Source organism: Mchenga conophoros, linkage group LG7, assembly GCF_057382185.1.
Source record: "Mchenga conophoros isolate Kocher_MC1m ecotype Shallow Benthic linkage group LG7, M_conophoros_male_GT1.1, whole genome shotgun sequence".
Taxonomy (NCBI): domain Eukaryota; kingdom Metazoa; phylum Chordata; class Actinopteri; order Cichliformes; family Cichlidae; genus Mchenga; species Mchenga conophoros.
The window spans coordinates 46,018,236-46,081,206 of NC_140532.1; the positions used below are offsets into that span (position 1 = coordinate 46,018,236).

The following is a 62,971-nucleotide window of genomic DNA, read 5'->3' on the forward strand; positions in this document are numbered from 1 at the left end:
AATTAGATTGATTGTCATTTTAACTGATTTTTTATTTTTATTTGAGTTTCATTGAATTTTACTGAATTTTATTTATTTATCATTTATTTTTGCATGTGTGTTGTTGCTGCCTGTGTTTAATTGAGTAATTTCTGTAACTGTGAGACACTTAATGCTGCCTATTTTGGCCAGGTCTCCCTTGAAAAGAGGTTTTTAATCTCAATGGGATCTTCCTGGTTAAATAAAGGTTAAATAAAATAAAGTTTTAAAAAAGTCAAGTGCTACAGTTGCTGAACTTGGCATAGAGAATCTTGACGAAAATGAGGATGACCCACTCTTTCTGTGAGCCAGCACAGCCTATGTGTGTGTGGAGGGATGTCCGAAAAAACAATTGTGTTTTAATTGTGGCTTCAATAGCCAGGTTTTGCAAGTGACAAACCTTGAGGGTTTTTTTTAAATTTCTAACTTCTTTTTCTTTTTTTTGTTTAATGAAGCATGGACACTTGGTTTTATGGGGGGGGGGGGGGGGTTTGGGGGGGGGTTGTTGTTGTTTTTTTTTTTACTTCAACCCAGCTACAGACTAGACAGCCGCCACTCATGGCATGAGCTTCTTCCAGTTGCTGTCATTCAGGGCATTCCAAGTTTTCTCCTAGAGCTGTATTTTTGTAGTTGCCATCTTTGGTACAATAGTAGTCCAAATGTAACAAGGTAGGGGGAAAAAGGTAAACCAATTCCCAAAAAAGGAGCTGCCTCATTACCATTGAACAGCGCATAACGAACTGGCGAGAAGTGGCAGGTTGGCCTAGTTTAAGAAGCCCTCCTGCTGATTGCTTGTAGATGAGGCCCAGGTGAGACGCAGGAAGCTCCACCCCTAAGGGGTGGACAAGAGGCTGGCAGATGCAGGTGGAAAAACCCCAGACACTCCCGCGGACCATCACATTTATTTGTTCCCGCATTACCTGTCTTTTACATTGCACCTGTATTTCTAACTGCTCTTTTTCGTCGAGTTCCAAGTTTTCCACTGGTATTCTGCTACATTGCTTTTTCTTAGCAGTCTTTGGTGAGAGTACTGGACATTTTGTGGTTTGCCATGAGCCATGCTTCAATGGCTCATGTTTTGCGCACGAGAAACCTGGATTTTTTTTTTCTTTAATGTCTATCATTTTTTTTTTCTCTTTTTTTTGTGTGAATGTTCACCCGTGGTTAATGAAGCCTGGATGCTTAAAATACTTTAAGTACCTCTCATATATGTGTTGTATATTTTGCAGTTTGTTTGGTTTTCTTACTACTAATTTTTTTTTTCAACCCAGCTACAGATTACATGGCTGATGTGAGCTATAGTGGCAGACCTCACTTTTTGAATTTCTATTTTTTGTCTCTTAGTGCTACAATGAGTAGTAGTGCTAATATCTTATACAGCGGTCCCTCATTTACCGCGGTTGCCTTTCACGGTGCAAAATGTTTCGTCGGCATTGTTGTGTTTGTTAGGGAGAAAACATACAAACATACAGTACAGCACTTCAGAGTCACACTGCTAGTAATCGAAGATTTATGTATTTATTTATTTATGTAAATTTGACAAGACATTCTGTACTGTACAGGAGACATGGCACGAGATTGATTGACAATTGGTCTACAGCCAATCAGGACGCAGAACACAATGCGCTGTAAGGGGGGGGGAAGTATGCAAAAGTGCACCCAAAAAAAATCCATGAAACGGCGAGGCTGCGAAGGGTGAACCGCGTTATAGCCACGGACCACTGTACTTCTAAAAGTTGTTTTGTTTTTCTGAAAAGGCAGTTACTTTTGCGTTACTTGTCAAGTGCCTTCATCATTTCAAATGTTAATAACCAAAGACAATATTTTGGCTTTTGTGTGGACTCACAACTTAGAAATGAACAAAACGCAATAAGCATACATAAATTTAATTAAAAAAACAAAGTTATTCAAAACTGACGACCACGTCACAGATTTGGGTTGTGAGAGCGTCTGTGTTGAATGGAGAAGTTCACACTAACGCCTCTGTCTTTCTAAACGGAGGGACAGTAACTGCGTGTGTACATGCAAGCATCTAAAAACTGCAGATAGTAAGATTAACAGCCACAGTATTTTATCTATATCTGCAATTGTAGAAATTTATCTCATGTAAACGATAACGTTGCAGACAGCGTGACGTCAAAAAAAGGTGCACACCTTTGACATTGCATGACTAAATCTCCGTTTTCGAAAATCAACACCCTGGCAGGAGCTTTTAAAAACCTCAGTTTTCAGTGATGGAAAATACTGTTTACGTGTGGACGAAAGGCTCAAACGCATAGAAAAAGCTGCGTTTTCAAAAATACCCGTGTACGTGTGGACGCAGCCCAAGTCTTCTGTCAGATCTGTATATTTTGTAGACACTTTCTGTGGTTCTACAATACTCCAAATGTGACTTGCTGCACAGAAGTTTAAGTTACAAATTCAAAATGATGAGGACCATCCATTTCTATGATTTTCCAATTTTAAATCTTTAATAATACATTTAATTGTTGCACATGACCTTCTCAAACATGACCTTCGGTGTTGTGTTGCCAAAATTAGAAATAGAATCTTTTCGCTTGGCGATCAGGATTTTTGAGCGGTGGTTCTTGTGGCGTTGCATGGAATTATCCTGAACCCTCATATCCTCATCCAAAACAACAATACTGTGTTTGCCAATGTGGCCTTTTAAAATGGGTACATTTTTACGTTCTGCTTTTAGATACCGTGGGTTGTGTTGGTTCTCAGTAGGGCTGGGTATTGTCACTGATTTCCAGAATCGGTTCAATTCCAATTCACAAGGTCCTGAATCGATTCAATCCACGATTCGATTCGGGGAAATTTTGCCTCAGACAGTCAGCAATATTATAATTCTGATCACTTATCAATACATATCTATATTTTTATATCTATAAAAAGAAACCTGACACTTGTGAGACTTTATCAAAGGTGTAAGCATTACAGCAGATTCCTTTGTGGCAAAGTAACTTGAGGATAAAACACAGAAAAACATGAAGGCAGTTTTCCTGGTCTGGGTTTTTATAGCAGATGACCTTAAAAATATTGTGCAGTCAACAACGAAGTGAAGCAGAGCAAAGTTACAGAGGTTTGATTAGAGACACCGCGAAGCATTTTGCAGTTTTGCATATTTTAAAAAGTTTTAATTTGTTCAGTATTGAACAGCGGAAATGAGGCTTTCTTGTCGGAAGTAAGAAAAAACGACAACAACAAAAAACAGCTGCCAACACTGTAGACTGGTGGGTAATAAGTAGTGGTGGGTTTTTTATTATCGACTTGCCTCGCCTTGCTTGGTATCATTCTTTTTAACTCAACTTCACATTTTTTCATTGACATACTGTATTAACACAACTGATTTTAAATCCCACAAAAAACATAAAATCCTAGTACTAGTTATATTTTTTTACTGTAAAAACCACAAACATGTTAATTATTTTCATAAATTGAAATGCAAATATAAATTGTAAATTTTGAAAACTTGCGCACAAATTTTGTAACAGCTAAAGTTATATACAACTATTTATTTAAAAATGCAGCCAATGCATCTGGTGTTTGTTTTTTTTGGGTTTTTTTTTTTTTTTGTACAACCATTTCAAATTACTACTGAAACTAAAATGACAGAACAAATCGGGTGTCACAAAAAGATGTCCCACAAATTATTTGTTACAGTAAAAAAAAAAATGTCTGTCCACCACAAGACAGAGGAGACCACCTATGGGCAGAAATCTGTGCCATCAGAAACTGAATTTGAATTGCTCCGATTGAATCTGAATTGTAACTTGAATAAATGCTTTTGAAAACTGAATTTGAATTAGTCTAATTTGAAATTGAATTTATGGTTTGAAAATGATCATCACTAAATTGAAATTGAATTTATTTTTTGAAAATGAATTGATTTGCTTTGAAACTGCATTTTATCCTTTAAAAATTCAGCTCTCGAATAATTTCAGTTTCACTTCTCACCATTCAGTTTCAGTTCTACAATTCAATTTCAGTTCCAAAATTCAGTTTTCTGGAACTTGCATCCGGTTCCGGTTCAAGCGCAGATTAATAGAACTACGTTTTACTAGCGGACCGAAAGTGTTACCGACGGGAATCTACAGCGTCTTGAGCTGAATTAAGACTTCAGAAGTCATTCGTCATGTCGAATGACCAGCGGATAAACTCTCAGGTTGGTAATAAATGTATTACATGTATAAGAACAAGCGTCATGTTAACAAAAGATAGCCGTAAGGTAACTGTTATGCTTATTGTAGCTGTTAGCTAAAAACGCTAATTTAGCGTAGTTTGCCCTGAATTCAGCTTTGACAAACAAATATGATCGGCTGTTTCTAGTAGAATTCCAAAGTTGTCATCTTGGACCCTCTCAGAGTACCCCCTCTGTATGCTTGCAGAGACCCCTACAGTAGGGAAACATGCAAAACGGTGTCCAAACTAGGGCTGAACGATTATGGAAAATAATCTAATTGCGATTTTTTGCCCCAATATTGCGATTGCGATGCGATTATTTTTTAAGGTCTTTGTCTTCTGTATTATTAAACAAAGACAAGCAATACATCATATAGTATGGCCAATACTATATTACATTAATTTTAAACTGTTCTTTCCTGGAAGACAGACCTCTGTTATGATGACATGAGGTGATGCATGAATTGATGACTGACATTTTTATTTAACTTCTTCAATCACAACAGTATATTTGAACATACACAATAGTTTATTTTTAGCTTACAAACATCTGAGCATAAAGTGCTGGCAAGGAACCCTGGTGTAAACATTAAAATGAAAGTCAGTACAATGTGCAGATTGCAGAAATATACATAAAAAAAATCAGTGGCTTTACCACACTCAGTTTTTCGACATCTGTGAACTACTAGACTGTCATTCAATTAAAAAATAATATTAAATAAATAAAACTAATAAATAAAAAATACACACATCTTACTGATCTCTGCAGTCAGTAACATTACACATAAAGTGCAAACATAATAGCAATTGTATAAACACACACACAAACACGCCTTTAAAGTTTAAAGGCGTGAAATTGGACGGTCTAGCCTTCTGATTAGCGTCACCGCTGTCTCGGTGGAGTTTAATAAACTCGGCCGTCTGCTTCTTGCTATCTAAAATATAACCAGACACTGGTGTAAATTCTCGACTGTCTCATACTTCTGTTTAATAAGTTTTCTGTTTGACGTTTAGTCAGCTGTGTGAAAACCAAGGAGGAACCCACCCGGGGGATTAATAAAGTTTTATTTTATCTAATCTAATAACTTTAATCTCAGCCAAACCGATTTACTCACGAACAAACAAAACACTGAAAAAAGCCCAACAATAACATTTTTAGGTTGTCTAAGTGACTTATATATTACGTTTAACCCGAGCAGCGAAACTCCGCGGTGATCTGAAAATGATGTGCCGGGAGTTGTGCCGTTCTCGGCCGCATCAGTAACCCTCGAGCTCCCGGCTAGCTGTCGAGCTGGTGGGTAGCAGACGCCTCTGAAAACGTCGAAGCACTTTTGCAAATATGGGATATCTTGATAAACCGAGCAGATATTTGATGTTTACACAACTACTTTCTCGCCTGAAAATATGTTAAAAGTTTATTTTGTGACCCAGAAAGATTAGTATGAGTAATTTTAAAACTTAGTAGCGGCCGCCATTGCTGGAAACTGGAGTTTGGCTGGGCCGCGCTATGAATTCTGGGATATGGTAGTAATTTGGACAGCCTTCGGCGCGTCGCTGTGACGTAATCGGTCTACAAATGCGGCCTCAGGAGGATGCAGCCCATGAATTTGGACATGTCCAGAGTATAATCGCAGCCTTTGCGGTTAGAAAATTGCACTTGATCATGTCGCGATATTATCGCAAATGCGATATATCGTTCAGCCCTAGTCCAAACCTTTGTGTTTTAGCTTTATTTATGTCTTACACAGCATCCCAACTCTTTAGCTAACTTAATAACTTTAGCTAAAGTGAATAGTTAGTCTAATTCATTAGTGCAGCATTACTGGATCACCTCTGTTTGAAGTGATATAATATGATATACAACTATCACTGAAACAGCAAACTTTGTAAATAAACAAACAACACTTCTCATTCTGTAAACGTTTGGCCACAGCTGTAGATTACACTATCAGTACTTGTTCACTCTTGACAATAATTACATTTCTAAATTTACTTTGTGCATTTACAGGTAAACAATATCTAATATTTTATCTAAATGACTGCTTTGTCTTTGAAAAGGGTGAAGAGCCTGAGGCCGGTGACAGTCCAGTTCTACTCTAAGTACATCCTTACTGTGGCTCACAGGACAAGGCCACATTCCTGTCCTGCCAGAAGAGAAGAGAAACTTCAGAGTCTTCATGCAGTTCAACCACACCTGTCATATTCCATATGACAGGGGTCATGCAACTTTTCCATGCCCTCGAGGACTGGAGTTTGAGACCCCTGCCGTATGGTGTTCATGCTGTTTTCTACCCCACAGTTACAGCATGTCTGACTGCCTGTTCAGCATATGCAAAAATATATGATGAGTTTAAGCATGTGATGACTAAGGCCTTCCATTATGGTGTTTGTCATCACATGTCACAGACATCTGGATGATCATTTGGAATAAACAAAACTAAAAACTTGTTACTTCATCTTTTATCTTTATTATTATTATTATTGTTGTTCTTATTTTACACTTTTCATTGTTAGGCATTAGGTTTATTTGTAGTAGTCCTTTCCAACGTCTTTCCCTCTTCCATGTTACTGTGTCATCTTGTCAGCATCTATTTGGGTTTGGAAGTGGAACAGAAAGTCAGGAAATCCAAAGTGCCATTAAAACCAGAAGAGGTTCTTATATTTCAGAAGAAGGGATTAATTCAAAAGAAATGACCTCAATGCCATATTTTATTTAGGAACACTAGAGAGCACTTTGCAAAATAATTTCACCCTCAGATGAGCCAAGCTACGACTGTCAGGGAATGTGATGTAGGTACAGAGCATATGAGAGTGGTTAAGTTAATGTCTCTTGTCTAGATGAAGGCACAATAGGGATCAATGGCAAGGCGTAGAGATTCAGTATCTTCAGTCTTCAGTGGACACTCCATTTCTGGCACAAAACACCTGTAAAAGATGGTCGATTTAGGAGGTGACCCGACAACTTCAGCCTGTCAAACATAGTAATTGAGCAGTATGTTTAAAAAATATATCTAATTAAGCATGCACTCAGTACCCTAAGAATTATTATGGTAGTTAAACACAGTGATAGTTGTATATCATATTATATCACTTCAAACAGAGATGATCCAGTAATGCTGCACTAATGAATTAGACTAACTATTCACTTTTAGCTAAAGTTATTAAGTTAGCTAAAGAGTTGGGATGCTGTGTAAGACATAAATAAAGCTAAAACACAAAGGTTTGGGCACAGTTTTGCATGTTTCCCTACTGTAGGGGTCTCTGCAAGCATACAGAGGGGGTACTCTGAGAGGGTCCAAGATGACAACTTTGGAATTCTACTAGAAACAGTCGATCATATTTGTTTGTCAAAGCTGAATTCAGGGCAAACTACGCTAAATTAGCGTTTTTAGCTAACAGCTACAATAAGCATAACAGTTACCTTACGGCTATCATTTGTTAACATGACGCTTGTTCTTATACATGTAGTACATTTATTACCAACCTGAGAGTTTATCCGCTGGTCATTCGACATGACGAATGACTTCTGAAGTCTTAATTCAGCTCAAGACGCTGTAGATTCCCGTAGGTAACACTTTCGGTCCGCTAGTAAAACGTAGTTCTATTAATCTGCGCTTGAACCGGAACCGGATGCAAGTTCCAGAAAACTGAATTTTGGAACTGAAATTGAATTGTAGAACTGAAACTGAATGGTGAGAAGTGAAACTGAAATTATTCGAGAGCTGAATTTTTAAAGGATAAAATGCAGTTTCAAAGCAAATCAATTCATTTTCAAAAAATAAATTCAATTTCAATTTAGTGATGATCATTTTCAAACCATAAATTCAATTTCAAATTAGACTAATTCAAATTCAGTTTTCAAAAGCATTTATTCAAGTTACAATTCAGATTCAATCGGAGCAATTCAAATTCAAATTGAACTTATTCAAATTCAGTTTCTGATGGCACAGATTTCTGCCCATAACCACCACAGCGATAAAACCTGCAGGTCTGACAGCAGCAAGCGCATCACTTGTCTGGTTTTCCACCTCAAGACCGTGTTTACATTGTGTTCTGCCTTTGTGACATTCATTAGTACCCTCACTGGCATACAAAACAAAACAACGTCTACACAACACACTAACTATACACGCCACACTAAACATCACAAATCTCTCACATCTCAAGTGAGATCATCGCCTAATTTGCATAATTGGTCATGCTAATGTAATTGTAACCTACGTTGCTGGAAAGAGAAATAACCTGCCTGCACCAGTTACCAGTCACTTTGTGGAGCATTGGACTGCCATTACCTCATAAGACTTTGTTGTTACACTTTCTCTTACCGTACATTACTAAATCTCCATTTGCACTATTTGCCTATTTGCACTACTCTGCCTGGTTTACACTCAATGTCACTTACCCATTATATTGTATATTGTATAGCTTTCTTGTTATATGTAAAATTGTATTTATTTAAATTTTTACTTTTTAATTATTTTACTTGCATTTTTAATCACTTTTATATTTAAATATATTTAAATGTTCATTTGCTATTTATCTAGGGATTGAGAGTAACGCAATTTCTATTCTCTGTATGTCTGTAGGAGCAGTGGCTTCGCTCATGCTTGATTCAAACCGTGAAAAAAGCCACAGAAAAATTAAATGAACGATTGCTAGTAAGGGCGTCTTTATATTAGTATTTACGAAGGGTATGTTGTGACTTATCTTCAAAATTACAGTGGTCCCTTTTGCGTAGGGGTGGGTTTTTATAATCGATTCATCGATTAAAATCGATTCTGGCTTGGATAACGTAAAATCGATTCATTAAAATCCTGAATCGATTTTTTTAATATAAATTTATTTTGCCTGAAATGCCAGAATCTCTGGTGACATCTCACAAAATTTCAAGAACCACCAAACAGTTAAGACAGTAAATGAGAGCAGGTACACGGATTCTGCACATAGACTTAAACACACAGCGCGACCCGCGGATCAGAATCAGTTAGATGTCGCCTTTCTCACGGTCGGGGCTGAAAGCAGACAGCTCGCTGATTCTGATCTGTCGGCGGGTCCGCGCCCTTTATGAGCCGATTCTAAAGCTGTTAGTTTGATCTCTCTCCAAACAATATTGACCGAACCAGCAGAAGAAGATCCAAACGCTTCACATAAACATCGTCATGAATTCACTCTGACTTTTACTGTTTTGCTTCCACCGCGATGCACAGCTCTCTCTCTCTCTCTCTCTGTACTTCAAAAACAGTTTCCCTTTCTTCATTATTTGCTTGCTTGTTACGCACCAGTCTACTGTTGTTTACAGCGCTGTCAGCCGCTGTTTTTTTCTCTTTTACATTCTTCCAAAAAGAAAACCTCATTTCTGCTGTTCAATACTGAACAAATTTAAACTTTTTAAAATTATTCAAAATGCAAAACGCTTAACCGTGTCTCTAATAAAACCGCTGTAACTTCAGAGGTAATGTTCATATGTTGATTAATGGTTTTCTTTCGTTTTTGATGTACTGCAGAATATTTTTATAAAATCCCAGGCCAGGAAAATCACCTTCATGTTTTTCTGTGTTTTATCTTCAGCTACTTTGACACAAAGGCATCTGCTGTGACGCTCACACCTTTGATAAAGTCTTGCGTGTGTCAGCTTCCTTTTTATTGATACAAAAATATGTAAATGTACTGATCTGAATTATAATATTTCTGACTGTCAAAATTTCCCAGATTTAAATCGAATCGAATTAAATCGAATCGTGGATCGAATCGATTCAGGACCTTGTGAATCGGAATTGAATAGATTCTAGAAATCAGTGACGATACCCAGCTCTACTTTTGCAGGTTTTTTTAGTGCAATTTTGCATGCTGTTTTTTTTTTTTTTACACCGCACTGTGTTCTGCATCCTGATCGGCTGTAGACCATTGTTGATCTCCTCCGTACCATCTCTCCTGTGCCGTACAGAAACGCCAAATCAATTGCTAGCAGTGTGACTCTGAAGTGCTGTACTTTTCTTCCCAACAAAAACAATGTCGACAAAATGTTTTGCACCGTCAAAGGCAGAGGAAGATAACCATCGCACAAAAAGTTGGACTTCTGATTCATTAATGATTCATTGATGTTGAATTCTCTCGCAGCTGCTCTATTCCCGTGTTCTGGACCTGAAAACAGGGTTTGATCTTTGGTTTCATTCTGTAATACTGGACTTATTTTACCTTATTAAGGTTTGAACTTTGAGGGTGTTTAAACAAGAGAGAAAAGTGTGAAAATGTTCATGTCTGTATGAAAAAAGTATGTAGTGAGGGGTTTTACAGTTTTACAGCCTTTATGCGATTTCACCTATCGCAGGTTATTTTTAGAACTTAACACCCGTGACAAACAAGGGACCACTGTATACAAATACTGAGAAATCCTTTCTTTGAATCCTTTCTCTGTTTTGCTCTGAGGCGCGGGGGAAAAATATCGACAAGTTGATGAACATCATCTACAGATATATTTGGTAAATGGCCAAGACATCTTGAGAAATGTAAATCGCCTCTTGATTCATCCATTTGGTTGACTTGTTTTGGAAAACCTGACCATAAACAAAGAGCGAATATCACACTGGAAACGAAGTGCTATACAGGAGTTTCCCCACCGGAAGTAGCATATGCACATAGTTTATTGGTTGATATGGTACATTTTCACCAATCACCAAGAGGGAGCTGAGTGTAAAAGCGAAGCTCTCAATTTACCGGTCGATCTACGTCCCTACCCTCACCTATGGCCACGAGCTGTGGGTAGTGACCGAAAGAACGAGATCACGGATACAAGCGGCAGAAATGAGCTTCCTCCGAAGGGTGGCTGGCCTCTCCCTTAGAGATAGGGTGAGAAGTTCGGCCATCCGGGAGGGGCTCAGAGTAGAGCAGCTGCTGCTCCACATCGAAAGGAGCCAGCTGAGGTGGTTCGGGCATCTGACAAGGATGCCCCCTGGGAGCCTCCTGGGTGAGGTGTTCCAGGCATGTCCCACCAGGAGGAGGCCCCGGGGCAGACCCAGGACACGCTGGAGAGATTATATCTCTCGGCTGGCCTGGGAACGCCTTGGTATTCCCCCGGATAAGCTGGAGGAGGTGGCTGGGGAGAGGGAGGTCTGGGCCTCTTTGCTTAGGCTGCTGCCCCCGCGACCCGGCCCCGGACAAAGCGGATGAAAATGGATGGATGGATGGTACATTTTTCCACCAATAGGAAAGAGGTGGCGTCTTTCTTTTCTTTACTGTTTTTGCGCTGTCCTTAGAAGATGCTTTTTTTTTTTAGCTTTCTTCCTGCACAAACGTGACAATAGTATTCAGAAAAAAGCATTGCTTATTTTTTTAAATCATAACTCTGGATTTAGTGGCCTGTTATTACAATTTAGAAACGTGTGTATATTTTCAAGTTCAAACTTTCAACACAAGCGGAAATGGAGACTCAGCATGGCTGCAGCTTTTTGCTGTCAGCTTAAATCGGTCATGTGATTTTGAGGTGCAGCATGTCCCAGAGGGTTAATAACACTCACCTTCATTCCATTTCCAGAGTGTAGCAACCAACTGTCAGCCAACTATCTGTTTTAGTGTAACCTGTTTTATTGTGAAAGGTTTAACAAGGCGTGAACATTGGATAAACCGGCAGCTTGCTAAGGAGAAAAATGGTTTGGGGAGCCTTTTGACAATAAAGTACCAGTTTGAGTTACTCTACAAACTGTTGCTTTAATCCTTAAGCCTCAAAACATGGTGTCAGACGGGGAGCAACGAGCACTAACTGAGCTTCCACCCAGAATCCAGTGGTTCCAACTTAGGCTTATGAGGTACAGTTATACTATCTCACACACTTCAGGCAAAGCACTCCTCACAGCGGACACACTGCGGTTAATGAAGACCCTGATTCTAAGGCTATAGCTGAACTGCTGGATTACACAAATATATATGTGGATGAAATAAGCAAAAGCATGCCTGCTAGCTCGACTTACATCACAAAGTTAGCCCTTTATACCCTATAATATTAAACAGGCTGCCTGGAATTATTTTGTTGTTTTAGCTGTAAAAGTCTCATAACATCTGCTGTAACTGTGTGCCTTTGTCACTTTTTTTCAGGACTACTACTTCTTTCAACATTTGGTAGTTTTTTTGTTTTGTTTTGTTTTGTTTTACTGTATGCTATCCGGTTGTTCAGTCTGACGTCACTAGCCGTGTCTGGACCTAAACTCCGCTGCAGGTCCATATATCAAACGATCACTGTGGCATTACTGAGAGTTGAAAAACTGTCTAAAGTCTTTCATCTTTAATAAAATGATCAGCGTTCTGCTCTACCAGGTGTAACAATTGAGTTTAACATCCAGGCATCCATAAAAACGGAATTTATGACATTTAACAGAGTTAGAAGTTAGCTCGCTAGCTTCTATCTAAATACAATATAGCATGTCCTGACTGCAGGGTTTTGGAAACAAATTAAAACGTACAGCTCTGTTATCACTTCCAGCATAAATGAAGACAGGAAACTAAACAGCAGTGACGTTTGTAGGTAGAGCTGGGCGATATGAGATTTTTTCATATCACGATATGTTTTTTTCATTTCAGGCGATAACGATATCTATCACGATATAAGCCAAATAACTATATTTGTAAGATTTAAATGTGCCGTTGCTCACAAGTAAAATGTGAAATAATCAGCAGCTTGTTTTTAAATATTTATTTCCCATAATAAGTTCAACAGGGTAGATGTACTTAAGGAACATGAGACTTTTTCAGATAAATAAAGGCAAATATTGCAAACTACACAAAAGGCAGCCGCTAAAGCGTTTAAGTTTCAAAATAGAACAAATGAAACAGACTAAATTGTCAATTCCACTTAGAAACAAAATATTAATTCTAAAAATAAATCCTAGTTTGTTTTACAGAAGAACAGACAAAACTGACTAACTTTTCTCAATATCAAATAAACTGAGAACTAAAAGGAAATTCTCAATCTCTCCTTGTTGTATAGCTTAGCTTTTCAAACAGTTTTAACAGTTACTTTAGTCTGACAAAAGCCGAATGACGAATTAGCGCTTCCAGTCAGAGACTGAGGCTACGTCCACACGTACACGGGTATTTTTGAAAACGGAGATTTTCCGTTTTCGTTTTAAAAAATAATCCCGTCCACACATAAAGGCAGAAATGAAGGAAAACGCTGCTATGAACATGCCAAAGCAGCAGGTGGCGCTAGATTCCTAACCGTGCAGAAATGTTGGCCAATCAGAAGTCTAGAAGCCTCGGTGGGAAAAAGTAAACAAAGCTGCGGCATAGAAGCAGAACCGAGTCGTATGTGTGGAGGGACAGTAACTGTGTGTATATGTAAGCATTTAAACACTGCAGAGAGTAGAATTAACAGTAACAGTATTGTAGAAATTCATTTCACCGAAACAATAACGCAGCGCACAGTGTGACGCATGCACCAGTTTATTGTATTTCCAGACTTGCTTTCGGCACAATTTACAGTGCACGCTCTGTTTTTTGTCAGACTTGAAATAGCCGAAATACCTTCAAACTACGGAACTTCTATGGCTCTTCCGTTCGACAATCTCTCCGGCATTGGAACCATCATCGGTTTTCTCTTCGGTCACGCTCGGTTGATTTTTCTAGTCGGCACACTCATTTCCTCCATTATGCGCTGGCTGCTTCCCAAACAAACACACGTGCGGCTTGGCACTTGTGCTGTACGTAGCAAGTCACGCGTCGTGACGCTGCGGCTGTGATTGGTTCAGCTCTGCGCTACTGAATTTGGATCGGCTGACCTTTTTTTTTTTTTTTTTTTTTTTTTTTTCTTAAGAGGACAAGAGCGGCGAGGTCTATCACGATAGCTTAATTTCTCTATCGAGTAAAAGTTATATCGCGATACATATCGTTATCGTTCTATCGCCCAGCTCTATTTGTAGGGTTACTGAAGTTGGGCTAGCTGGTATATAATGATGTGCTACGTGACCGCTAGCGACACAGCTATGTTAGCATAATATAAACAAGCTAACTTTTTTTCCACTCGATAAAAGTTAACATGAGTGTTCTCGATGGTCAGGAACAAATGTAATCACATGGCAGGATGCTGTAAAAGGACCAAACTTCAGCCAGGAGAACAACTGAGATAATCCATCCACAATACGAGGTAGTCATTCATATACTGCTGCATGGGCTGGGCTGTAGTTACATCCTAAGGTTTTAAAAACTGAGCTTAAATAAATGATTAGCGGTAATAAAAGCCGAGGGAGGTCAACAGTGATCACTGACTGTTTTAGGAGCTTTTTGAGATTAAATAGAAGAAAATACATAAAATTAAACATGTTAACAACACAAAAGCCATATTAAATGCAGACTACTTTAGGCCCGGAAGTAGGATTCGTCACGTCATCACTTAACAATCGGATTGATGTGTAACAAGGGAATAATAACGGGAAAACACAAAAAACGAATTTAAATTCAATCTTACAGATTTTTACTGAATAAGAACTCAAAGTGTACATGAATAAAATATTTAGAATTTGCAATTTAAACTTTAAAACACTAAACAACAACAAATATGTGAACTTTGGGACTATAGTTTGTTTCTGGGGGTCTCTGTTTTCTATGCAAGTCCAGGTATTTTTGGTCCCTGGTGGAACTCGAAAAAGCAGTTCCTCTCAAGCTGCAGGCAAAGGCCTATATTGCACTGTTGGCATTTCCAAGGAGTGCTTCTCTTACAGACAGTGCACTGCTTCCTTCCTATGCTTGCCCTCTGCCTCTTTCCTATATCCACAGTGCTTGTAGGGACAGGAAAGTGTCCTTGACTTGGAGACTCGGGCCTGGTATCCAAGAAAACACCTAGGCGATGTGCAGGGAGCTCCTCCTGGAAGGCCTGGTGAGTCTTGTGCTTCTGTTGCTTGCTGATGCACAACTCTTTGTGAATGATGAAGCTGTTTGTAACTGCAACGTCCAGAAGATGCTGGAAAACTGTCATGTCCCATCTTCTAGTTTTGCGATGGACTAAATTTGTTCCCAGCATCTGGTCTGATGTGTCCACTCCTCCCATGTATTTATTGTACTCAGTCACAGCTGTCGATCTGGGGACAGAAACCCTCTCAAAATGTCCATCTTCCTTTCTCTGCCAGCGTAACACTATGTCCCCACTGGACACAGGGTGAACGGTAGTACAGACAGAGACTTCTCGACCGTCCATCCACTTTACAAATAAAAGCTCACCGTCCCTGATCCACCAAGAGGCCCCCTCTTGGTGATCTTTTATGTAGAGCATTTTCCTGAGTGGATGGAACACCCAGCCTGCCCAGCCTGTATGTACCACAAGCCCCAAAACCCTGCTTATTCAAGTGTTGAAAGAGAGCTGGGCTGGTGTAGAAGTTGTCACAGTAAAAAATGTAACCCGATCCCAGATCGTCAAAAGAGAGTTCTTTCCCTGATGAAAACTTTGATTTCCCTGTATACAGCTTGAAGTCTATTGTGTAGCCATTGACATCAGCAACAACAAAATTTTTTAGCCCCCACTTGGTGGGTTTGGCCTTCATGCATTGCTTGATGGCTAATATTGGCTTTGAAGAAACCATCCTGTCATCAACTGAAATATGCTGCTCTGAGTGGTAATTACTTATGCAACGATTTCTCATCATCTCAAGGAGAGGTCTGACTCGGTGAAGTATGTCATAGTCCTCTGTGCCCTTTTTCTGTCATTGGCCGCATCTTCTTCTGGATCACTGATCCCAAGATTAGAAGTGATGGCCATAAAACAGTCTCTGGACATTACAGTGGCAGGAAAAGGAACATGAAAAATTGTGTTTCTCCTCCAAAAGTCTGACATTTTTGGAAAATTGCAGACTGTAAAGTGTAAAGTAAACAAGCCCAGGTACCTTTGTAGCTCTTCTGGTGTTATTTCATTCCAGTAAAATTTTTCACCCTTTTCGTTATTTTTTGCAGCATTTTTGTTTGTGTTTGCACACAAGCATTTTAGCACTTCATCAACAAAAAAATCTGACAGGTCAACTCCTCCCATGAGGTTGTAATCCTTTACAGCTGATGGTTATGGCACCTCAACTGCTCTGTGTCGTCCTTCAACCTTGCAGATCCTTTTCATAGTGTCCCCGGAGATTTTTCTGTCAGAGCGTTAACTTTGGTTTTTGGTACTCCAACTCTTGTGTCCCAAAATGTGCCATATGCTCCAACCCCCAGGCCATGAAGGTGGTGAAAAAGTGCTGGACTGGTATAAAAGTTATTACAATAAATGTGATATCCCGTTCCCAGGTAGTTTTTGTTTATAAGTGCCATCCCAGCAAATGACGGCCCCTTCTCAGTTACCACAGTTGACCCCCCTGTATAAATGTTAGTCCATTGTGTAGCCTGTGTTGTCAGACAGCACAAAAAGTGTTATCCCCCGCTTTGTTGGCTTGATTTTTATGTATTGCTTCAGGAAAACTCTGGCTTGTTATAGACCATGAGCTCACCCACAGAGAGGTTTTGCTGTGGGTAGTATACAGCTTTGCAGGCGACACGCTAACGTCATACAGGGAACGTACTCTGTGCAGGCAGTCATAATCACCAGTGCCTGTTTTTCTGTCATTGAGAGCATCTTCCGCAGGATCACTCATATGAACATTCCAAGTGATGGTGAGGAACCGGTGTCTGGACATGACCTCGGAAAGATATTCCACATGAAAAATCAAATTCACATGCCAAAAATCTCTCATTGTGGGCAGCTTTAGAACCCCCATGTAGAGTGTTAGGCCAAAGTAATGGTACATTTCAGCCTCTGTGAGGAGCTCAGTCCACGTGAAGTTTTTGCCTGCAGCAATATTTTTAGCTGCATTTTTGTTTGTGTTGGCACACAGTGTTTTTTTTATAGCAGCATGGTCAAAGTAAATCTTGAACAGTTCAGATGGAGATGGACTGTCCACACATACTGAAAATGGTGGCTCCACATCTGGCATTCTTTTTGGAAAGAAATTCGGTAGACAGGTTGAGGCAAGTTGTTTGGGTCCTTATCACTCTTCCAGGTAGCTGTGCATCACTGGAGAGTGACTCTGACCTGAAGCTCTTTCCTCTTTTTGCCAGAGGACAACTCATCCGACTCCTTCCTCTACTTCTCTCCGGAGTAGAGGCTGCTTCAGTCGAGCAGGACACTTCAGTTCCGTTCCCTCCTCTTCAATATTATCAACACTATACACAAAAGAATTTAACACCGTGTTCGATTTGTCCAGCACGAAAGTAATATAATGATGTGTAATTCGCACAAAAATGTTTTGCGGTGCGAAATTCCTCTCCGCACGAAATTCTTCTTACTTTTCTCTAACATAAAACTATTTTTTCAAACAATATACATACTTGTTTTGGCAAGGGTCAATCCCTTCGATGAAGTCTGTTTCATCCCCACTGTCGGCAGAATCAGGATCTGACAAATGGCCACCGTCTTCAGGTGGGGCGGTAATGAGATCCGAAGCTTCACGCAAGGTGAAGTGTTTGGCGTGTCCGGATTTTGACTTCATAATAATGTCATGTGTGGAGGTGTAGAAAGTGTGTATTGAGTGTCTGTTGTGTATAGAGTGTAAGTTTCCAAGAAAGCGATTGCAACATTACGAATGAGAGCAAATACTAGTGTAGAGAGAAAAAAAAACAAACATCACTTCCTGTTGTTGGACAGGTCCATGTGATAGGTCACGCTGACAACATGATGAGATATAATCCACCGTAGGAAGTGACAAGAACAGCTGATCAGATCGATAAAGAGTCTGGCTTCGGATCATAGGTGGTTTTTTTTTTAGGGTTTTTTTTTGTATTTGTCCACTGTTCCTGCCGGCTGTAGTGAGCCTTGACCTCCCAGTCAGATATCGAGCTGGTGGGTAAACAGACATCTGAAAATAACTTAAAAAGTTTATTTTGTGATCCAGAAAGAGTAATATTTAAAAGTTTTTGGTGGCGCTCCTCCACCATTGCCGGATTTGAGTTTTGGACAAAATGCATTCTGGGATATTTGGCTGTACCAAGTCCACACAAGTCACCACTGATGCATGTTTGACAAAATGGGAGGAGCAAGAACACATCCAGGAATTTTTAGCATACTCGGCTTGATGCATACTTTGAATTGGAACAGTACTTGGTCTCCGACTAATGATGTATCACAAGTCCACGAGAACGCAAGTACACACAAGCACGCATACTGAGACATGGCCAGGCTTAAAGTTTGTATTTTTTTTTAATTTATTTAACCTTTATTTAACCAGGAATGTCCCGTTGAGATCAAAAACCTCTTTTTCAAGGGAGTCCTGATTTGTATTGAACAGCTTGCCCTGACACTGACTGGCAAATTAAACATTCATCTGAGCCGATCGCTTTTACAGTGCCTACAGAATAGTGATGGGATTTCCGGCTCTTTTTAGAGAACTGGCTCTTTCGGCTCGGCTCACTAAAAAGATCCAGCTCTTTCGGTTGTTTTGTTGCTTTAATTAATTTATCATTAATAACAATATAAAATTATGTACAAAGGAATTACTAATGTTAAAAAAGAGTGGATTTATTTATATATGTTTATATATAAATATATGCGGTGGCCCCTAGAGACAAAGCACGTACAAACTCCAAAACACATTTCTAGCGTTAACTGAAATCGCTGGCTTGTGTAGCCACTACGTAACAAAAACTCAACACTGCGCCTAGCATTTACATTCTTCTGAGTTTTTACGTGCGTCTGAGTTTTTACGTGTTTTGGAGTTTGTACGTGCTTCGGGGTTTGTACGTGTTGTGGAGTTTTTGCGTGTTGTGGAGTTTTTATGTGTTGTGGAGTTTTTACGTGTTTTGGAGTTTTTACGTGCTTCGGGGTTTGTACATATTGTGGAGTTTTTGCGTGCTTCGGGGTTTGTACATATTGTGGAGTTTTTGCGTGTGGAGTTTGTACGTGTTTTGGAGTTTTTATGTGTTGTGGAGTTTTTACGTGCTTCAGGGTTTGTACGTGCTTCAGAGTTCGGATGTGTTTTGATGTTTGCACGTGCTTTGTCTCTAGGAGCCACCGTAAATATACTTTTATTTATTCACTCCACATAAAATCTAATAAATAAATAAATAATATAATACAAAAACCAACTATTCACATTTCAACTTTTAACCATTTAGCTTTCAGCTTTTTCCTTTTAAACAAATTTAAAGTGAAACAACACAAAACACTTCAAATCACAACACAATTAAATATAAATTAAAATATGAAAACAAAAAGAACATGCACATTCTCTGTCATGGGCCTGCATGAATAAACGTTCTGAATCCTTTATCATCTGCAACTGAAAATAGTTGTGGATGATCACTATACCTTTCTAATGTGACGTTTTTGTCCCTGGCTCTCTTTCTCTGTCTCTCCCTCCTGCTCTATTCCTGTGCTACTGCGACTGTAACTACCGCCCCTCCCCCCTCCTCCCAGCGCAAGCACAAGGCTCGCATGCAGAGTAGTGATGTGCGGATCGATCCTGAAATATCGATTCCTCCGATACCAATCATTTATGTTCTAGAATCGATTCTCACATTAAAATATCGATATTTTAGTAATTTAAGGTTAATTTGTAGTTTATCATTAACAGCAACACAGTGGAAAGAAACTATAACATTCGGATTGTCTACATTCAAAGGAACTACTTTCTCTTCCGCCTTTCATAGTCATGTGCGAAATACGGCTGTATAAATGTCTCGCAGCCCCTTGGCGTGCGCACTCGCAACAATGGCTGAGCGTAGTTGAAGTCATGTGCGGACGTATTTTACCTCCACACACAGCTGAGACGTGGTTTGCAATACATGTGGCAAAAAAAGTGCTCCAAGAGTGAGGTGTTGTGGCCATACTAGGGAGACATTCAAAAGGGCTGTTGGGGGGGGGAATACATTTTACAGGGTTTATTTATCGGATAAAATACGTTAAATGTCACCGTTATTATTGGCCGGCCCGGAAACAGCGGGAGTGTCCAAATTCAGAGGAGGACCCGGCCTTCGCGGTCTAAAGAAAGCCGGGTAGTACGTCACGAGCTCCCTCGGTGGAGTGAAACTCAGCCGTCTGCTGAGTTTCACTCCACCGGGAACTAACGTAAACTCTCGACCGTCTCACACTTATGTTTAACCATTTTCTGTTTGACGTTTATTCAGCTGTGTGAAAACCACGGAGGAACCCTTCCGAAGGATTAATAAAGTCAAATTTAATTTAATCAAATCTAATAACTTTAATCTCAGCCAAACCGATTTACTCACGAACAAATAAAACACTGAAAAAGCCAAACAATAACATTTTTAAGTTATCAAAGTGACTTATATATCATGTTTAACCCGAATAGGGAAAGGGGGGGGGGTTGAAGACGATCAGTCGGCTCAGATATTTGAAGTTCACACAGCTACATTCTCACCTGAAAATATGTTAAAAGTTTTTTTGCGACCCAAAAAGAGAAATAAGAGTAATATTAAAACTAAGTTGCTGCTGCCAGTGTTGGAAACTGGAATTGGCTGGGCCCGCTATGAATTCTGCAATATGATTTTTCAATTTTGTTGTCCTAGAAAATCGGTCGAAATTTGGGAGAATGGTGGCTCCGGGAGATTTTCGGGAGGGCACTGAAATTCGGTATTCTCTCGGAAAAATCGGGAGGGCTGGCATGTATGGTTGTGGCAACATCACTAACCTTGTCAAACACCTCAGAGTAAATCATATCACAGAATATGACAAGCGTATGTTGAGGTGAACTGAAGAGGAGGAGAGAGTCAGGTGCTGCTAGGGCGAGACAGACGTCTCTCACAGAGTCCTTTAGTGCTGCAGGCAGGCAAGGTGTTCAAATAGCACAACTTCATTTTTTTAATTTCTATATGAAGAACCCTGCATTATTAAGTGATAAGAACAAATAATCTGATGTCCTGTAATCATTATGACGCTATAATTTGAGATACAATAAATAAAATAAGTTTTTGTACAAAGTATCGGTATCGGATCAGTATCGCCGATACCACCCTGAATATTACTTGGTATCGGATCGGAAAGAAAATCAGTGGTATCGCACATCACTAATGCAGAGTGAAGCGGAAAAAAAGTGCGAGAGAGAGAGAGAGAGAGGGTAAGAGCAGAGGCGGAGCCAGACATTGTATACACCCGGGGCTTAGCCCTAAAGGGTAATACGTGCGCGGGGGGTTGGAAATGACAAAAAAACCTGCTATGAAGTTGAAGATTTATTAGGCTGTGTTGTAAGCTTTAAAGAAAAAAAAAAACTTAATATGAGAAAAAAATATCACATATGTAGCTTAAAAACAGTTTTTTACTTAAACAGCAAGGCAGAACAAAATTAGGGCTGTTTCAAGATACGGGGACTAAACCCCATTTCAACCACACCCAGAACTGATCCGGAATGAAAACAGGACTACTTTAGTAAAGTAAAGTAAAGTGTGCGTGTTAGTCCCCATAGGGAAATAGTTCCTCTGCATTTAACCCATTCACCCAGTGAAGCAGTGGGCAGCCACCAGTGCAGCGCCCGGGGAGCAGTGTGTAGGGACGGTACCTTGCTCAGGGGTACCTCAGGGTAGCCGTTCAGTGGAGTCGAACCCCCGACCTTCCGATCATGGGGCCACCACTCTACCTACTGAGCTATCCCTGCCCGTTAGGACTTAACCAACAAAGAACCAAAATCAAAACTAGATGACAGTAGCACTGAAAATCATCACAGATCTGCACTACACTGACAACACCTCTTTATTGTGGTAACATGAGATTGTATCTTCGAGGCTTGAGTTTTGCAAACCTATCAATGACATTTTCAGGGTCAACATTATCCAAGTACTCCTTTTCAATAGATAATATGGCCAAATCATTCAGCCTCTCTTGTCCCATGGTTCTCCTTAGCCACATGTGGAGATGACGCAAGGCACTAAAAGAGCGCTCACAGCTGCAGCTACTGACAGGAATGGTTAGTGCAATTCTAAAGATGACCTTCAGAGTTGGGAACATGTCCTCGTCAAGCAAGTGGAAGGCAGTTGTGATGTCGCAAATGTCCTCTTTTTCCATTTTTCTTTTCATGAAGTTTTTTGCCACAACAAGTTCTTCAGGCTTTATCATCACATGGTAGTGTGCCACAATGGGTTTTAAGGCACCTTCGGAAAGGAATGTTGAGGAGGATGGATTGCATGCCTGAATGCCCTCCATTATTTTCTGTCCTGCCCCAGAAAATCTGTCTGCTAGCTCCTGCAACATTCGGTCCAAACAAGGAAAGAATATCTCGTACCTAAACTCTGCTGAGCTTGTGAGATTTGGTGTTGCACCACAGCTGGACTCAAGTACAAATCCTTCAAGTCTTTTCTGTTTGTGTCGTGCCCCCTGAGGAATCTGGATGTTGTAGCTTCCACAAATGTCCATGGCCTTCTCAAATATTTCCTCAGTAGCAGCCTCTGTGCGCAATTTACTTAGTGTATCAACTACCGACATCTTGTACTCCACAGCTTTGCCCATGTCTAGCCTTTCTAGAGACCTGGTTACGCGCTGGTGAGACTGTGGCTTTCTCTGAGCTTCTTCCTCCAGGCTGTTGTTTTTTAAACACTCCCAGGTCCTCTGGCAAAGGCGGAGGCCTCGCCTGTGTTTTTAAATCTGTTTATGACTGCCATCAGATTTCTTTTTCCTCTTTTTCCAGCTTTGAACTACAGCTTTTTAAACTAAACTCATCCACTCCGTTACTGATTGCAGTGGTATATCGTCCTCCCAAATTTAACAAGGACTTTATCAGTGAGTTTGGGGAATTCCTTTCAGGGCTTTCAGTAGATTTCGATCATTTTCTTATTGTTGGTGACCTGAATATTCATGTGTGCTGTCCATCTAAACCCCTGGTTAGAGACTTTGTTTCACTGTTGGATTCCTTCAACCTTACTCAGTGTGTGTCTGGCTCCACACATGAGAAGGGTCACACTTTGGACCTTGTCATGTCTCACGGCTTGGGTATCCACATCTCTGAAATTTGTGAGAGTGCGTGTATCTCCGATCATTTTCCTGTTCTATTTTCTGCCACTGCACATTGTTCTGATGCTGCAGTTAAACCTCCTTCACGCCGTCACCGGATCATCAATACCCATGTACCATCTCAGTTTTCTGCTGCTTTTAGCAACTCTGAGCTCTCCACGGTGGACTGGATTGATTCCTTGTGTGCAGAAGATTTAACTGCTCTTTTCAACTCAACATGTACTTCTATTTTGGACCTCATCGCTCCCCTAAAAACACTCCGTCCCAAAGCTCACGCTGAACCCTGGATTACAGACTCTGTTCGTGCTCTCAGGCGCACCTGTAGGTGTGCTGAGAGAAAATGGAAAAAGGACAAGCTGCACATTTCTTTTAATATCCTCAGAGACTCTCTTTCAACCTATCAGAAAGCCGTTAAAGAGGCCAAGTCCTCCTACATATCAAACCTGGTTAGCAGTAGTGTCCATAAACCTCAGACTCTGTTTCGTGTTTTAAATTCCATTGTAAATCCTTACACATCCACCAGCCTCACACCTTCTGCCACCCTCTGTAATGACTTTCTAAAGTTCTTTGTAAACAAGATTTCCTCCCTGCAGTCTGTCATTCCATCTTCACCTTCCAATCCCTGTGTTTTGTCTTTGTGCCATTCTGCCTTTAATCAGTTCGAACCAATCTCTCTCTCTCAGCTGCATGAAATAGTCTGCAAGGTTAAGACTACCAACTGTTCCACCGATGCTATCCCCTCTCGGCTTCTGAAGCAGGTTCTGGACTCAGTCGGACCTTTCCTTCTGGTCCTGATCAATGCCTGCCTCAGTTCTGGTTGTTTTCCAACACCCTTCAAGCACGCTGTTGTTCAACCTCTCCTTAAAAAGCCTAATCTAGATCCATCCCTACTCTCTAACTATAGGCCCATTTCCAACCTCCCTTTTCTGTCTAAAGTACTGGAACGAGCCGCCCTCACGCAGCTCCAGCTATTTCTTGACAATAACAATCTCTATGAGAAGTTCCAGTCTGGTTTTAGAGCTCGGCATAGCACAGAAACCGCCCTTCTGAGAGTTTTTAATGATTTGCTTTTAACTGTTGACTCTGGTTGTGCTGCTGTCTTAGTAACCCTGGACCTGACAGCAGCCTTCGACACTGTTGATCACAACATACTGCTATCCCGCCTTCAACATTGTGTCGGTTTAAAGGGCACTGTCTTAAAGTTTTTCCAGTCCTATTTGAATAATAGGAGTTTTTCTGTTCACCTTGGTGAACTGTCATCTCCCAGAGCTCCTTTAACCTGTGGCGTACCTCAGGGGTCCATACTAGGCCCCCTGTTGTTTATTCTGTACTTGCTCCCTCTGGGCGATGTGCTCCGTAAACATAATGTGTCCTTCCACATCTTTGCCGATGATATTCAGATCTACCTCCCTCTGAGGTTGAACTGCAATGTTTCTTTGCAGCCGCTACTCTCCTGCTTGTCTGACATTAAGAGTTGGATGACTCTTAACTTCTTACACCTTAATGAAAGCAAAACTGAAGTCATTGTGTTTGGGCTTCCTAAAGATCCCAACTTCTCTCTTGACTTTTTGGGACCCCTAACCTCCGATTGCACTTCTTCCATTAAGAGTCTTGGTGTTATTTTTGACAATGCTTTTAAACTTGATAAACAAATCAGCTCTGTAGTTAAGGGATCTTTTTATCATTTGCGGATTTTAGCCAAAGTCAAGTCTTACCTTTGCAGGAACGATCTAGAAAGAGTGGTCCATGCTTTTATTACTTCACGGCTAGACTACTGCAATTCCCTCTATGCTGGCCTAGATCGTTCCTGTCTACATCGCCTTCAACTGGTGCAGAACGCTGCCGCTCGCCTGTTGACCGGTTCAAAAAAAAGAGAACACATCACTCCGGTTCTCTGCTCTCTCCACTGGCTCCCAGTTGCCTTTAGGATTGATTTTAAAATCTTATTGCTGGCTTTTAAGGTTTTAAATGGCACTGCACCTTCTTACCTGTCAGAACTCCTTAGTACTTATCGCCCCAGGAGATCTTTGAGGTCAGCCGACCTGATGCTTTTAGATGTTCCCAGGTATAAATTAAAGACAAAGGGAGAGAGGGCGTTTGCTGTGGCTGCACCCAGACTGTGGAACAGTTTACCTCCTCACGTCAGACTCTCCAAAAGCCTAGAAACTTTTAAAACCGCTCTTAAAACTCACCTCTTTTCATTGGCTTTTAGAAAGGTTTAATTTATTTGTTTTATATATTTTTATTTTATTTTTATCAGCGAGGTGTTATTACGAAATTGTGTTCTATTGTATTTTTATCTGTATTTACTGTACAGCACTTTGGTCAGCCTTGGTTGTTTTTAAATGTGCTCTATAAATAAACTTGACTTGACTTGACTTTCTCCCTGCAGGTAGCGGTGCAGGCCTTCGGTGATCCCAAGCAGCTGTGAGAACATGATTAACATGTACACAGTCTTGGGTTTTGAAAGCTTGGACAAGATCCCTTTAGCAATAGGAGTGTTTGTGGCTTCGAGAGTTGCTAAAACTGCAGAAATGTTGTTGAGAAGGGCTTTGATGGAATTTACTTGGCAGGCCCATCTTGTGTTAGAGAGCTGAACAAGCTCAGATGCAAACAGTCCAAGGTCCTTTTGCAGTTCCTTAAACTTTGTGTGGTTTACCAGGGAGGTGTTAAAAAAATGTGTAGACATTTTCCAAAAGTCCAAAGAAGTCAGAAGCAGCTGGAATAGCCTTGCATGTATGGCAAAGGACAAGGTTGAGCTCATGTGCATAGCAGTGCACATATACTGCTTCAGGGTGTCTCTGTCTGAAACGGGACTGCACACCACCCACAGCACCACTCATAACAGATGCCCCATCATAGGATTGAGCAACACAAAGTAAGTCACTGAGCGTGTGATACTGCAACAGCTCCTCAATAGTGTCTGTAATGCACTGTGCACCAAACCTTTCTAGTTTCCGTAGACCAAGAAAACATTCTTTGACATGGCCTTTACATGACACAAAACGTACACACACTGCAAGCTGTTCCGTGTGCCCATCTCTAGCCTCATCAGCCATAACAGAGTACATCTTAGCTTTCTTCATCTCTTTAACTATATTTCCAGTTATTTCATGTGAAATACTGATTATCATCTCATTTTGTGAAAAATGAGTCAGATAGGTAGCATGTGAGACAGGACTGTAATTTTTCAAAAATGGATCAAATGTTTTCAGCAGCTTCATGCACTCAAGGAAGTTCCCTTGATTATGACTGGTGGATTCCTGCTCATCGTGGCCACGGAATGGTATTCCTTGTTTTCCAAGGAAACTTGTTACAGCTAAGATCCTGTGGAGATATTGTCGTCTCTCTGAAATCTCTGCTGCGCTTGCTGATCTAAGTTGCTCAACAACGTCACCTTGGTTTTTTGTGGTCTTAAAGCTGTGCCAGCAGATCATAGAAGACGAATGGCTGGAACTCTTTTCGTGCTCCCTAAAGGCATTTAAAGCCCTCTTCCAATTGCAGAACCCTGAATGACTGAGGCCATCTTTTTTTAAAGTATTCTGCTTCCCAAAAATGCGACATGAAAAACAGAAAGCCAAGTTCCTCACAACAGAATACTCCAGCCATGTAAACTGTTCAAACCAACTCTTATTAAACGCCCTCTGCTGGCCTCCAAACTGGCTCAGCGGATATTGTGGGAGGACATTTTGTCTTGGACCACTTTCTAGAGTTCCTTCCAGTAAACCTCCTTCAGCTGTCCTTAACGATCCACCTGCTGCTTCCTGCTGTGATGCTGTTGTGTTTTGGTTTTCTCTTGCTTTCCTGATTTCCCCTGACCTCTCTGAATGATCAGAAAGAGAATCATTACTAATTAATGATCCCTCTGTATTTGTCTTTGTGAGTCACAAGTTTGTGCCATATTATTTTTAATTCTACCAAAGTACTCTATTTAGATTCAGAAAAGTTTATATAACTAATTAGCCTTGTGGTGCAAATAAGTTTGCATAACTTAATAAATATAGAATTTGAAAAATAACAAACCTAAAAAGATACACTAGGTACTAGATATGTGTTCTGATGTTTTGGCAAACAACCATTTGACTAACGTCTCACCTGGTTCTTGTTCCATTTCTCTTCTGTCCTCATTCTCCTCTCCATCTCCCTCTCTCACCCTCTCTCTCCCTCTTTGTGCTGACAATCAAACCAAAACCAACATCATCAAATATACAGTTGAAACCAGATATTTACATGCTCTTCAGATAAAAACACAAACACTTATTTAAGGTAAAACCTCAAATTAGACTAAATGTTTAATTTATATTTGTTAAATTTAAGAGTAAAGAGAGAAACTGTCATGGTCCTGGGCCATGTTGGCCCAGTGTTCTTAGTTTTCTTGTATGTTTGTATTTTGTTCCTTATTTAGGCCATGTTTTCTGAGTTGCCCTGTTGTGTTGTTCCCTAAGTGTTTTCCCTTCATGGCTTTACCCCCTGTGTGCCCCTCTGTGTATCTGTGAGCCCTCGTCTCTCCTTATGTTTTATTCCATGTTTCCCCTGCCCATTATGTCCAAGTTCTCCCCGTGCTCTCTCTCTCCCCCCTGTGTGCCCTGTGTATTTATGAGCCCTCGTCTCCCTTTGTGGTTGTTTCATGTTTCCCCAGCCCGTTATGTCTGTGTTTTCCCCGTGCTCTCTCTCCTCCTGTCTGAACCTCTGTGCACTTCCTGTTTACTTTGTGACTCTCACGCCCGTACATGTCATGTTCAGTTCACCCCGCCCTGTCTCGTTATGATTATCAGTGTCACCTGTGTTCCCCGTGTGTTCCCACTTTCCTCGTTTACCCTCTGTGTATTTCTGTCTGCGTCTCCCTCTGTTCGGCGTGACGTCGTCCCTCATGCTGTGTGTGGATCTCCCTGTGAGTTCTTAGTTTATGGTTTCCCAGTTTATATGTTTGTTCTCCCAGCAAATAAAGCTGTGTTTTGAGTTCACCTCCCCGAGTCTGTGAGTCCTGCATTTTGGGTCCAACTCCTGCCTGCTGCACAGCGATTCCTGACAGAAACTATCTGTATTTCTTAATTGCAAATGACACCCAAATTGTATTCAAACTTGAGCCACACTTATGGAGCTCCACAATTCTTTTCCTGGTGTTTTGGTTGACATCTCTTGATTTTCCCATTTCAAAGAAACAGGCTCTTTTGCCTTATATGCATCCACAGGTGTGCCACCAGTTTACTCACATGGACTGTACTAACCTATCAGAAGCTTCTTCAGCTCAGAATGGAATCATCTGGAGTTTTCTTATTATTTAACAATAAACTTAGTGTACATGTACTCCTAAATTTGATGAAAGTGATAATAAATAGACCGATCTCTCTCTCTTTATTCTGACGTTTAACTAATTCAGAATATATTTCAATATTTATCTAAAACAAAAGTTTACTCTAAATTGATGTTGTACAGTAAAAATGTTTTATGTTTTCTCCCTAAAGTGTATGTAAATATCTGGTTACAAATGTGAATATCCTGCTGTGTACTGAAATCCCTCTTGTTTTGCATAGAAATATACTGAACAACATACAAAGCATAATATATAAAATAACATTTACCTGAGTTTTTTCTTTGAAAGAACCCTCTAATGTCCATTCTTATATTTCAGTACATAACTGAAACCGATTTAGTCGGGGAGGGTAAGAAATGAAAATATGAAATAAACACACGTAAGCTAAGACTCTCTAAAAAAATAGCATTTGTTCGGCTTTTCATTTCGCCATTTGTTGATTCACTTGAAGAGCAAGTAACGTAATATTGGTCAAGTGATCAGTTTGATATCAATCTTTCGTGATACACCGTCATATTCACATTATTTTTACGGTACGAATGATTTGCTTTGGTACCTGCTCAAACTTAAGCTCTCCTTAGTATGGCTGGCTCCGTTTCTCCAACAGTGCACTCACAGGCAGCAGCTGCCCCGCCCTCTCGCTCAGTTGATTAGTGCCTGAGCTCGGATCATACCAATATCAGGGGGGGATTCCCGCACAGTCGTAAATTCCCACAGTGTGCACTATGTGCTTCGAATATTGTGTGTACTTTTTGTTTTATACAGTTGTCAGCCAGGCATCTAACTATGAAAAAATTACACTCCAAAAGACCCCAGGCTTCTGACAAAACAACCCGGGCTTAAGCCCAGTAAGCCACCCCCACGCTCCGCCCCTGGGTGAGAGAAAGGAAAAAAAACAACAACCCATGGCTTGCGATAAGGAGCCGGCTCGCGTCGTTCATGTCAAAGACCCGGCTCTAAGAGCCATTTCGTTTGCGACCGACACATCACTACTACAGAAGGAATCATCAGCCCTCATTTGTGTTTGGTGTGAACAAGTCATAACCCAATCAAATGATGCAGGTACAGCATCAGTCACCAAACGACAATGACAAAACCTGAAATGTAAATGTAATGAGGCCAAAGGAGAAGGAAGAGGGAGGTCTTTTTTCCATCGGATGGAGAGCAGCTAAAAGAATAAAATAAAGGGGTCAATGCACCCAAGAAATACAAAACTCAAGAGTAGCAGATAACATTTGTCTCAATCATCCAGGCAAGGAAATTCCCCAAAGTTAATTCTGTTCATCTGGACGTAGCGTTTTGTGGGAGAAACGTTTTGTCACTGATCCAAGTGACTTCTTCAGTCTCAGCTGACTGCAGGTTTCCCAGATCTTATAAACAGTACATTTGCATAATGACTGAAACTATCACAACTTAAGTGTACCGGAGGCTGATGCGTACTGGAAACCTATGCATAGGATCAGTATTTAAGGTTTGACTCTCATCATCCACTCAGTCTTGCTATATTTAACGAGTTTTCAGACCCCTTAGCGACTTTTTTTTAGAAAAAAAGTCGCTAAAAAAAGACGTGAAAGCGCCTATCGCTTTTACTCTCAACAAGCAGCGGGTGCTGTAACGCAGTCAGTTCTTCTTTTACTCTTATGCTGTTTTGTGGATCACAAGGTTTAAAACTACTTATAAACACACACACACAAAGTAACTCCACCAGAGGGCCTATTTCGGGTCACTTTTGCCGGTCCAAGCCCGGATAAAGGAGCAGGGTTGGAATTGTGACATTAAAAAAAAGCAATAATTGCTAAAAGAAATTTAATTTGTAGTTCTAAATAAACTCTAAATGCATTTAGGACGTTTTATACTCACTTTATGTCTCTTCCACGATGTTATTTCTCTCTCCAACAACATAGGTTACAATTAGATTAGCATGACCAATTATGCAAATTAGGCGATGACGTCATTTAGCGACTTCTAGCGACTTTTAGGACAGCCAATAGCGATTTTCCTTACTGAGGAGTTGGCAACACTGCATCCACTGGAGCATAAATTGGGTGTCATCAGGACGCTACAACACAGAGCAAACACCATCCCCACAGACACACCGGCCAGGGAAGCAGAAGAACATCACATCAAGAAGGCCCTGAGTAAATGTGGTTATCCCAGCTGGACATTTGCCAAAGCTGCAGTATTCATGCTTGTGCCACTTTTGTGCATACTCTGTCACTCCTCTCCCAACTGCCCATGCTCTGTGACTCTTCTTGACTGCCCTCACCTCCCATCTTTTATGCATTGTGAACAGGTGTGGAGAATTGCTTTGATTATGGTGTGGGTAGGAAGAAAAAAACCCTTAAAAATAAAAGCATGCAAAATATATATAAACATGCATAAAACCATACTATAACACCAAAACAGTAAAATACAGAATATAATATTAAAACTACTTCTACCCCCGTAACATAAACAAGGACACCCAAGTGGGTTGGTAGATAGCTATGGTCACACATAGTTTCAGGAATGGAAGTTCCCCATTTTCTTCTCCAGCTGGAGAAAGGGACAGCTCAGAAGCAGACAGGGACACAGGCTACGTCCACACGTACCCGGGTATTTTTGAAAACGCAGATTTTTCTATGCGTTTGCACCTTTCGCCCACACGTAAACCGCGTTTTCGGTCACTGAAAACGGAGATTTTTAAAAACTCCTGCCAGGGTGGATATTTTTGAAAACTCAGTTTTTGCATTTACGTGTGGACGAGAAAAACTGAGAAAATGCAGAAAACGCAGCGTCAAAGGTGTGCACCTTTTTTGACGTGACACTGTGCGCCACGTTATTGTTTCGGTGAAATTAATTTCTACAATACTGTTACTGTTAATTGTACTCTCTGCAGTGCTTAAAGGCTTACATATACACACACAGTTACTGTCCCTCCTCACATACGACTCGGTTCTGCTTCTATGCCCCATCTTTATTTACTATTTCCCACCGAGGCTTCTAGACTTCTGATTGGCCAACATTTCTGCACGGTTAAGAATATATCGCCACCTGTTGCTTTGGCATGTTCCTAGCAGCGTTTTCCTTCATTTCTGCGTTTACGTGTGGATGGGATTATTTTTTAAAACGAAAACTGAAAATCTCTGTTTTCAAAAATACCCGTGTACGTGTGGACGTAGCCACAGTCTCATCCTGTGTTGCCACATTTCCTGATGTGTTTAGTAGCACAGCGGTCCCCAACCTTTTTTGCGCCACGGACCGGTTTATGCCCGACAATATTTTCACGGACCGGCCTTTAAGGTGTCGCGGATAAATACAACAAAATAAAACTAGTACTGGTACCAAAAAAAAGAAGATTTATTCATAACACACGTGAAAAGACCCAGGAAAACCGAGTTAACGATAAAAACGATGACAAAATAACGCTGAAAACCGATAAAAACCCTGAAAACCACACATTTCGGACCTGAGCCTCAACTCTCGCGGCCCGGTACCGGTCCGAGGCCCGGAGGTTGGGGACCGCCGTAGTAGCACACCACACCGCACAATGAGACATTTGAAAGTGGCCTTGAACTGGCCTGGTGAGGGGTTGTTATTCCAGCCCCCTAAAAAAGCATACACACATAAACAACAAACAGATACCAAAAATCCTTTGTTAAGCTCACTCAAATAAGAAACATTGAAGAAAAATAAATGTATTATTTTTGTCTGGTTTGTTCAGTTGGCTAACCTTTATCTAGGTTTTGGACTGGTGTAAAAATCAGAGGGGGAAAGAAGCTGAATGGCTGGATGTCATAATGACAACATAGTTACCATAGAAAAACCCATTGGTGAGTTTAGACCCTTTGGGTATGGAACGCCAGGACTGCCATAATGAATTAATTAAATACACCATTAAATAATTAATTAAATGTGGCAATAATTAATTAAAATTGGAATTAATTAATTAAATAAATAGTTATGACACATGTAATTAATTAATTATTGACACATTTAATTAATTATTTATGTATTTCACATTTTAATTAATTATTGACACATTTAATTAATTATTGACACATTTAATTAATTATTTAATGATATATTTATTTATTTCATTTTGGCAGTCCTGACGCCTGGCTCTCGTCATGAAATAATTTTATCTGTCAGCCTCACCCATCAAACTCAGGGGGCGGGGTTAACGCTGCCCATGCAGCTTCTCTAACATTTGATTGGTTGCCGTGCAAAGTAAGTCAAAACAGGTCGATCCTAGAAAATCGATTGCTTGTGTAGACTTGGGGCAGCCAGTTATCCCAGAATGCAGATCAAATCACAAGCAGCAATGGTGGTGGTGTAGTTTTAAAATACCCCGTTTTTCTGTCACCAGCTACACTTTTAACAGTGTTTTAGCCGCGAATGTCGCAACGTATGTCTGGTCAGGTTGTCAACATAGAACATGTTTGCAAAAGTGCTCAGATGTTTTCAGAGATTTCACTAGCTCTGCTAACAGTTAGCATGCAGAGTGCACCGAGGGGGTACGTTAACCGGTTTGTTTACATATTCCACTCTCCGTGTTCCACATGTTGCATTCGCAGATTCTCATTTTCACCGAACGATCGTCTCTTTCCGCCTGGTCTTGTGTCTCTGTGCTTCTGTAACATAAAGAACGAGCTGACATTTTTCTCACGAAACCAGCGATCAGCTCAACAGACCCTCAGTTTACCTGCATGCATCCTCCTCCTCATCTGTCAGCTGTTTAACACCTGCTGCTAATTCAAGAAACACGCCTAGTTACCTGGTGATAGTCACAGTTTAACTGGGCAGCCGGTGCTCGATATAACGCAATGTCAGCGCATTTTTCTGCACAAGATAAGTAAATATAGTGTTTTCCCCGAGCGCAGAGCTGCTGGAGCTCGTTTCCTTACAGAGCACTTTATAGGCGAACCAGCTTCATCAGCGGCTGATGTCCAATCACCGGCACACAGCTTTGAAACCTCAGCTGAGTTTTAGCTCTCAGTGGTTAAACGCTGGACTTCATTCACTCAGGTTCTGTCTGTCGGGTCACGTTTACTTCGCTGTTTTATTTACAACTGAGCAAATCGGTTTGGCTGAGGTTAAAGTTACGTTTCATAACTGCATAGTTTCACAGACGTTTAATGGTTCACTGGCACATGTGTTAGACTGAACTATTCGCTTTTCTTTATCTGGTGTGTTTTGGATTTAACAGTGAATTTTGAGATTAAACTGACTTTTAAAATGTTTTTATACAAAGAGGAAAGAGAAGGCGCATTTCCACCAAGAGGAGCAGAGTTTGCAACAGCATGCTCATCATGAAGTCTGCAACCTGGACAGAAATATTATATCATCTGTTTTTTAATAGTTATTCAACTGTATTCTAAGCACCAGCTGTCTGTTAGAATGTGATTTTTTTTCTCTGTCTGTTGGCAGAGGTATAAAAATGCGCAGGAAAATCTGACGTGCATGGCAAACTTCACCGACGATATTTAGGGAGGAATAAACACGCATCAAACATAAATGAACCATTTGCCTGTCTCCATAATTGAGAGCATTTTCTCTTATGTCAACACTCTCTCTCTCTCTCTCTCTCTTTTTTTTTTTTTTTGCTTTTTCGGTCATGTTATGTTTACCTGTCAAAGGCTTGTTACAAACTATGAAACACATCGTGCAGACTTCTGGATGTTAGAAGAAAACTAATACTGCTCATGAAGGAGACTAAAGGCAGGAAGGTGTCCTTTAAAACTAAACATGTTAATAGGACCTCCCTATTTATATCATAGTTTATGATATAGCACGTGTATTTCAGTAATAGCCTGCTGATTTCAGTGTAGTGGTGAACAGTCACACAGCTCACGTAGGCGTTATCTGTGATACTCCTTAACTATAATTTATCCAAGTTAACTTCAGTTAACCATTCAGACAGTTCTTTTGCAATGAAAAACACAAACACCCATGCTGCCGGTAGGTTTTCTCAGTGCCAGCTGTTAACATTATAGCTGCTTATGCAGTAACCATGGTAACCACGGACTCTGAGTGGCTGGATCGACGGAGGTCAGACAACAATTTTACATGTATGATCTTAAAACAGGACACAGCCACTATACGTGCTGGCCTCATATCAAATGTGAAGGCAGACTGAGTCTATGTTTGACGTTTTTTATATCTAATCTTCCTCTCAAACATTTAAACAGCAGCGAGTCTGCAGCTGAGGGAATACAAACTCAAATTGTCGGAACAGGTTTGCTCGTTTCTTGGATTCATTTGGTGATTTATTAAATGTATAACTGTTATTCTAATCTGCTGCTGAGTCTCTTACACTTTTCTTTATGCTGTATATTTTCACGTCTCTGGAATAGTTGGCAGTTAGATAGTCAGCTGGGAAACTCTGTGTTAACTCATGGAGCTGAGGATATCGTGGATATGCTGACCTCGCTCCGTGGTGTACAGGGCCGTTTACCCTCATGATTAATATTCACAATAAAAATATTAGCCGAACATCATGAAGTCTGTATGTGTTTCATAGTGTCGAACAACCTTTGTACAGTTAAAGCCAGCAGTTACTACATGACGGAAACACCAACGTTATCTCTTTTATGCGTTTATACACAGGTCACGCTGATTACTGAACAAAAACCCAAAGATCAGATGTTAAACAGATTTATTTGCTCTCTCTCCTCCTTAATCACCCCTGTAGATGACTGTTAACCATGTCACACGCTGGTCTAATGCTGAACATTAAACATAATATAAATTATTTTTAAAAAGCTAATTTAAAAACATTGATAGAGGAAATTTTCTGCAGAATAATATTTTTACTTTGATACTTTGTGCACAATTTTACAATTATATAATTTTATGTTTGGTGAGGTGTTTTCATAGTGTTTTATTGCTTCTTTTTGTAAAGGATTGGTTTGAAAAATGTCTCCACGACTTGTAATTGTCAGCCAATAAATAGCAAATAATTTGGTATAAAAACACAGTCACTCACACTAAATGACTGTTCATCACAGTCACAGCCTGTGGAAAGAAACTGTACTTGAAGCTGCTTGTTTTGGTGTACTCTGCAGCGCCTCCCAGAGGAGAGAAGTTGGAACAGGTTGTGCCCAATTTCTGATGCGACAAATGTGGCATCATTTAAGAGGAAAAAACAGACTGTTAAACAGTATAAGAGTTATTGCCAAAAAGCATCGTCACAACAAATAAATAATCGATCACACACAAATTTCCTTATTTTTTTGTGCTAACTTGTAGCTGCTGCATGCTGGGTGTGCTATGTTTTTATGCTTTGTGGTCGTCTCTGTGTAGCCAGAAGATTAGCTATGTTGTTATGTCTGTCCATCACTCAGGTCTCCTGCCTTGGGCTTGCAGATTACAGGGAAATGCCACACATCTGTCTGTTGTCACTGCTAGAATATTTCTTTTACAATTTTCTTTACATTTTTAAAATTTTAGTTAGATATTTTTCTATATTTGCTTATTTTCCAGTCTTAATAGTGTTCATAAAGAGACTAGCAAGAACAATATTAAAGAGCTGTTTCAATAAACAGTGTACAAATGCTGTGATGAAATACTGATGATCAGCTGTTTAAAGCTGTGGAAGTAGTATCGAATCCTAAATTCTATACTTTATACAGATGTCTTTGTGGACCTTTATGGGAGCATTAAATTGTCTAAAATATAGTATCCTATACTTTATATTTATGTTCTATAAGTTGTAACACCACAGTATATGTAGAGTCTATAAAAACAGACTTTTACTGAAAGTACAAATGTTCTGGAGTAAAATATACGTCAAACTCTATATAACTATTGAGTCTTTAAAGTGGGAATACAGTTGGATCTAATTCACTGTAACTGAATCACACCATAATTTATTTGTTGATTTATATTAACCTAAAGAAAGTTCAGTGAATAAATAAATCAAAAATCAATATGAAAGAAGTGTATGTATGTGTGATGTATGTGGTGTGGTCTTATACATAAACCCTGAGAAATCCATTAATACTTCATTTTTGATGCAATTATTTATGTATCCCTGCTCCTAACCTGCTACAGTGTGCAACTTGGCATCTTCATAAACCAGTGCGTGATCTGAAATGACAAAGCCGCTATGAAAAGTGCAGAGAGGTTTGAATATGGACAGGGGTGTGAAACACATCTGAGCCACACACACGAGCGAGTGCCATCAGTCATGTAAACAAGTGACACATGCAAAAAATAAATAAATAAATAAAAATACAAAGCAACCTGATATGAGACAGGCCAACACAACCAGAAGCAGATACACACAAAACAGGTCCGAAGAGTAGATCTGTCAGTATGGGTGGGGAATTGGCAGTAATAATGTTGGGTGAAGTCTGAAATGTTATTGTTTGCCAGAGAGCGTCACTGGATTATATTCCAGTGTTTGTTGAGCTGTCTAATTCATCCAGATTTGCTTTCGGCCTTTTCTAATATGAATAAATATATTTCTACAGTCAAATAATGCACAAAGTAAGCACTTTAATGCATAAAGGTCTCCCGAATGCTGTGAAGTCTTGTGAAGTGAAGTCTTTGAAGCTTAAATGTGACGATCAGAATAATATTTCCACAGTATAGATCCCGTTAATTATTTAAAACAACTGTATAGTCCTATAGCGTGTCAAAACCATTTCTTTTGATTGACAGCTAAACCGAGCAATGGTCACGAGCCATGCAACCCAGCGGACCAATGGGAGTGAAGGTGACGGTTCAGTGGGCTGGGTTTAGAGCAACGATGGCCGCCGCCAGCAGCAGCAGTCTCTACAGTGGCTCCAAATTACTGCTCGGTTTTACATGCAAAGGGAAGAAAATGCCTTTGAAATTTCGCTGGACAATCGCTTTTCTGGTTGTTACTCTAGGCCTGTGTTTTGCCGACGATGACCACGAAATGGAGGAGTTCCTGAAGCGGGAGCATTCCCTTTCCAAGCCTTACCAAGGTACCTGTGGTACAGGAGGGGGCGCGGGCTGAGGGGCGAGGACAGATATTTCCAGAATAATGTACTCACTCATGAACTCGTGCACGCACTAGCCGCTTTTCTGAGATGAAATCACTCTATTTCTCACGCAACTCGTCTAGTGGCATTGTCATAGTGACATACTCGGTATATATTTTGTGCTTTCTTATCTTTCATGCGCGTGTCCCCCTCCCACTCACTGACAAAGCACTTTGATCTCAGGCTCAGTGAGCTGTGTTTTGCTGTCATTATAATGGGTGCTGATTGTTTTACCAGGTGTGGGCTCCTCAAGCTCCTCCCACTGGGAGCTGATGGGCGATGCCATGGTAACCACCGAGCAGGTGCGCCTGACACCTGACATGCAGAGCAGACAGGGGGCGATATGGAGCCGCATTGTGAGTAAAGGCTGCACTGTGTACACGTTTGCATACTCCCAGTATACTGCATGAGCAGCAAGTCTGGTGACTGAGTTATTTCCTTGACTTAACTGCTTTAGGTGCTTAAAAAAAAGTTACAATCACTTTTCATCATCTAACTCGATGCTAAGTGTCGGATGCAGTGGTGTAAAGCACGCTGCCACTGGACTCCAGAACAGTGGAGTCTGGTAATCCGATGGTAATCCGATTCTGGGTTTGGCTGTTTCCAGGAGAACGGTGATTGTCGGACTGTATTGGGCCAGGTATAAAGGTTGGTGGAGGGGCGATTATGGTGTGGGGTTGTTTTTCAGGAGTTATTTCCAGTGAAAGGAACTCTTAATGCTTCATCATACCAATCCAGCTTTGTGGGAACGTGACTGCACACCAGTGGATAAAGCGAGGTCCATGAAGACGAACGAGTGTGGTCTGGATGAACTTGACTGGCCTGCGCAGAGTCCTGACCTCAACCCAGTAGATGACCTTTGGGGTGAATTAGAGGGGGAACTGTGAGCCAGGCCTTCTTGTGCAAAAATCAGTGTCTGAGCTCACAAATGAGCTTCTGGACGAATGACCAGAAATTCTCATAAACACTCCTAAACCTTGTAGAAAACCTTCACAGAAGAGTAAAGGCTGTTAAAGCTGCAACAGCTGGGCCGAAATCATATTAAACCCCTATGGATTAAAAATGGGATGTCACCCAAGTTCATATGTGTGTGAAGACAGACGACCCAATACCTTTGGCAATATATTGTGTCGTTTCAGCTGTACTTGTAACAGCAGGTTCAAATAAAAAAGAGTAGAGCTACCTCTGTATTTACATTTACAGTAAGAGCCAGAGACACAAGCTGCAGATGGAGAGGTGAGGGTTAGTTTGAAATCCTGCAGGGTAATTTCCACTGTGTTGCCTGATGAAGTTAAACAGACTCGTGCACTCTGTTTCCTGTTTATAAGGTTTACTTAGCTACAGCAACGCAGGCTAACACCCCAGCCCTGCAGTAAATCCTGATTATTACTACATGGTAAATAAGCAAGATATACTAGGGTTAGAAATGAGAGATGTGTGAGAGCTAATGATTGTCATACTGTCATGCCAATATGCAGATCCATACTTTGTGGTGAAGTAAGGGAGCATCCAAAAGTACCCAGTCATGAAAATGTTTTGCTAGATTTGTCTAAAGCAGGGATGTCAAACTCATTTTACACCAGAGGCCACCTACAGTGCACTGTGATCTTAAGTGGGCCGGACTAGTAAAAATCGCTATATCTCGCTATAAGAAAAAGAAGTGTAATTTCAACATCCGCTCTCACGTATTACTATTATTATTTTATTGTGAAGACATTGTAAAAACATAAATTTCTGTTGTCTATTCTGTTGTTTAATTGTTTTTCTCTTACTTGTGTGTAGTATGAAAGACTTTGGGTGCAGTTTTCATCAGCTGTAAAATTTACGAAAATACAGTTAAATGTATGCCCTCCTTTACATTTTCCAAAGAGTGGGCCAGATTGGAGTCATTGCTGGGCCAATTCTGACCCGTGGGCCTTATGTTTCACACCCCTGCTCCATAGTAAAGCACAAATGTTTCTTCCACTTTCAGTAGTTGCTGCAAGAAACATTGAAGGTTTAGACCTATAGTTATTGTACAAATGCATGCAATGACTGTGTGGTCATGATAAGAGCTGCTGTACACTGACACGAACTGGCTGATAACCACAGCCTGTCTTCAGTGAGCGAGGCTTTACTACGTTTTCAGTTTAAGTTGTTTTGTTCTGGAACTGTTTTGACTTTAAAAAATGGGCTTTTGACATTGTTATGTTCAGTCACAATATGATGGTAATATTTGGTTTTAAGAATTGGTTAGATGTGGTTCATTACAGTAAGAAGCTTGACTGCTTGCCCACTATCATCTTTACTTTAACCTTGCTGATTTTATCTCACACTGGTAAACAAACATCCTCACCGTCTGCTGCTTGTGACTGTGGTTGGGTTAAAAACCTCATGCAGCTACCTCAATCTTAGTAGACTCGCTAAAATGATGAAGTCTGCTTCTATTTTCCTTTCCTCTTAGCTTGACCTCAACCCATCCTTAAGTGTTGTCCATGCAGTCACCTCACCTACACCTAATAAAGCTCTATATCAAATGTAGCAGGCAGTGAAACATTATTTACTCAAAAGGAAACCAGACTGTGGAACAGTACTAGGCCTACCAAAGACTTTTAACTTATACTTCTGTAGCTTATTGGACTTGTTGTGTTTTAGCCCTGCCATCTGAAGGACTGGGAGGTGCAGGTGCACTTTAAAATTCACGGGCAAGGAAAGAAGAACCTGAACGGTGACGGGTTGGCCATTTGGTACACGAAGGAACGCATGCAGAAAGGTAAGCACTACAGGATGTAATTTAAACCCAACCATGGTGCTAAATAAACTACAAGAACTAGTGTTTATATGTTACCAGCACTGTCTTTAAATCCTTTTCCAGGGCCTGTTTTTGGAAATAAGGACAACTTCACCGGCTTGGGCGTTTTTGTGGACACATACCCCAATGAGGAGAAACACATAGAGGTGCGCTGCTGTGGTTCTGATTACTGTGTGGGTGCACTGTGGGATTAACAGTTTATGTAAAAGGGGCTGTATTTTTCTTCTTTTGTGCACACAATTGGATACAGGCGCAGAAGAAGAGATACACTCCTCGCACACAGGTAACCAGTGTTTTTAACATCTGACCCTCTCCCTATGATCCGGCCTCCACTCTCGTTTAACCCTTTTTCTCCCCTCCCCCCGTGGTTTGTTTGTGGTTACAGCTGGGTCATACTTAATAAAATGTTATGAAATTACACAAAACAATCACATAATAGGAAGTGAGCCTGCATGTCCTAATTGTTCTCCATTTTATTATTTTTTCTTCTCCTTTAGCCCTTTTTCTTTTTCCCAGCTTGCTGCTGTCACTGTAGTCATACTAATGTGGATTCACTCTTGCTAAAATGCCCTGTTCCCTCTCTGCTTTTCCTCCTGTGACCACAAGAGGATCTTCCCCTTCGTCCTGGCAATGGTGGGGAATGGCACCATCAGCTACGACCACGAGCGGGATGGCCGGCCCACAGAGCTGGGTGGCTGCAACGCCATGGTGCGCAACCTCAAGCACGATAGCTTCCTCTTCATCCGATACGTCCGCCGCAGGCTCACGGTGAGAGACACAGCCTTTAAATCATTTTGGCGTGCAGGAAAAAGCAGCTTGTATCATATAAGTTCATTCTAAGTGGTGAACCTTAGAAGTAAATGGAAATGTGTCGCCCAGGTGATGATAGATATCGACGGGCAGCATGAATGGAGGGACTGCCTGGACCTACCTGGCGTGCGGTTGCCACAAGGCTATTATTTTGGCGCTTCAGCAATCACTGGAGATCTCTCAGGTAAACAAGTGCAGAGTAATGCAATGGCTGGTTTTAGCTTTATCTTTTAAAACTGTTGTTGTGTGCTTTAGAGGTCATGTGTGGCGTTGAGCCAACTGCAAGACGCAGAAACAATGGAATGAAGTGAAATCGAGCCTTTATTTAATAAAGGAAAAACATAGGGAGAGACAGACAGAAAAAACTCAGTGAACACTCTGAGAATAATGGATTCAAAAAAGAGACGGAAACACAAAAAAACAGACACCACAGAGGAGGTTAACGGATGCAGTGAAGGCCGACATGCAGAGGGTTGGTGTGTGAGGAGAGGATGGTAGAGATGGAGACAGATCTGCTGTGGTGAACTATAAAGGGAGCAGCTGGAAAAAGAAGAAGTTTAAATGTGAAAATCCACTTCTGCAAAGAATTAGGGAAACATTTGATCATCACAGTCTAACACCAAGTAGCAGACCTGTCAGTTCTCACGCCACCATCATGCAGACAAGAGTATATTTTGTAAAACTGTAGTAAAAATGAGATTAGGAAACGTAAAAATATGAAGAAAAAAGAAACTAGATGCTGTTTATTGTCGTTATCTGGCCTTGTGTAACAGGACACTCTACTCAGATATTAAAACTCTAAATTATGGCCTCAGGGCTGTGAATATTTAGCGCTGCGAGCTGGGATTTTAACCTTTAAGTCAGCAGTTTAGTCGTGAAAATAATGATCTCACCATCGATTCACAACGCCAGCTTCACTTGAGCTGAATTATAGTGCAAGAAGATTCCTAGAACTCCATATTAGCTTCTAATCTCTGGGTTTCTGTTTAACTTTTTCACATTTCCATTTGCTGATTCTTACTTAATAGATAACCATGATATAATTTCTATGAAACTCTACCAACTGACGGTGCTGCGGAGCAAAAAGGAAGAAGAGGAGGAAGAAGACGTAATAACCATACCCAGTGTAGACAACATGGAGCTCATCAGATGTGAGATAACACAGTCACGCATCACTTAGTGGAGTTTCCATCAGAGGGTGTGCTTTTCGCTCACTGCTGTGCTCTCTTTCAGTGGGTCAGAGTGATGAGGGGATGAGCGGAATAGCCATTTTCTTCACCGTGCTCTTCTCCATGCTGGGGTGCATCTTCCTCATCGTTATCGGCCTGGTGGTGTACAGCCACTGGAACGAGAACAGACGCAAGCGCTTCTACTGAGGACAACAACAAAGCAGACAGCGATTGTAAAAGCTATCGTGGTCCGCGGACACAACTGCACTGAAAGTGAGACGCTGCTGTCAGCTGGCACTGGTTTGTTTTTGTTTAGTTTTTTTTAAATCCCGAGGACAACTCAGTTTGACAGGAAGTGGAGTGGATGTATTCCCTGCTGCACAAAAAGCCATACTACAACTTTGCCATCAGTAGCCATGAACCAATAGGAGGATCTCAATTCACACTTTGTCGTCGCCGCCCCCCCCCCCCCGTTGACGCGCACCAACTCGGCCTTACCATCTCCACCTCTGTACCTGATACAAAGCAGATGTGCGGCACCGTCACTGACTTCTCATGAGCAGCTATTTTTTTGTGTTTTGGTACTGTTTGCTGGATTTGGAGGATATTTTTTTCACTGGTTTTCACATCACTGATGTTGATTTTGCAGCTTTAAGAAATCTACTTAAGTAAGCTGATGTGTTCCTGCTTGCAAGTCCATTAACTACCTGCAGTACAAGGCGCTAACCAAATTAGCAAAAGCCACTGATCCGCTTCTTTGCATTAGAAAAGCCTCTCAGTTTATACTGTGCTGTATTATGTGCTCTTTATTCTTATTGTTGTTTTAGCATGCATGGCGTTTGTGTGGGTTAGTCTGTGATCTGCTTTGTTAACATCATGTGTGAGCTTTTAGCCGTTCTATCTACACATAGCATGTGTCAATGGCAGCGATCGGTGTGTTTCAGGGAAATTATCAATTTAAGTCAGTTGCTTTGTCACAACGTTTATTTATATTTCATACCTTTACCCTAGTCTGTGTGCGCATTTAAAAAAATGTTTTTTTATTTTCACTACTGCTATTTTATGTTTGTTTTCTTTTATAAGAAGATGGTTCTTTCAGCCACTTCTCTTTTTCTATTTAGCACGTCACACCCTTCCTGACTCCACCCTCTCATTTACACCACACGTCATCATATCTCTTAGGTGGTGCTTTTTATTTATTGTGCAGTCTTTGGAAACTTCATTTGTTTCTGTAACCCAGCGGTCCCCAACCTTTTTTGCGCCACGGACCGGTTTATGCCCGAGAATATTTTCACGGACCGGCCTTTAAGGTGTCGCGGATAAATACAACAAAATAAAACTAGTACCGGTACCGAAAAAAAGATTTATTCATAACACACGTGAAAAGACCCAGGAAAACCGAGTTAACGATAAAAACAATAACAAAATAACGCTGAAAACCGATAAAAACCCTGAAAACCATACATTTCACACCTGAGCTTCAACTCTCGCGGCCCGGTACCAAACGACTCCGAGGCCCGGGGGTTGAGGACCGCTGCTGTAACCACTTTATCCACCGCACTACCTTATTTATGTTTTTTAAATGTTTTTTTATGAAACTGTGCCTCATGTATGCAGTCAGTGACTTAGGATTTACAATAAATTTAGCAGTTTTTATCTTGCTTCTGTGTCCTGAACTGTTTGATGTATTTAATGTCATGGAGGGTAGTGAGCACTGTTACGATGGCTCACTGCATTTTAAGGTTTTTACACATTTATGAATAGAGCCCTACTATTGTCATTGTTTACGGCTATGCCACCCTGAACACGCCCAATCTCAGAAGCTAAATGATAAATGAAGTGGTTCTTGTATAGTGCTTTCTAAGAGCTTTCTAACATTCACACTCCAGTGGATGCATCAGATAGCAGGATACCCAAGGATACTTTGGGACGCGGCACAATTTTCCAGTGTTAGCAGATGACTCGCTGTACCTCCCCAACCAGATTTAGGCCTGGTTTGTACTTTGATGGGAGACTGCCTAGGAGTACCAGGTGCGGTAAGCTTGGGGTGGCTCAGGAGGTGGAGTGTGTCATCAAGTGTGAATGTTAGATAGAAAGCTCTTAGGTCCAGAAAAAGTTCTTATGTGAATGAGGCAAGTTGTATAAAGTGCTTGGAGTGCTCGAGTAAAAAAGCACTATAAAAGAGCCCATCCTTTTACCGTACTATTTACACATGTCTGTAGCTGGGGCACAGAAAACCCATTTTTCCTTTTTTTCTATTTTATTTCTGACTGTAGGAGGGTTTCTTTACACACCAATATTCTCCAGGTATCTAAAAATCAAGGATCATAAACCTTAATGACTACAGACCTTTTGCTGTCATATCTCCCTGACCCCATCTCAGACCCCCTGTAGTTTGCCTATAAAGCCAGCGTGCTGGTAGATGATCTCCATGAGTATGCAGTTAACATGGCACTGCACTTTATTCTCCAGCACCTGAACTTTACAGGAACTCTTTCCAGGTTACTTAATGGACTATTTCCACTTCCAACACCATCATGCAGGACAAGCCGTCCCAGTTGAATGTTCCTGCAGCTGCATCGCTGACTTCCTGCCTGACAGGAGGCAGAAGCATGTGAAACTGCCAGACATATGATGGGCTCTCCGTCTGTCAGCACTGGTTCCCCTTAAGGCTTAATATGGTGATCTGTTGTAAATACAACAACCTGGAGCTTAGTGCTGTCAAAACAGTGGAGGTGATTGTGGATTACTACCAGCGCCTACAGACTTCATCTCTCTATATCGCTGCCCAGTTGACAGTGAAATCTTTCCACTTCCTGGGAACCACCATCTGCCAGAATTTAAATCAGGAGCTAAAAATCAGCTTCCTCATCAAGAATGCACAGCAGAAGATGCACTACAAACGCCAGGGACTAAGGAAGGCTGCAGCGTGTTATCAGTTTTGCCAAAAAGGTGACTGGCTACAATCTGCCTTCTCTATAGAGCTATACACCACCAGGACGCTGAGATGGGTCAAAGTTTATGTCTGTTTAAGTTTATTCCTCCTCATGACACCGATCAATGCAAAAAACTTGAAGGGCAAGTTGCTACGGTATGGGTTACTTTCCAATTCAGAGCTCTGGTATAGAAACTGTATTGGCTTTAATTCATAGTGATTCAGCTATAATTTAATATATAATTTCAAAGTCTGTTCTAAATGATAGAACATCATAACATCAGTGGGGAGGTCTGATGCCTTAATGTGACTGGGGTTTGTTGGCACATGCCGGGATGTCAATTTGGTTGCAAATTTGTGAACTGAATTCATTTCAATGAATCAGTTTCATTCATGAACATATAATTCAGCATTTAGAAACTTTGTGAAACATTTAAAATGATCTTGAAGGTGTCAAAATGGAAATAAATGACTGAAGAAAAATGGCAACAGGACAGACACCAGCACAGTTTATGCTACAGACAGGCATGCAAATGAGGACTTCAACATACCATTCAATACACTAAGCAAATACAGCCAGAGGATCAGACAGGAAGAGCATACACACACACTCACACCACCCTTATACAAATGATTTGGTTAAAATATGCATAAACTGTGTTGAATACTTGCCTGTTCTGTGGTATGAATTAAATATGTAACTTTTGCATTTTCAGTGTGCCGACCCTGTGGTTGGGAACAGACTTTAATCATGATTACAATAATTTCAGCAATCATGTGTGAATATGAGCTTTATATATCGTTAAAGCTTTCAGTTGGTACTCGTTTGACTATTTTAACTTTAAAGAGTCACAAGTGTGCCAGCTAAACCCTGTTTCACAGTGTTTGAGGCTGGCTGTGCGTTACCCTAACAGCTAAATGACACCCATCAATAATTTAGACTGAATGCCTGAGGTGCATTAACTCAACCATGTGATCATCCTCCAAATTAATATGTGGGTACAAGAGGGGACGGGGAACCTTTTGTAGCCTTTCAGGTTTGTTTGATCCCGAGGAAAAAGGGATTCTGCAAAAAGGACAAACTCAAAGTCGATCAGCAGTGCGCCAATGTTTGTTTTATTAAAAAAATAAAATACAAATGATGACCCAAAGAGTACACAGCAGACTTCTTACAAAACCAAAGCATTTTTTGTCTGTCAGTCAGTGCTTATTGTTTTTCTATGTTACTTATTTTGGCTTTTTTTTCTTTTCTTTTTAAGTTATTAGGAAAACAATGTAGAAAGAGTCAAGTTGCTTTTTTTTTTAAATAGATGCCTTCCCTCTCAAAAGTGGATGATTCCCATTTTGGCAAAAAAAAACAAAAAAACAAAACAAAACAGAAAAGACAAATGACACAGCTCAAAGACATGTGCCTCTCATCTTGTTTGGTATAATCTATGTTTGAGAAAAAAAAACAGTACAGTTCACAGGTTTGATGGACACAATCACACTGAAATGTTTTCAGTACAGTGTTGAGGGCTCAGCAAAGTATTACTAATAATGGCTGGTCTGATCCACGCTGACTGTGTTCCATGTTGAGGTCTTTCATGTGTATGATATAGATAAAAAACTGTGGTTCTGTATTAACTGGGGATTAAAGGCAATGTTTACATATTTAGCCTGTAATTTCATGAAGATGGAGAATAAAAAGTTGAGGGACAGAAAAGTGTCAAACAGACTAAATAATAATAATAATAATATAATCAACTCTTTCAGCATACTCAACTAAACGTGTTTTATCCATAAGTTTGTAGCAGAAATGTTAGTGGTTGAAGGAAGCAGAGAGAAAAAGCCAAAACAATAAGAGGGGAAATGGTGTATATATTCATATATATATATATATTTAAAAACTAGAATGGCATTTTAACTCAAGCCCCTCAATAGACACTCCCCACATCACTGTAGTAGCATTACAAGTATTTTTCTTTCTTTTTAAACAGTTTTTCTTAAACAAATAGATAAAACACAGACCAACCGAAGTAGATTACAGTATAGTGCAGTGCCACAAGTACTGAGAGTTATATTGCTTGTACTGGTGCCCACAAACAAAATGACAGAGAGACTGTAAAACAGGAGCGGAGGGGTCGCAGCATATAACAGTAAGTTCATGTTTTTGCATAGCCTAGATCAGTATGTTTCACAGAGATACGTGATGCAGACAAGAAATATCAAGACAGTAATAAAAGCGAAACAGTTGCTTTGGCTTTATGAGACTCGTGGGTGAAAAATGTGTCGATTTCAAACTACAGCGCTGCTCGCTAGAGGTAACCCTGAGAGTACGAAACAGTGATGAGCCGTGAAGCGCGAGGATGGTGAAGGCTTTGGTACGTTTACTCTGTCGATAAGCTGAGGAGCAGTGCAGCTGAGAATAAAACGAGCAGCTACAGTGTTGGCTACACTTTCTGTTATCGAGACGCAGCCTGGTGGAGGTTGGTGGAGTTGCAGCCCATAAACGGCCGACGGAGCAAAACATGCCACTGCTTTGGGGGGGCGGAGGAGTGTGTGTGGGGAGGGTGGGGATCGGTCGGTTACGCTGCATCACGGATCTCTGTTGAGGTCGACAAAACAAGAAGGCAAAGTTAAAGCCTATAAAACAAACATATGTGGTCGTATACAATCAGCTATTAGATAAATACGAGCTCCACCGCAACATCACGAGACAGCCAAGTCCAAACGGTGATCACGCGACTCGCTTCTGACCGCTTTCAGGTAGCGGATCTCGGCATCTGTGGCTTTTAAAGAACAACGCAGAACAGATGAATTGCTCGATGAAATGGGTGGACTTGACCAATATAGCCCTTACTCTCAGTAAACATGTGAAAACCAGGGAGGCATAGCAGTTGTTTGGCAATGGGGGAAAACCATGAACCTCCAGTTCACTCCTGCACAGAAGAAACCCCTATTCCCTTATTCATTCCCCACCCCCCACCACCCACCTGCCCTGCTCTGTTATTACCCTAAATATGTATACAAATAAGAAAAGAGCCACCTTAGCAACAAACAAAAAAACTCTTCTGGAGTCAGTTTTTGTCCTTCATATGGAAAACAAGCCATAGAAAACAAGAACGAGGACATTTTCTACTCTTCTCATGCTTTCAACTAAGTATATTTCACTAAATAAACCAACAGCCACCTCAAAGAGAGGAGAAAAAAAAGCTAAAACAGACTGAGCACAAACTACATGGTCTGAACATACTCCGTCAGTGCCACAGCTAACTACACACAGATTTTAAAGTCACTACAACCGCCCCTCCAGTAACAACGCTGTACAGAACAGTTCAAATCTTGTGGCTTTTTAATGTTTACCCACCACATCCTTTTCTAAGACACAAGCACACTTTTCTCAGAAATGTATATTCTAGCTACAGCAACCATGCTTCAAAAACAAATGTTACCACAGGAAAAAAAACCCTGACTATTAGTCTACTTTAATAAGGCAGTATCACATCTGCTTCCGCACAAAGAGGTTATAATTTATATTTTACTGTGCAGCTCCTTAATCATCACATTTGCTCTGTATAAATGCACCAAGGCAGCTCGAGGTGTGTTGGCAAACAAAATGTCTATTATCATTTATGCTAATGGGTGTGCAGCCATGCTCACAGTGTGACTGCTCCTCTGATAAGGTCGCTGTCGTGTTAGTATGGCTTCATGTTAAAGCACCGGCTCGACCGCACAGCACACGGACTGCGAACCTCTAACTAATCTTGTATAACGCCATCGCAGCAAGTTTAAAGACGCCCGTTTAAATGAATATGAAATTTCAGGCAGCTGTGCATTCACATATTTTCATTCTGCTCTCAAACGCCTGACGCAGTGGCCCACTTGTTTTCGTTTTTTTTAGCATGCACAGCCACAACCAGAACATGCTGCTGCTAGCTGGGGGGAAATAACAAAACTGATTCATGAGCCACAGAGCTGCCTAAAATTACATATTTGTGCACAGAACTCAAGTGTTGTGTTCTGCTAACAGGGCCAACAAAGTTCAGTTCAAATGTGTCCTTGTCAGAGTTCATTCAGCACTGAAAATAAAGAAGCCGCATAAATATAACCAGCAAGCTTGAAATGCTAGCCTTTGTTCCCCGCTTTGCCAGATGGAAATGTCTTCTAACTCTATGGTATTTAAAGGAAAAATCAAAACACATGTGAAGATTGTGAAGCAACATCAGACAGACAGAGTGCATGTGAACTATTGTTACCCTTGGTGAAATCATCTAGAACAGAGAGTACTGCACCGCGATGTTAACTGGTGATAAAGGCCAAATGGAAGCAGGACTTGGTGAGTGCATGTGTGAAGCAGACTGACTGACCTGAGTCTCTACACTGTGTCTGTTTGGACACGTGCTATCAGAGCAGACAAAAAGTTATTCACTGTTGTTCCAAAATAAACTCTCAATGAAATATTTACTAACTTATCAGTTACTGCTCATCTTGCAAAGACAAGAATTTCTAAATCTGACTACAACCGGTTTGACTGGCTATGTTCTAAACACAAACTGCACGGTGTGCGGCGCAAGCAGCATGTAGTCAGTCACAATAGAGTTGGCTGTTGTACCAACACCGAATTGACTGCAGAGGACAGCCTGCATCCATCTCAACCTGCTAATGCACCGGGCTCTCTGCTGCCAATGGAAAATACCACTGCAAATCCCCTCACACTGCCAAGAGTTACAGGGGCCAGATAGAGAGCCAAGACAGCCTGAGCTAACAAGCTATCAGCACGACATGGCTCACACGGTCAAAACAACACAAAAATATTAGATCCAGACAGTTAATGTTAAACCTCAGTCCCTTTCTTTCCCCCAACATCGGGGCTCAAACCTGTGCAGTCATTATTACTGCAACAAAATAATAAGCAAAGCAAGTAGCACAAGTACTAGAAAATTCTAAAACGCTACTTTCGGCCATCCCCTTATTCACAAGGGGGTCGCCACAGACGGGTAGCTCCGCATGTTTGATTTAGCTGATGATTTCTTTCTGACAGAAACCCAAAACAGATCCACATCTCCTCCCAGGATACAAATGAGCTCATATATAAACACATAAACCATGCCTCATGCAAAACACCAGTGCTTTTAATAGTAACCTCACCTCAGTCTTTTCAACCAGGCAACACAGCACTTTGAAAGATATACACACAGACACACATCTCAATGTTTCCCTACTGCACTGAAACACCCAAGCACTACAACCGCTACTACGACGCACTCCAGCAGCCCCTGTTTGGAGCTTTGTTGCAATTAAAAGTGACACCTGTGGCATTTACTGAAGCACAGCTGGCTACGAAATGAAAACCGCATTCTTTTATATGAACATCCAAACTACGTACTGAGCACGGCAATACAGAGCCACCGCAAGGCTTTTTTATTAAGTAATAAGTTTGGTGGCATCACTACTATGGATTTAATGCAATCTACAACCAGAGTGAGATTACATGTACACAATCCATAAACCGCTGAAATGCTGAGTATCCCAAATGTCATGGTGACTGTTGGTGACATGGCCGAGGAAACTGCACAAAGGGTGAGGAGAAAGTCGTCTAAAAAGGGGGTTCGTGTGCCATTCAGCATCCTAAGAATGAGCTAAACTCTTTGCTCTTCCACCAGTGAGAGTCCCAAAGTCTTCACACCAGATGCTGGTTATCATGACCTCAGACGTGACATCACTACGCAGCTGTGCCCTGGATTTCACAGCAGAGGCCGCAGTCTTGCACGCACAGAGCTTTGGGGAAAATGAAAAATAATCTGTTGTTGATTTCATCCAGTCTCATCCTACAGTTTCGAAATGTTTGCTGCTGCTTCCTCTGCTTAGTTGTAGCTGGGGGGGCAGATACGAGAGGAATGCAGCTGACTGCGTTGATACGCTCCTGAATAATCGCCTCCACCAGAGATGAAATGTCAGACAGGAAGGATGGTTGGAGATGTTTTGACCAAGGCCTGAAATATGACAGCAGGGCTAAAGGACAGTCACAATGACGTCAATTCTGGTTCACAATCAACTGCTGTCTTCTAACCACCCAATAACTTTCTCATGGTTAGTACTAAATAAAAAACACCTAATGGGGCTACAACATATAATTGCTTGCTCCCCAATTAGAAAAGCAAAGAAAAAAAATTGTCCACACATTACAATAATTTTTCCTAATCTGGAGCTATTACGGATTATTTATCATTATCTTCATCACCTAGATGTCATGTCTAAGTTAGTTAGTTTAGAGAATTAAAACACAAGACGGTCTCCCTGTGGTTGTGGAAGCTGCACCAGTTGGCTGGTTGGTTACGCTGTGGATCACACCACGTGGTCTCCATTGCTGGTGCTAGTCTGGCTAGGCAGCTCTGAGGCGTGCTCCTTCTGTCTTAAGGTTTGCTGTTGGGGGGCGGAGCAGCAGTCCCTCCCGGCGACCTTACACATACGCTGCTCCTCTTCGCTTTCCTCCTCAAGCCCTGAGCCTTCGTCTACGTCAAGCTGGCAAACGCACACCTCAATCCCTGAGTCGCCGGTTACGTGCCGACGCCGAGTCACAAGCTCCTCGTCCTCCTCTGCCGCCTCTACATTCTCCTCTGCCGCACACTGTACTTGGATTGGGAGCGACACCGCCTCCTGGTCTGATGACGAACCGGAGGCCTGAGAGTCCACCCTCGGCTCAGCCTCGGCGAGGGGTTGTGGCACAGAAGAAGCGTCCGGCTGGTTCACTTGTGGAACGACTACAGGGATACACTCAGGAGGGTTTTCAGAGTAAGGAGGAGGAGGTGTCGGAGGGTGGCCAACTACCTCTTCATAGTCAGGAAGCTTGCAGTCATTCCAAAATCCTGAAAGTGAGCAGATACAGAAGCTTCAGCTTTGAACCATCATTATAATCAACTAACTTCAACTTTAATCTGCTAACTGGTAATCATAAACTTGTCAGGAAACACTCGCTACAAAACCAAATCTATCAAACTGTTGATTAGACAGGAAAAAAGTTCACTCTCAGTCACTTTTGGGTCTAAACTAACAACCCTGAAAGCACACACTGGGATTCACACTCTGACTCCTTTTTAAGGCTTTCAACTTATATAAATGTGGATCCCACGAATCTATGAATTTACACAGAAATAGTTTCTTATTGTGCCGACACTTATCTGAAGTGAAAAGCAACTACACTACATGTTGCCAGGGTCCCTGTGCAAGTGAGTCACTGTCTAAGTATGCACACAGTTAGAGTTGTGTTCACATTCTTGATATAAAGTCAAGCATGTTTGGAGTGGGCTTCTGGTAAGTGTACACCTTATCCAGCTCCTATTTGTGATATCAGTGGACATATCATGTTCAAGCTGAGGTCCAGTGATCGCTGACATTAGAGCGGCATCTCTGCTGTGGCTCGGCCAGCTTCAGACCATAACTATGTAATACACGCTTTGTATAACAAGATTACCATGATCACCTTCTCCAATTCTAAGATCATGACTTTGAGAAAAAGGCAGCTGCTTAATCTGTTAGGAGGAGGGGAGAACATGGAGTATTGTGTTTTAGGGATAAAGATTCCAAGATGTGCTGCTGCCCCATGGACATATTAGTGGACCTCTGTGGTAGAGAGCAGAGTTCAATGTACCACCTATGAATACAGAGCTTTGAGCAGTGCCCAGAGAAGCTGCAAATATGAAGCCTGTCAGATTTTCATGACTCTGAGAATAGCTAAATATCAGCTCAAGGATGAATTAGAGGTTCACAAACAACATCAGGTTGCAAAACCATAGAAACCTAGACGACTATGTTCAGCATGAGGAGGAAAACTACTCACTTAAATTGAGAGGTGGAGGTGAAATAAAGGAGCTGGAGGCTCCTTGGTAGGCCATGAGGCTGATCTCACGCTGGCGCTGCTCCTGCTGAAGACGCATTTTAACCCTCCGGTGTCGATAGGCACAACAGCAGCTCAGCATGATGATTAAGGTCCATACCAACCAGAACCCTGTGAGAAGGGACAAACTCAAAAGTCACTTCTCCAATGAGGGGATGTGGAGCACATAAGCCTTTTGGAGTTTTTTTAAAAGTTTTTTTTTGTTTATTTTCCTGCAGTGTAGGACTTCAGAGGTGAAGGAAATAATTTTGCAAGAGCTTCAAATACATGGTGGAAGATTCATCACTGCTGATGGTGGTGTCTAAGAAGAAAAAACAGAGTTGACAAGAGTCTCTTTTCTGAGTTTAACCAGTTAGCGCTGAGCTTTGCCTAAATATTTTTAGGGAGCTACCCTAAAATGAGTACTTACGGTATAACTCTTTTTCACTAGTCAACTCAACTCTATTCAGTCTTTAGGGTTTTCCACTAGGTGGTAGTAACTGGTATGAGGCTCTTTTTTAGCCAGGGTTCTGAGCAATCTGAATCGATCCAAAAATGTGATGTCAGCAGACTGCATGTCAGACTGCATGTCAGCTGGATAGTAAATGGCATGACTTGATGAATCAAAACCGCCATTTTTGAAACCCAGCAAAATTGCTGGGTTTCAAATGGCTACTCATAAACCAACACCGTGGTCCCAGAGTCTAAAAACTCAATCATAATGGAAAACGAATGAAACCGAGTTGCGTTGTATCGTGCTGAGTAGGTACTAGCTATTTGTCTTCCTCAGTGGACCCAAAAGAGACCTTTCAGGTGAGGTTCCTGCTAGAAGAACAGGCACTAAAGCTGCAGTATGACAAAAGTCACAGCCTGATTCTAAACATCTCCACATTTACGATATAAAGCACACCTAAAACATCCACAACAATTAAACATTGTCTTTCTGCACTTAAAATAAATCAGGACATTTTTTTTTTCAGTCACAGGTTTATTTCACTTTTACTTCTCAGTTCACGTAGGTTCATTTCAACACTACATGAAAACTAAAACATTTAACAGCGAAAGTAAAGCCAACTCCAAAAGTTAAGCAGAGTCTGAAGAATTATACATACATATATTTATCTATCTATCTATTTATCTATCTATATATCACACATGGTGCTATGTATCTGAATTAAATGATGAAATGAATGAATAATCAGAAAATAGTAATTATACTTACACCACAGTTCATAGTAGTAAGTGCAGCATTCTGTTTCACCACAGCAGTACCCCATCTCACAGCGGTACTGCTCATTGTTTACCCCAAAACAGAACTCCTTCCCCTTAAATACACAAAGGTAAACAAAGCAAAGGCTTCAGTCAACAATCAATTGCACAAGTTAACAAGAAAATGTACAGCAAACTCTTGAGCAAATGCCCTGTTTCTAGGATTTCTGTTTAACCTGACTCACTCACATTTCTGTGCCAGTTTTCTGTCCTTCGTGTAACCTATATTTAGACATTTGAAAGTACACGCCACTTAAATGCACCCCCTTTATTCTGAATGCCATTGTAAGAGCAGCAGATATAGTGGTAATAGTAAAGTAATAACAATATACGTTATGTACTTATCATTTTCCTTTACGTTACAAAGTGTAACCAATTCAAAGCATTTAAGATAAGAAATAAGGAAAAGCTGAGGCTATAAAGACAACAACTGTTTATCATGAAGAAATAAGATTATGATAAGAGAAACCTTTACAAAAGCAATACAGCAAAATAATACAGATAACACCAGAAATGTAAAATAAACTCGGGGGTGGGCTGGTTGGTTTGTGACAGTAAGACGTCTGGCTATGTCTAATTTCGCTTTCATTTTCATGGTAAACTGTAATAAAATAATGGCATTGGGCTATCAAAAACTAGGCCGAAAAGCATTTCTTAACAAATATATTCACAGCAAATTGCTTAAAAGCTTTAAAAAGTTCAAATCGTTTCAGTTTGTTTGGTCAACATTTAAAATAGCGACTCTGTAAGGGAAGCCAGGCACAAACTGCGGCTGGCTGGCTGCCCCGTCTGTGCTGCTAAAATCAACAACTATGAATAAATACGTCCATTTGCCGGGTATCAGTTAGCAGCGGCTAATGTTAATCTCTACAACCTCGACCCAAACTGAGAAACAGACAAAATTAAATATTTCTCTCAAGCTCCCCCAGCTTCACCAACCCTCAAAACAATTTACTGTCGAAATTTTATCGAAAAACTTTTACTAACTGACGTCATCCCCAGCAATACAGTCGCGAGCCGTGCCCAGTTTCCTTTGTGGAGGAGACAAAAAGGTTCGACAGAAAGCGGCCTTCACCCAGCCCACGAGCAGCGGCCTCGCCTTGAAGCATCCGCCGACCCCGCGAGCTCGAGCGGAGGCTTACCTGCACAAGATAGGTCCCGGTGCAAAGAAGACCAACAATGGATCCCAGTGCTTTCTGTGCCATCTTTCTGGGTTGTCGGCCGTTGTCACGACGGGAATCATATAGCAGTCCGTCGAAGTGACGACTTGTTGCGGTGACAGCAGTCGGCTGTAGCTAGTAACGGTTCAACCTCTCGGACATGTTTTTGTTGTTCTCAATCTGAGGTACCGCGCTGGTACTGAGGCGAAAAGGTGCGCAGCCTTGGACACCAGGGGGCGCTGTGTGTGCGGAACAGAGCCCGTCGCGGTGCAAGAGAAAGCATATGACTTCACAGAATGCGGGTTCAAATTCACTGCGGAAAATGACTTCTTTCAAACAAACAGTAAAGTTTTGTTGATCAAATTTTATATATGTATGAGTAATCTCCAGCCAGAAGATAAGACCCCTCCAAGCAGCGATAATCAGCGCTACTCATTCATTATTTATAAGCACTGGGATTTGAAACTTTTTTTTTTCAATCAACATTTTGAGGTCAAAAAAGTTTAACGCAAAGCTTAACAAAAGAAATACCATGAATAAGCACCTATTCATTTCATAAAAGACAACCTTCATACTTACCATGAAAGTAAACTTGTTAAGGACTTTGACTTAAAAAAAAGTTTCCAAAATGAATATTTAATTTAAATAATTAATAGATTTAATTCAGCACTTTAAATCTTTCTACAAAAATAAGATATAGATGCTGATATTCTATAGTTAATTATTTGTACCTGCTTTTTTTCCTTCTTCTTCTTTGTATTTATGGTGAACTGGTTTTGTGCTGCTGGAACGAAATTATGGTCCCTCCCCAAGGGATGAATAAAGTTATATTCTATTCTGCTCTTTTTGTGACATTTGCCCAAAGACCTGATACCATTTATTTTGGTCTTATTTTGTAGCACTGACTTTAGTGAAAAAGACTATAGAGCATTTTACCATATTAGGCTGATGAGATAAAATGGAAGTTCTCAAATTATTCAGTTTAATTTTATTTACATAATGCCAAATCACAACAACAGTCACCTCAAGGTGTTTTATACTGTAAGGTCAGAAGCCTACAATAATAGAGAAAAATCCCAACAGTCATACAACACCTTATGAGCATTTGGCGACAGTGGGAAGGAAAAACTCCCTTTTACCAGGAAGAAACCTCCAGCAGGCATCTAGGGCAGCCATCTGCTGCAACCAGTTGAGGGTAAGAGAAGGGATACAGGACAAAAGACATATAATAACTAATGATTGAATGTAGAATGGTGCATAAACTCATAGTGCAAAAAAAAAAGGTGAGTGAAGATTTATTTAATTTGTATGCTATTTTTTTGTATTCTAATCTTTGAAGTCTGTGGTTCACAATTATTGCTAATAATAATAATAACGATAAAATAATGTAAAATTTTATGAAAGTTAACTCAAAATCAGGTTTGAAGTGATTAACCAGAAAAAAAGCAAATTAACTATTTATGTTCTTTTTATTTTCTACTTTTATTTTTTAACCTCGCGCCACAGGAGCCCTCTTGCCCAGCGTTCCAGAAGACTGAGCGATCACGTCGTTTACGCTGACGTCACCGTTTCCGTAGCAACAGAGCCTGACAGTCGTTCTGCCAGGAGGCCAACAAGCACGTGTGGTCAGAGAAGATGTTAATCCACTCACACACTGAGCGAGGGCCACAAAACCACCCGAGAAAAACATGGTGAGTTATAATGATTCACGGCCGCAGCGGGTTTTGTTTGCGTTGGGCAAAAGGACTTTATTTTGATTTGTTTTATATTTAAAACAAAATTACTGAAATTACTCTTGGCACCTGGTAAACATTGGTGACAATGGTCTAAATACAGTTAAATGATGTGCCACCTTTAGCCAAATACTGAGGGCAGTGTATGTGATACTGGTCATTAAACTGGCCGTTTTATCCCTGAAACTTAATACGCGTTTCACTTCCAGTCGTTGATATAACTCAAACGTTTTGTTTGCCAGTGGCAGGATTAAACTATATTTATTTATTATATCTGTTTATTTAAATTTAGACTTGGACTTTCTTTTTCAACCCAGTTTATTTTTACCTATATATAACTATCACCTTAAGGTACTTATTGTAAGGCAAAGAGTTTAAACCAGGTATGGAGACTATGTTGAAAGGTAAACAGAAACACTTTTATAATTTTATAAAAACTAAATTTATATATGGAGTACTTTTCAAAATTGGAGCTAAAACAGACTTTATAGGGGGAGTAAAGCTGACGTAAAAGAGATGGAGAGGGAAATTTATGATAACACAAAAATAAAATGCACAAATTACAAAAAAAGTAGTGGCTCTGAAGATGGATTTTAAAAGTGCTATGTGTATTATTTTGTCTTTTCAGAGCAGATTTTGTATGGTGAGGGGTCACTGTTGCCTTAAAAGTAAATAGCATGAGCCAAAGCCTTTCCTTATTTCCCTCCTCTGGACAGAAGCCACTCAGTAACTTACTAACCTCGGCTGGCTAAAGAGGTCTTTAGGGCTGGTACATTTATAGGTCACTGCAGCTAAATCCTCACACTCTAGATGATTCTAGCTGTTGGGTGAGAGTGTAACATGCTGTGTGTACTGTGTCATGTTCCTGTGACAGACTCTGCCAACAGGGTGCGTACTGTAACTGGTGCGAGCTGAAAATGATTTGGTCCAGCAGCTTATTCAGGCTTTATTTGATAAAACTTAGGCCATGACTCTGGAAAAGCAAGAAAATGCTTGCAGGTTCCTCAGTGTTATGACATCTCGTAAGCTGCTGTTCCTTTAAGACTAATCAGCTCTAATATGTGCTTTGATCCTCCTGCAGGGCCTTTTGTCCATCCTTCGGCGGCTGAAGCAGGCTCCAGAGCAGGAAGTACGCTTGCTGCTGTTAGGGTTGGATAATGCCGGCAAGACCACTGTGCTAAAACAGCTGGCAGCCGAAGACATCAGCCACATCACCCCCACACAAGTACACACATCCACACTCTCTCACATGCACAGAAATGTAGAGTCCTGTCATTTTTAGAGCCTTTGAATTCTCCTGCTGCAGATATTAAGCATCTGCGATACCTTTCTTAAGGGCTTTAACATCAAGAGCGTGCAGTCCGCAGGCTTCAAGCTGAATGTTTGGGACATTGGAGGTCAGCGCAAAATCCGACCATACTGGAGGAATTATTTTGAGAACACAGATGTGCTGGTACATACGTAGTCTTCATAATATCATTTTTTTTCTGTGTTCTGATCAGTTTGTTAATATCTACGACTGTATTGCGTGCAGATCTATGTGATTGACAGCTCAGACAGGAAACGGTTTGAAGAAACAAGTCTGGTGAGCTCCATAAATACTTTTACATTTTAGGGAGGCACAGTAGTCATCTTCTGATAAGGTTGAAGGTTAGAAGGCATTCAGGAGCTGTTGGAATTAGAAGCTGATCAGGGATGATCGGCAGTATGATGTTGTGTTGCTTCTCAACACGTCTCAGTGGTTTTTCTGTTGGCAAATACCATTAGAACAAGTGCATGTGTCTGCACCGTGTTACAGGAGCTAGCTGAGTTGCTGGAGGAGGAAACGCTCGCCACGGTGCCGTTGCTAATCTTCGCCAACAAGCAGGACCTGATGACAGCTGCTCCAGCATCAGAGCTGGCAGAAAGTCTCCGTCTGCACACAATACGGGATCGCATGTGGCAGGTGCAGGCCTGCTCGGCGCTCACTGCAGAGGGAATTCAGGTAAACATAGAAACGGACACAGTCTGCAAACGCAACATTGCACACACAGCAAGGGTTGGGATAGTTGCCTGCAGCCGCTTTCGGAAGTCAGGGAATGCTGGGATTTATTTTACCTGTCCTGGTCTTAAAAAACGGGCTAGAGGGACTGAAGTTTGTTTAAGTAAATCACGTTACGATGAAATAGAATCATTTAACCGCGTTATGGTAGATTTCTAAACACAACCTATAATACCTTTAGATAGCAAAAATAAAATCAGTACAGTTCAATGGAGTAAAATGACACAAAGGAAGCACAATAAAATAGAAATATGCAGAATAATTAATGAATACAAATCTAAATATAACACAAACTTGGATATATGTTCTTTTTTGTGGCAATGGAGCAGAGACAGATGTTTAAGGAGGTGTTCCACTGCAGAGGGTGGTCTCAATTATCCATGATGGCCTCATATCCTCCTCCCCAACATAGCCACAGTCATTTAGAAGACCTCGGCATCAGCTAATGAAGGAATCCAAAGTGTGCTGAATTCAAACAGGGAAAAGAGGAAAAAGAAGCAGATTACTTAAGATCCATTATTCCTTTAATTACCATCATAAAACACATGCTTGTATAAGAAGATTTCCCAATCTGGGTGGATCAGTTATGTCATCTTTCTAAAGACTAAAGAAGCTCAGCTGCTTTGTGTTATCATGTGCATTAAAACAGTTTGCTACTGCCAGTCTGCACGTTTCACATCACTGCTTTGCCTCAATTTCATGGGTGGGATGGTGATGTGTGGAGCGTGGAGTTTGCATGCTCTCCCTGTGCATGTTCCTTACACCTAGCACACACATGCTAGGCTAAGTATTTTTTCCAAATTGCCCATCTGCATTGAGTAAAGTCGATTGAGTGCTTGAAGTGTACAGGATGAAGTGCTGTGTGACTGCGTGCTTAAAAATATGACTTGTATTCTTATCAATTTTAGTGGCGGTAAGTAATCAGTAGCACAAAAGTCCTTGTAAGAAATGATGTTAAATGCATAAATAATAAATCACAATGGTTGTCTGGAAAATATGATCAAACAGCAAAAAAATCACACAGTACTTCTGGAGATATATTTTGAATGCTATTTTTAGGTCCACTTCATTTTTACTTCTCTAATTTTCCGCAATTAAAAAAATATATAATTCTGTTTATTTATTTATGTTTTTTTCAGGATGGGATGACCTGGGTTTGCAGAAATATAAAGTTTCGGAAGAAGCCATGAAAAATGGCATCTTACACCTGGAATATCCAGTGTTTCATGTTCAGGACAGGAGACAACATCATGTGGTAATTCTTAAAGACACTTGTGTCTTTTTTTCCTTATGTGGCATCAAAATAATTAGTCACTATCAGCACAGTTGTCCAACACAACCCTCAGCCCTGTATTACATATCTTAAAATGTACATACTGTAAATAGGCTGTTTTATTTAAACTGTACACACTTTTTTTAAAATAATTAAACCATGTTAACTCAGTGTTTTGTAGACAATGTGTGTTTTTTTTAAATAAGCATTTGGTGTTGTGCAGTGGATTCATGAAAAATGGAGGTTTTGTAAGGCTGTAAGTCTATTCAGTCGAAGCTAGAGGGCGATATGGTGCTAGTCTTGTGTATCAGAGCCTTATGCCAAATTATTACATCTCTTACTTTCTGTCAATGACAAAGCCAGGGGGAGGGCCTTGATGCTGGTGGTGCAGTGTGTGTGTGTTTGGGCAGGTGGGGGATATATAATAAGCTGTAAGGATAAAGTTTTTCATTCATCCTGTCACATTCTAACACAACTCAAGCCACAGGCAAGAATAAACAGCCAAAACGTAACTGAACTGGCCTGTTACTCAGGCACAGGCCGCACAAAAATTAAACCTCTGCCCTGTGACACATCAGGCGCACACACAGTTAATCAAATTAATTATGAAGCCATTAAAAAGTATGCCAGTGATGCGACTACAAAGTCTTTAAAGGCTCAGTAATCAAGACATAGAGTCAGCCTGTTTGCACACAGCTGGCTGGAATCTGTCTGAATATTTTAATCGGCCCAAAAGCCAAATTTGCGCAGCATATAACACAGTCATGTACCCTTCTACAGCAACGGTAGCTGTATGAAAGGTTACCTTCATCAGAATGCGCTGATATAATGCTCCAAATGTGACTTGGTGCTCAAAGGTTTAGGCGATAAAAGCTCATGATGGGCACTGAGGAGATGTTGTTCAAAATGTCTGTGATGGCATTCATCAGGGACCTGTGTGTGAGTCTCTTCTGCGTCATGGTAACCATGTTTTTAACTGCAGCCTGGAAAATGATTACTCAGATGAGGCCAAGAGGGATAATTCCAGGAGTTTTCAGGGGGATGAAACTCCTGTTAGGCTCTTTTTGTCAGCTGCTAGTTAAAAAAAATATATCTTTGTACATTTTTATGATAGCTGATAGCTCACTTTGAAATGCACCAGTTTTAATCTATTAGTGACTTCTGTTTAATGTCATTTGACCATGATGCTAGGTGTTGTTTTTATTATTGTTACCTTTGTTTTACCAGGAAGTCCCACTGAGATCACAATCTCTTTTAAAAGAGAAACCTGGCAAAGACAGCACTCATACAAACTCAGAACAAAAGTCAACAAAATTCTCCTTTACTGGAGCTTATTATGCTTTTAAAGTAATCAATATTTAAAGAAAGAAAGTCATTTTTCTGTGCTTTACTCATTTATTACAATTTCATAATTCAGATATTTGTCAAAGTAAACCAATGACAGCAGGAATAGTGTGTGAAGTGTTTTGACAACTTTATTTTTTTTGCATTAAGGTGGGGGTGCTATGACGTCTGCCTTTTGGAGGTGGTGGGTGGGGCTTCTGCTTCCCACAGCCTTGACCAGTGATGTTGCATCCTTTGCCATGTTTGATTTGTCGCTTACATAATTTTTTTTCTTCATGCAATGTTCTACAATTTCAAAGTGTGCTTTAAATGTCTTGTTTTGTCACAGCGCTGCTGCGCTCAGGTACAGAAGCTCTACATCATGAGCAAAATGGCCATAAAACACGCACACCTGTGTCTGCACACAGGAAACAGACCTCAACACATCTCTCTTGCATATGCAATAAACCATACAGAAACACCTTGGCCATTCAATTACTCAACTTCTCACCTTGTTCACCATGATTTACCACAAGGCAATTGCATTTTCTGTCTATTTTTCTTTTTTGTCTTCTGCAGCACATTTGCCACAAACCCCACTAATCTGAACTGGATGAGTGCTGCACTGTGGTCCTATAGGGCATTTACATACAAACCTTTTCTAGGACTAATAGCTCTCTCCAATACAATTTGCATTTATATAGCCCCCTTCATACCCAACATGATTTGGCACCTTTGCCCATGATAAAAATAAACCTCCTCCTTTGGCCTTGAGTTACTGCCCTGCTGCCGGTTGTGTGTGTGTGTGCACTTGTGTGTCCCTCAACATATACAGGGTTGGCTGATTTTAATATGCCAAAGCTGCTTGGTCGTCAGATGGAGACTGAAACAAGTGCAAAGCCTTTAAAATGGACCTCATAATGATTTGGTCTCGTTCCCTGTGTGTGTTTTCTGCTATACAGTATGCATGAATTTTGTCGATATAGCAGTGTGGGGCACTAGAACACACTAGAAGACACGAGGTAAATATTAAACCACAACAGATCTTGCTGGATAAACTACAACAGAACACACACAGTACTGACCCCACCCTCATTTATTTATCTTTTGCTTCCAAGAAGCCAGACTTGTCATTTTTTTAAAAGTG

At 40.8% G+C, this 62,971-nt stretch overlaps 3 protein-coding genes across 5 annotated transcripts; 2 read left to right on the plus strand and 1 right to left on the minus strand.

Moving 5' to 3' along the window:
* Positions 1-37,206: 37,206 nt before the first annotated feature.
* On the plus strand, positions 37,207-43,896 carry lman2la (lectin, mannose-binding 2-like a). Of its 2 annotated transcripts, XM_085279672.1 has the most exons (9): positions 37,207-37,408; positions 37,703-37,821; positions 40,100-40,217; positions 40,320-40,402; positions 40,507-40,539; positions 40,863-41,024; positions 41,136-41,250; positions 42,095-42,217; positions 42,300-43,896. In XM_085279672.1, the coding sequence occupies exons 1-9, from the start codon at positions 37,207-37,209 to the stop codon at positions 42,440-42,442; spliced, it is 1,098 nt and encodes a 365-aa protein (XP_085135798.1). In that variant the 3' UTR covers positions 42,443-43,896. The 2 variants fall into 2 exon arrangements, with proteins under 2 accessions (XP_085135798.1, XP_085135799.1); XM_085279673.1 differs by lacking the exon at positions 40,507-40,539 and having other exon boundaries at positions 37,208-37,408.
* Positions 43,897-48,149: 4,253 nt separating this feature from the next.
* On the minus strand, positions 48,150-55,679 carry wbp1 (WW domain binding protein 1). The gene is made up of 4 exons (XM_085279674.1): positions 55,437-55,679; positions 54,248-54,350; positions 52,990-53,157; positions 48,150-52,018 (listed from the first exon to the last, which is right to left on the minus strand). The coding sequence occupies exons 1-4, from the start codon at positions 55,497-55,499 to the stop codon at positions 51,498-51,500; spliced, it is 855 nt and encodes a 284-aa protein (XP_085135800.1). The 5' UTR covers positions 55,500-55,679; the 3' UTR covers positions 48,150-51,497.
* Positions 55,680-57,028: 1,349 nt separating this feature from the next.
* LOC146570892 (ADP-ribosylation factor-like protein 3) lies at positions 57,029-60,672 on the plus strand. Of its 2 annotated transcripts, XM_085281243.1 has the most exons (6): positions 57,029-57,145; positions 58,269-58,412; positions 58,524-58,640; positions 58,722-58,772; positions 58,986-59,171; positions 60,368-60,672. In XM_085281243.1, the coding sequence occupies exons 1-6, from the start codon at positions 57,143-57,145 to the stop codon at positions 60,416-60,418; spliced, it is 552 nt and encodes a 183-aa protein (XP_085137369.1). In that variant the 5' UTR covers positions 57,029-57,142; the 3' UTR covers positions 60,419-60,672. The 2 variants fall into 2 exon arrangements, with proteins under 2 accessions (XP_085137369.1, XP_085137370.1); XM_085281244.1 differs by lacking the exon at positions 58,722-58,772.
* The last annotated feature ends 2,299 nt before the right edge of the window (positions 60,673-62,971 follow it).

Bases quoted from the DNA above. Each gene is read 5' to 3' on its own strand.
- lman2la (XM_085279672.1), top strand. From the start codon at position 37,207: ATGGCCGCCGCCAGCAGCAGCAGTCTCTACAGTGGCTCCAAATTACTG. The intron at 37,822-40,099 runs GTGAGTAAAGGC...GTTGTGTTTTAG, and splicing joins GGGCGATATGGAGCCGCATT to CCCTGCCATCTGAAGGACTG. The intron at 40,218-40,319 runs GTAAGCACTACA...ATCCTTTTCCAG, and splicing joins GAAGGAACGCATGCAGAAAG to GGCCTGTTTTTGGAAATAAG.
- LOC146570892 (XM_085281243.1), top strand. The intron at 58,413-58,523 runs GTACACACATCC...ACCTTTCTTAAG, and splicing joins GCCACATCACCCCCACACAA to GGCTTTAACATCAAGAGCGT. The intron at 59,172-60,367 runs GTAAACATAGAA...TGTTTTTTTCAG, and splicing joins TCACTGCAGAGGGAATTCAG to GATGGGATGACCTGGGTTTG.
- wbp1 (XM_085279674.1), bottom strand. From the start codon at position 55,499: ATGGCACAGAAAGCACTGGGATCCATTGTTGGTCTTCTTTGCACCGGG. The intron at 53,158-54,247 runs GTAAGTATAATT...CCCTTCTCACAG, and splicing joins TTACTACTATGAACTGTGGT to GGTTCTGGTTGGTATGGACC. The intron at 52,019-52,989 runs GTGAGTAGTTTT...GCTCACTTTCAG, and splicing joins ACCTCCACCTCTCAATTTAA to GATTTTGGAATGACTGCAAG.